Here is a 72,089-nt window from a genome sequence, read left to right as displayed (position 1 = left end):
ACTTACTTGCCTTAGATGGCAGAAAAATGGAAAATGGGTCACCTTGGAACTACCCTGAGGGAATTCTGGGGGAGCGCCATGTGGGCGGTGCCGCCCAAAGCGTGGGGCCACAGCATCAGCATCACCTCACGTCTCACAGCGCGAGCCCCGAACCAGATCCTTCACCAATGGGGCCCAGGTATCCATCTCTACTTTAACAAGTGCACAGGTAAATCTCGGTACCATAAATTTCGAGAACCCTAACCTGAAGTGTAGCAAGCTGTTTTAGTCTTTCTCAGAAATGTATTTTTTGAAAATAGTTTATACTCTACATTCATTTAGATGAGAAGATGTTTCTTATATCAGAAGCGAGACTGATTACAAAGTCTTAGAAATTTGGAAGCTGTGTCCAAATTGAGTTCATAGACTGTCTACACAATGTGCTTATGTTGACATCTTGAAGGTTGAGATGACATGGGAACTTTCTTGTATGCATAATGTATAAACTTTCCTATGTTAGTTTTATAAGTAGTTACATGTAAATACAGTAGTTGTTTGGGTGTTTTGTTTTTAGTGACTATACGTGTAGCCCTAAAGGGTCTGACTCGCCAGCCATAGTTTTTGAGGGTCTGTTACCAGCCCATTTCTTTTGTGTAGATCACTTCCCACCCTGGATCCCAAAGGAAGCGGGAGGGCAGGAGAAACAGTGGACAAATACAATCGTCTGAGCCGTGATGGTTGTTTGGCTAAAATAACAAGTGACACTTTGGGGAAACACTTTAGCTATTGAGTAAAGACTGAGATGCCCATAAAAGAATAGGCAGTATAACTTAGATTGGGGCAATAGATGTATGTTGGGTAGTTTAGTAAAAATCTGCCTAGTGAGCTCTTAATCACTTCCTTTGTCTATAAATTTCCTCGATATAGATGATGAGGACTTTATTTCTCCAGTCCCCNCCTGCCAATGGAGCTCAGCAAGCTGCCGCCCGAGTGGTACCACCACCTGCCTGAAGAGATGATGGATTTGTCATTCAGGAATTAAACCACGAGTGTGTACTGAGGGGCTACTCAATCCCAGCACACTGCAAAGTATCGGCGAGAAGCACAGAAGACTCAAAGCAGTCTGTGTGTCCTCACAAAGCTCTCCCTCTTTGCAGTCAGAGAAAGACAAACATCATATGATTTCACTCGTGTGTGGAATCTAAGAAACAAAACAGATGGACGTAGGGAAGGGAAGGAAAAATAAGGTAAAAACAGAGAGGGAGGCAAATCATAGGAGACACTTAAATACAGGGAACAAACTGAAAGTTGATGGAGGGGAGGTGGGTGTGTGATGGGCTACGTGGGTGATGGGCATTCAGGAGTGCACGTGTTGGGATGAGCACTGGGTGTTATATGTAAGTGATGAATCACTGGGTTCTACTCCTGAAAGCAATATTATAATGTATGTTAACTAACTTGAATTTAAATAACTAAATTAAAAATATATGTGTATCTTATAAACTGAAAAAATGCTTTTGACTTTTAAAAAAAAGTTTATTTTTGAGAGAGAGAGAGAGTGAGAGGGAGAAAGTGANATGTATGTTAACTAACTTGAATTTAAATAACTAAATTAAAAATATATGTGTATCTTATAAACTGAAAAAGTGCTTTTGACTTTTAAAAAAAAAGTTTATTTATTTTTGAGAGAGAGAGAGAGAGAGTGAGAGGGAGAGAGTGAAAGCAGGGGAGGGGCAGAGAGTGAGGAAGACACAGAATCGAAAGCAGGCTCCAGGCTCCAGGCTGTCAGCACAGAGCCCAATATGGGGCTCGAACTCACAAACCATGAGGTCATGACCTGAGCCAAAATCAGACACTTAACTGAATGAGCCCCCCAGGTGCCCCAAAAAGCTTTTGACTCGTTGAAGAGCGGATGGTTGCTTATTCAAAACCTAGGAGAGCCAAAGCACACAGCACTGTATTTACCATAAAAGCAAACTGAGTTCAAAGAAGATGGTGTTTAGTTGCAAGTAACAGAATCCTTGAGAAACTGGCTGAAACCCAAAGAGAAGTTCTCTGCTGAGTAATCGTAGGACTGGCATCAATGAGGCCTGAGTATCTCAGAGACGCATCAAACATCTTTTCCTCACCTTCAGCGATGTCCGCTTCATCCTAAGCCTAGCTCGCTCACAGTCCCAAGATGTATCCCAGAAGCCCCTATACCTACATGTCTGTTTGTGCCCAGGGAGCGTACATCTTTGTCCCAGCAGTTTCTCAAAGCCTTAATACATTTTGTATGCCTGACCCTGGACCAGATTCGCCATCAAGGCAGTTCAGTGCCCTGGCTGGCTTAGTCCAATCTCAGGTCGCAATCTAGAGCTGAGGGTGGAGTTAGCAAGCCTTGCCAAACAGAGCATGGACTTGAGAAGGAGGGAATGAAGGATGAGGAAGCAGACAACAAACCTCTAATATAAGGGGTGAATGAAGGCCAGAGGGATCGAGGAATAACTGGTCAGAGGTGGCACCAGGCTGGCAGTAACACTAGTAAATGGAGAGAAAGGGGAGACTCCTCCAAGCAGCGGGCAGGGAAAGCAAGTGGTGGATAATGGGGCGCAAAGCGTTCCTGACTAATCCCAAGCGCTCATGTTGGAGAGAGCAGGAATTAAGTTTGGTGTTTGGCGTTACCTTGGGAGGGAGAGACCAGCTTGAAATCAGTGGGGTAAGCAATAAGGAATTATAGATTGGCTGAGTGACTGGGTGAAAGTATTCCCCTGTCCTGTTTTGTTCTTTCTGAAATGACTTTCACGTGTCCAGTTTTTTGAGCGATTATGTGTGAGATGGTGGATATACAAAGATGAAAACCACAGACCCCAGTGTAATAGTCTAGGCCCACGTGACACCCTTCCAAACGACCTCAACATAATTTTCCACTTACTAAAACGCAGAAATAAATGTATTAAAATTTATTATGTATTGAAATGCCCGCCAATGCGTTTATTAAAAATGGAAGAAAAGTAACTACAAAATATGCCTTCATCTTTTTCTATAAAAGAATCCTATTTTCTGAATCTTTAGGTGTTTAGGGAATCTACACTCCGATTTAAAGGCCTTGCTTGGTCTTCTGTTTGGCCACGGGAAAGTAAACCCTAATGAGCTGTGGGTGCGAAGAAACAAATGCGAAGCTAAGGTGTGGGGGGGGAGAAGAGGGAGGATCTCAAGTTATTTGGGGGGAAAAAAGGAAAGCCCAGAGTGGAAAGAAATGCCCTACAAAGGAAGGTCCGGAGCCAAGAGAGCGCTCCGTGTGCTCTTTGGTGGAGCCCTGTATCCCCCGGTGGGCGGGGCAGCCTGGCCGCCCCATTCAGCAGGGACAGGTGTCAGGCGGTCGGTGGCAGTGACGGCCGGTGAGTGATTGCACCATCAGCTTCCTGCCGCGATCCATCACGCGGCCCCAGCCGGTGAAGAATCACAGCCTCAGCAAGGTGCTGAGCCCAGCAACATATCATTAAACAAGGTTACCACCGGCAGATTTGTTCCCATGATCAATCTGGTCAATAACCGTTCCACCTCACTGTACAATTTCTCCCCCACCCCCCACCTTAAAACATAAACAAGTATTATGAAAGCACTTGCAGAACAATGTATAGCTTTCTGAAGTCTTCATTTCTCCTGTGGCATTCCGCAAGCTTCTTGAAAAACCCTTATAAATCATGAAAAATAACCTTTACTACAGGATATATCCTCAGGCAAGTGCTCTACCCTAATTCCATATTTTATTACCTGATACTGACTGATTTTTTTTTTCTCCAATTGATTACTGAATAGCATTGGGACAATTTCTTTTTTTATTTCCCCTCAAGTCTGCATAGCTCACTAGTTTCTTCCCTTAGGAGGTCCCAAATGAGATAGAAGTAAAACACTTACTGCTTTTAGTGTTCAGTTTTAATTCTCCTGTTTTGTGCTTAACTCTTCGCATACCTAGGCAGACAAATTACTCAGTGGTACTGGCGACTCGCCTATCAGAAAAGATCTTGACTTTGCTACAGGGTAATGGAGACTGGTGAATGTTACAACCATTTGAACTTAGAAAATTAAACAGGAATCTCATGGGGAAAACTATGGGAACAGTTTTCTCAGCTGGTGAGTTTGAAACAGAAGATTCTAGTACCTACGGGAACTTGTAAAAAATCCCACAAATATGAGTGCTTATTCCAAAAAAGGAACAGTATTTTCCACATATAATCCATCCTTCCTGACTTCCTAAGTCCCTGGGATTCTTCCAGTAACTACGGTTGTAAATTTATATCCATTGAGTAAAAAAATATATACGTGTTAATATGATTAAAAATAGACACATTGGTGATTTCTGCCTTATTAAAAAGAGTTTAATTATATAACCCAACTGATTAACTGATTGTGAAGAAAGTTAGAAATCGGAGCTCAAACTCCACCAAACTTCCAAAATTTTCATTTCTCTAAAAATGAAGTTTGTTTTCACCTCACCTTCAGGGAAGACCCCCTCATGACTGTGCAGGAAGAGGACAGATTTCCTTTTTAAATCCTTCCAGAAAAATCATTCTTAAAGGTCCCTCTTGAGTAATTACAATAAATAGAATACTCCATATAGAACTCCAGTGAGTTGCTTATTTTTCTTTATTCTTTTGTTCAAACCCATTTCCTTTCTTTTTTCTTTCTTTATCTTCTTAGTGGAGATGAATTGCGCTGGACATGTAGAACACTAAGTTAAAAGGTCAGGTTTATCTTAAGTTAAGCATTCATGGATAGAAGTTAATTCCCCTCGATGCTCGTGATACACAACTTACCACTGGCTTGATAAATCTGAGTATTCTTGCCACATAAAAATTTAGACATTTAGAAAAAGTTGAACTCATTGTTTAGATTTCAAAAATATATTGTTTTTTGGGGCGCCTGAGTGGCTTAATCGGTTAAGCGTCCGACTTTCGCTTAGGTCATGATCTCGCGGTTCGTGGGTTCGAGCCCCACGCCGGGCTCTGTGCTGACTGCTAGCTCAGCGCCTGGAGCCTGTTTCAGAGTCTGTGACTCCCTCTCTCTCTGACCCTCCCCTGCTCACGCTGTCTCTCTCTCTCTCTCTCTCCTAGAAATAAATAAAACATTTATATATATATATATATTGTTTTTTCTCCTTTTAAATGTATCTGGTTGTACTTCCTGAACACTAATGGAATTTAGTCTTGACATTATTGTTTAAAAATATTTATTCTTGGGGCACCTGGATGGCTCAGTCGATGGAGCAACTGGCTTTGGATCAGGTCATGATCTCACGGTTCCTGAGTTGGAGCCCCGCATCGGGGTCCCAGCTGTCAGTGAGGAGCCCACTTTGGATCCTCTATCGCCTCTCTCTGGCCCTCCTCCCCTGATGCATATGCGCATGTGTACTCTCTCTCAAAAATAGATACACATTTAACAATATTTGGGCTATTTGTGCATATTCTTGGAGTGATCCTTGCCAGTGAAGTCAGTTTTAAGAAGAAATTTTAATGTATATTGATTACCACAAAGAAACTGATTGCCTTCTGGGGTAGATTAAAAGCATGTATTGTTCATTCAGAAGGTGTATGTTAGTCTATTCTACTCTGTTTAATATGAGTTCCAAATTCTCCTCAGGAACATCATTTCATATATCAAGGCTGATGATATGATAAAAGTGTTATAGATTGGTAGTTCTTAATTCATTTATAGGAGAAAAATAGGAGAGATTTGCAGTAGGTCTTGGTCATATCTGCAATTCAACAAATATTTATTGAATGCCCACTGTGTATAAGGCACTGCGTTTTAGTTGTTTCTTACAATAATTCCATGGTTACAGATTACATGGCTGTGTTCAGAAGATACTAAATCTGAGTCATGCAGTAGAGACTTAATTTCATTAAAACCTAGGTGACTTATAGTCTAGACACAATATTCATGGCAGCTTGGTAATGGGCTGAGGTGGCTCTTACAGCACAATAATGCAAAAAATTGAAGGAAGCTATTGCTTCCATAATACACTATAATTTGACTTAGGCTCTGTATAGATACAGTCATCAATAACTCAGTAAAACAATTTCACATCTAAGCATCAGCTCTAATGACAGAAATGCCTACACTCTTGAAAGGAAGGTGATGGAAATACAAAGCATTCTTTCCATTATCCATTACCTTACTTTTGCTATTGATTGAGCTAATGACTTAAACTCAAATTGAGAAGGGCGTAAATGAAAAAATATATATATATACAAATGAAAACATATTATAGGTGGCTTTAAAGATTATCTTCATGGCAGTTTTTATATTGTTCATAAAATTATTTTCAAGCACTAGTAGACATTCAAATACTGTTAAATAACAGCATTTCATTTTTAATTTAATAACATTATTCTTTTAAACACACTGGTGAGAGACATTCGTTCCCTATTTAAGGATGTTGTAGACTTCCCTGTGTGTGCACGTGTGTGCATGTGCATGTGTGTCTTTTTAGTTTTTTGGGTTTTTATTGTAAGCTTCAGTTGCGTGCCTCTCAGAAATTAGATAGTCTTCAAAAACCCTTCAACCCATCCTACATAAATTTAATTCTCAGTGGAAATATTGTAGGAGAGTCAGTCAAACACTGTAGAGATTCTATCATGACATTTACCTCTCATTCCACATTTAATTCTTTTAAAAAATGTTTAACGTTTTTATTTATTTTTGAGAGACAGAAAGACCGAGCACAAGTGGCAGAGGGTCAGAGAGAGAGGGAGACACAGAATCCGAAGCAGGCTCCAGGCTCTGAGCTAGCGGTCAGCACAGAGCCTGACACAGGGTTCGGACTCACAAACCATGAGATCGTGACCTGCGCAGGGGTTGACCGCTTAACCGACTGAACCATCCAGGGGCCACCACATTTAATTCTTAATTCAGAAGTCTTTCCTAGGAATTCCGCTCATCTCAAATCACATGTGTTGGTGGGAATGCATCGCAAACCCTGAGAGTCACTTAAGGACAGTAACCACTTTTGTCTGCTTCCACATTTGTTTTTGTCTGCATCATTCCAGACATGGTAAGGTCAGTACAACATAGCAAGTGAGACTTGAACCTTTGCCTTAACAAAGCTCCACCCCCTTTCTCATGGTTGAGTACATAACCCTGATGGTGCAATCACCATGAGATTCAATGCCAACTTTATGTATTTTAGATCATTCTGTTCTGGCTATTTTGAATTCCAAGTTCTCAGTAATAAAATTTTACATATGTCCTTGGATACAATAAAACAAGCACTCTTCCTTATGAGCGAAAGAGATGGATTTAGCTAAGCAAGAAGGAAGTTCTGGGGCGGGGACTAGGAAGGGTGGGGAAGGCAAGATTTTTGTTTGGGTTTGTTTGATTCTGAATTTCCTTCAGTGCTGGATATGAGCTTACTGAGAGGCATTGCAGGTGGATAACTCACCATTATAAAGAACAGGATTTTCTAAGATTTTTGGTTGATGCTAATAAAGAGGTGAACCCAGTTATTGCTGAAGGACTTTGTCTTGGGTTTTCCACTTTGGCTCTTTAACTTCTGGCCACCACAGCTTGGCTGTTCCCCCTAGCTTCTACCTAGGGAAGCACAATTGCACATAGTCCACCTACAGAAAGCCTACGCTACTCTGACGGTACGTATTGGAGGCTTCCTGACACATATTTCAGGGGTAGATTCCTTTCAATGTTAACAACTTAACATATTTAAGATTTTAGGGTCAGATATGGTACCTCTCCCTCTACAATATCAGGCAGCCATGTGTTGTTTTTGTTACCATTTCTGGGTAGAGCTGTTTGCACCATGACAAAACAAGACTAATTGAGAGTTTCTCTGTGTCCAATCAGCCATGATGCATTAAGAAGGCTAAACATGAACAGCAGGAACCTGTAAGTTCAGGCTCTTGCAATTCATCTCACTAGAGTAGACAAGTCGCAGGAAATCACATCTACTAAAACACCAAATAAATACACTTGGTTTTGCCATGTTCTTGACATTTTGCTTTTTTGCTTGCTTCATTCAACAAACACGATGGGGCCATCTGCAGGCATCACAGAGCCAGAAGGTCAAAACACAGCTCCAGAAGGTCAGAGTCTAAAGCAGTAATGTGAGGAGTAACGAGACCATCCAGGATGATGTGATAGGGGCAGCCTCATGGCTACACACAGGGTGCTCTGAGAGGGGGAGTCAGGGAACTGTACTTTTACCGCCATTATCCAGAAGGGCTTTGTGAAGGAGTTAATACTTTAAAGGAGACTGCTATCCAGAGAAGGAGGCAAAAAGAGCAGCACAAAAAGAGGCATGGATGAGGAAAAAGCCAGCCGCTCTGTCTACAACCCCACAGGAGTGCAGTAAAGCAGGTATAGATTGCCTGCAATGTACAGATGAGAGACAAGTCCTTATCAATGGGCAGGACCCATCTCCTGAAGAAATGTGCTGAGAAATCTAGACATAATGCTGAAAGAGAGAAAAGTAACCCATTAGCAGCCTTGGGAAGGAAGCCTCTTCTTCCGCGGAAGACTTCAACTTGGAGTACCAACAAATTATTTTAAAAAATGTGTTTCTCATAAAATCATAATTGTAAAAGCAATTAACTCTACTGTCAGTAGAAGGCCTCCAGAGCTCTGCTTTAATAGAGGTTTATAATCATTGTGCCCATTAAAGAAGGCATCAACCCATTATGTCTGAAAGTCATCAACAGAAATAAAAGCAAAATCATTATAGAAACAGGCAATTATCTAAAGAAGCAAGAAGGTGAGTATCATGTGAAATGAAAATGGGACCACACATCTAGTGAAATTACACTAAAAGGGGAAATTGCATAAGCCTGCACATATGCCTTCCTCCTTCGAGAATATGGTGCCAAAAGGCTTTGAAAGGACATGCCCCAAAAACTGGGGTTTTTTTTAAAGGGGGTAATGTAAAGGACTATTCTAGATGGACTGCTTGTGATAGAGAACTAGTATGACTCTCTCAGTTTCTCATATTTTCTTTTAATAACTGCTAGGAGGGATAAGACTCCTCAAATTGTGGCATTTCTGCTATGAGATCAAAAATAATTCTACTTAGAAACAGTGAGCAGGCTGGGTTGGGCAGAGGTGCTACATTCAGTGGTTTCATATAGACATGCATTTGGTGGAAGGCAGTCTCCAAATCAACAATAGCAAAAGTTACTCACTTTTTATTACTACAATTAACTGGGGAGTTCTTCTAAAAAGAAGGTGTTGGAATCATAAGTGAAAAATCAAGAATTTCCAGTGACACCTGGGTGGCTCAGCTGGCTAAGCTTCTGACTTTGGCTCAGGCCATGAACTCACAGGTCATGGGTTTGAGACCCGAGTTGGGCTCTGTGCTGGCAGCTCGGAGCCTGGAGCCTGCTTCAGATACTGTGTCCCCCTCTCTCTCTGCCGCTCCCTCACTCTACCTCTCTCTCACAAAAATTAAAAAAATTAAAAAAGGTTTTTAAATAAAAAAAGGAATTTCTATAAGGAACATATTAGTATAACTAAACTTGTAAAACTCTTTGGCCTTAGATGCAAAACCCTAAGCGGAAACACAAACATCGTGCAAAATGTTAAAGGTAAGATATTCAAGAGCTGATTTTCTGTTTACATTTCAGTCTCATAGATTATGTATATTCCACATATATATAAATGCCATTGATTATATATACACATACATATGTAATTGTTTATACACATACATACGTATTAAATGATTGGGGTAAACAGTGGATTACTAGTAAGGAGATTGAATCAGCAATCAATACTTCACAACAAACAAAAGTCCAGGACTAGATGACTTCACTGGTGAATTCTACCAAACATTTAAAGGATGAATAGCAATTTCTCTCACTCTTTCAGGCAAGGACACCACAAGAAAAGAAAATTACATAGATGCAAAAATCCTCAAAAATATTAGTGAACTGAATTCAACAATGCACTAAAAAGATCATACACCAGGATTAAGTGGGATTTATTCCAGGGATGCAAGGATGGTTCAACATCCACAAATCAGTAAATGTGATACACCACATTAACCAAGTGAAGGATAAAAACCATATGATCACTCAATAGATGAGGAGAAAGCATTTGACAAAATTCAACATCTGTTTATGATAAAAAGTCTCAACGAACCAAGTACAAAGGAAATGTACCTCACAAACAACATTATTTTAAGGCCAATTTCTGTGCCTTTCCCTAAACAAATGCATGCACATTGCAAGAAATCAGAATAGAATCCATTCAAGGTATATAAGCTTATGTAACTAACATAGGAAAATGCAAGTACATTATCATTTATTCACAGACACTAATGATGCTAAGAAAGGTTGTTAAGCTCTAAAATCAAATAATTAGAATTAATGACAGAAAGTGAGAAGAACCTTAACATTTTCTCTGCTGAACATGTAAGTTCACTGTCAGAGGTAAGCCACCTTCAAAGCACAATACACACATATATACAAACATACATATTTATTTCATTCACTAATTCAATCCAAGACTCATGAGGTCCTACAATATCTCAAATGTGCCATGTGTATAGGAGTTGGATATAGTAATTCCTATCCTCATAGAGTTTCTACTGGGGAAGATGGATCCAAATAACAGGGAAAACAGTAATTCCAAGTTGTAATGAGTGCTAGGAAGGAAGTGTTAAATAATCTATGTAGATTGCCTATTTTGGGTTGGAGGACTGGGGAACAATAGTGTTTTACCTCTTTTATGTTTGCTGAAGATTATTTTTTAAAATAGAAAGTGCTAGAGGATTAAAGTATGCCTAATAAATGCGTTCAAAAATATTCATGTAAAATATGTTTCATTTGATCTATGAGATATAAATCTTAATTTGTATTGAAGAAAGATGTTCAAAGAATAAGAACATTTTACAGTGAAGCTTCTTAAGAACTAGGTATGTTTTCTGTGTTTCAGTTCCCTATTTTAATGAAAAAAGTTAAAAAAAATTTTTAATGTTTATTCATTTTTTGAGAGAGAAAGGGAGAGAGACAGAGACAGAGAGTGAGGGGGGGGAAGGGGCAGAGAAAGAGGGAGACACAGAATCTGAAGCAGGCTGCAGGCTCTGAGCTGTCAGCACAGAGCCCAATGCAGGGCTCAAACCCACAAACCGTGATATCATGACCTGAGCCAAAGTTGGACACTTAGCCAACGGAGCCATCCAGGTGCCCTTTAATGAAAAAAAATTTTAACAGAAACTCATATGTCAGCAACTATTAAAAAGTAAAGGTAAAGTCTGTAGTGTTAAAAAGCCTCTACTTAATTATGATAGGTATTTTATTTCATTTAAGTATTTCTGGTGACAAATAGAAAATAGTTATATCTTATAACTAATAAGATTTTAAATATAGGTGTAGAATAATAGTTTGTTTTCTGACTGTCAGAAAATTGGGGCACCTGGGTGGCTCAGTCGGTTGAGCATCCAGCTTCGGCTCAGGTCATGAACTTACAGTTCACTGGTTCGAGCCCCGTGTTGGACTTGGGGCCCAGTTTTGCACTGACAGCATGGAGGTTGCTTCAGATTCTCTGCCTCCCTTTCTCTCTGCCCAACTCTTTCTCTCTCTCAAAAATAAATAAACATTAAAAAAAGAAAAATAATTTTTATTTTAAAATTAACATTTTTAGTTTTTGTATTTAGGTGGAGAGTCCCATGCTCGTGCATGTGCACACACACATACACACTCAAACACACTCATAATACACACCCGTGAAAAATGAAATGCACAGCTGAGTTCTTATAGTGAGTATAGGATTGACTACGTGTAATGGTTTTTCAGTGCAGCACACAGTAGGTCTATAGCTGTGTGTGTGTGTGTGTGTGTGTGTGTGTGTGTGTGTGTGTTTAAGACCACATTACTGGATAATTCTCATTAATTATTTCATTTATGTGGAGGCACACTTGAGAAAAAGAGGAGATCAAGTAATAGAAGCAATGACATTGAATTGGGTGAAATGTTTTCAAAGCTTTTTAAATGCAGTCTAAGTGGGGCGCCTGGGTGACTCAGTCAGTTAAGTGTCCGACTTCGGCTCAGGTCATGATCTCACGGTTAGTGGGTTCGAGAGCCACGTCAGGCTCTGTGCTGACAGCTCAGAGTCTGGAGCCTGTCTTCGGATTCTGTATCTACCTCTCTTTCTGACCCTCCCCTGATCACACTGTCTCTATCTCTCTCTCAAAAATAAAAACAAAAACAAAAACAAAAACAAATAAATAAATGCAGTCTAAGTGACCATAGCCACTGTGGTAAACAGGAATAAGGACCCCCGGAGACTTCCATGGCCTTGCCAATCCCTGCAATGTGTGAGTATGTAATCTTAATATGGCAAAAGGGACATTGCAGGTGCAATTAAAGATCAGGAGATGAGAGATTGTTCTGGATTATCAGGGTAAGTCCAGTGTAGCAACAAGTATACTTATTAGGGGATGAGGAAGATAGGAGAGTCAGGGCACAAAACATGTAGACAGAAGGAGAGGACAGGACAGAGTGATGACATTATGGGCCTTGAAGATGAACAGGGGCCACAAGCCAAGGGCTGTGGGCTTCTAGAAGCTGGGAAAGGCAAGGAAACATAGTCTTCCTTGCACTCTGTCATCGTCCTGTATTACCTCTCTAAAAGAAGGGCAGACTATCAATACTTTGATATTAACCCAGTGAGACTTCATATTTATATATTTTTAATAAGATAAAGATTTTGAGTTGCTTTAGGAAACTACTACAGAGATAGAACGTAACAGGTCATATAAAATAAAGATACTGAATAGTCTCACTAAAATACTTTGCGAATTTCAGGGAGCAGCTGATTCATTAAGCTGGCAGACAGCACAAATGTAACTAGATTCCTTCTTTGGTTATTATAATGGTTTATCACATCTCTCTCTCTCTCTTTTTAATGTTTGTTTTTGAGAGAGAGAGAGATGGAGCATGAGCAGGGCAGGGGCAGAGAGAGAGGGAGATACAGAATCTGAAGCAGCTCCAGACTCTGAGTTGTCAGCACAGAGCCTGACACAGGGCTCGAACTCACGAACAGAGAGTTCATGACCTGAGCCAAAGTTGGACGCTCAACCAACTGATCCCCTCAGGCGCCCATACCACATCTCCTTTTTAAGTCAAAAGATAAAGAAGAAATAGCTACAATGCTTTAGATTTCAAATCCATGAATGTACCTTGGACACTTTTCAAAGTACCATGGACACTTTGGATTGCTTCTTGGCAGTGCTTAGCTTTTTCAACAGAAAATGATGTGAGAATTAACATTGAGCTAAAAGTTGAAAAATTTCTCTTAGATATTTTCCCTTTCTTATGTCCCTCTCCTCTTGTTCTAATGTATTTGTGATGAGCTGCTAAGTAATGTTATAATAAAGCTAAGATAAGTTAATCGTAGAATAGTACAGAAAAGCAAACTTTTCTTAGGTGATGGCTTCATGAATGTTTTGCAAAGTAAAATTACGTGTCTAACCACCAGCTAAATAAAAAAAAATGAAATAAGGAGCACTACAGAAGCCTTCCTTGAAACTCTCCCAATCATATCCTCTCCAAAGAAACCATAATTATTACCCTTTTCATCATATTTGGCCTTTTACACATTTCATATAAATGGAATCACACACTATGTATTTTTTCATGTTTCTTTTGCTTAACATTATGGTTTTGCCATTCACCCATGTTTTACGTGTATAGTCTTTCATTTTCATTGGTATATAATCTTCCACTATGTGAGCATAATGTAATTAATTTATTGATGCTTTTCTTGAGAGACATTTGGGTAGTTTCCTGTTTGGAGCTATTATGAATAGTGCTGCTATGACCAAGTCTTCTGGTGAACATATGTACATATTTCTCTTTTTTAAATGTTTATTTATTTTGAGAGAGTAGAGCACAAGCAGGGGAGAAGCAGAGAGAGAGGGAGAAAGAATCCCAAACAAGCTCTGCACTGTCAGCACAGAGCCCAACACGGGGCTCAATCCCACAGACTGTGACATCACGACCTGAGCCAAAATCAAGAGTCAGACACTTAACCGGCTGAGCCACCCAGGCGCCTCCACATGTACATATTTCTAATGGGTATACAGCTAAAACTGGAATCCACCATTGGGTATGCATGTGTTTAGCTATAGGGGATATTGCCAAATAGTTTTGTGAAGCCATTGCACTAATTTAAATTCTCACCAGTATATCTGAGAGCTTTTTGCTCACATTCTTCTTCATACTTGGTACAGTTTTTTTGTTTGTCAGTTTGTTTTTAAAATTAGTCACTCAAAAGTATAGAAAGCAGTATCTCATTGAGGTTTAATTTGCGTTTGTCTGATGACTAATAATGTTGAATATCTTTTTACATACTTACTGACCATTAAATATACTATGAAATGCCTTGTTTAAATCCTTTGTTGTTGGTGTGTCTACATTTTCCTTGATCTGTAAAGATTCATTTAGATCTGCGCTTAAGTTACCTGTTAGATATATGTTTCCCACATATCTTCTCCCGTGGTGTGGCTTTCCCGTCTGTTTGCTTCGTAGCATCTTGATGAACAGAAGTTCTTAAAATCAATAAGGCCTAATTTTTCAATGCTTCTCTTTGCAGGTGTTGCTTTTTGTATCCTGTTTGAGAAGTTTTTGCCTATCCTCAGGTTCTGCCAATGTTTGCTATGTTAAATTCTAGAAGCTTTGTTATTTTGCCTTTTACATTTCAATTGCCTTTTACAATTCATCTGGAGTTGATTTTCATGTTTTCTATGAGGAAAAGGGTCAAGATTTTTGTCCGTACCGGCATCCATCTGACTGCCCATTGTCTGTTGCACTGAATGTCACCTGTCCTTGTATATGTGAATGTGTTCTTGGACTTCGCTTTGCTCCCTTGGTCAGTTTGCCAGTTCTTATACTGATAATACACTGTCCCAATTACTGTAGATTTATAAATCCTCTGGTTGTTTAAGTTCTTTGGTTTTGGTCTCATTTTTCCAGATTGTTATGGCTGATCGTGATCCTTCACATTTTCTTAGAAGATTTAGAATTTATTGTTCATTTCCACACACACACACACACACACACACACACACACAAAACCTGCAATTTCCAAATTTCAGTTGCATTTTCCAAAGACTAATTTGGGGGAGATCCAACATTTTTACAATATTGAATCTTTCAAGCCATGAGTATGGTATATTCCTCCATTTATTTAGATTTTACTTAATTTCTCCCAGAAATATTTGTAGTTTTCTCAGAGATGCCACATATTTTTATTAGATTTATTATGCATTTAATCTTTGTGATATCATTGTAAATTACTTATTTTTAAAATTTCATTTTTCTAATTACTTGCTACAACATACATACAATGAATGTTTGATTACTGACATTTGATCTAACTACTTTGCTAAGTTTATTTAATATTTCTGATAATTTACGTGCTTTTCTAGTTGCACAATCAGTTCATCTACAAATTATGGCAGCTTCATTTTTTGTCACTCTTTATCATTTATTTCTCTTTTTTTAAATGTTTTATTTATTTCTGAGAGAGAGAGAGAGAGACAGTGTGAGCATGGGAGGGTCAGAGAGAGAGGGAGACACAGAATCTGAAACAGGCTCCAGGCTCTGAGCTGTCAGCACAGGGCCCAACATGGGGCTCGAACCCACGAACTGTGAGATCATGACCTAAGCTGAAGTCGGACCCTTAACCTACCGAGCCACCCAAATGCCCCAATCATTTATTTCTTTATCTTGACTTATTACCATCCAGTATCATTTTCTTTCAGGATGCAGAATTTCCTTTAGTTTTCTTTTGTTTTTTTAATTTTTAAGTTTATTAATTTTTGAGAGAGTGAGCACAGGAGGGGCAGAGAAAGAGAGAGAGACAAAGAATCCGAAGCAGGCTCTAGGCTCTGAGCTATCAGAACAGAGCCTGACGCGGGCTTCGAACTCACAGACTGAGATCACGGCTTGAGCTTAAGTCAAACGCCTAACTGACTGAGCCACGCAGGCGCCCCTCTAGTATTCTTTTTAAGACAGGTCTGCTTACAGTGAATTCTCTCAGTCTTTGTTAATGCATCAGAAGGATGGCTTTGAGGGATGTAGAGTTCTTGATTGGTACTGATTTTTCTTACAGCACCTTGAATACATCATGTCATTTCCTTCTGAGCCCTGCTGTTTCTGAAGAGCAGTCAACTGTTACTTAAAGTATTGTATCCCTTTACAGGGAGAGTTAGTGTTTCCTCGCGGCTCTAATTTTCTCTTTGTTTTTGAACAGCTTTTGGTTATGATGCTTTTAAGTGTGAATCTTTTGTTTTTATTCTATGTAACATTTCATTGACTTTCTGGAATGGGTAGATTAATATTTTCATCAAATTTGGGAAGATTTTACTCCTCATTTTTTAATATATGTACCCTCCCTCTTTTCTGTCTCTCCCTCCACTATTTCTTAGACTTCTACTGTATGTATTTTGGTATGCTTGATATTGCCCCAATTTGTCTCTCTTGCCCTGTTCAGTTTTCTGCAATGTTTTTTTCCCTCTCTGTTCTTTAGATTATATTGTTTCTCTTGGTTTGCTTTCACATTTACTGATTGTGTGTAGTCTGTTTTCTCAAATTTGCCTATTGGGTGAGATTTTCTTTTCAGTCATTATAATTTTCGATTTTTCCCCTTTATAAAAAATTTATTCATTTATTTTGAGAGACAGAGAGAGAGAGAAAGGGAGAGAGAGTGCATGAGTGAGTAGGGGAGCGGCAGGGAGAGAGGGAGAGAGAGTGAGAATCTGCGCTTACAGTATGGATCCCGATGCAGAGCTCAATCTCATGGACCAAATCAAATCTTGAGATTATGACCTGAGTCAAGATCAAGAATCGAGCGCTTGACCTGCTGAGCCTCTCAGGCTCCTTGTCATTGTAATTTTCAACGGTAGAATTTCCATTTGGTTCTTTTTTAGCTTCTATTTCTTTGCCGGGAGTTCTTTCAGGAGATTTGTCACTGCCATAATATTCTGTCATAGTTTTTTGTTAAAGCCTGGGCGTTTTAGAAAATATACTGTAGCACTTTTGGATTCTATTATTTTTCCCATGAGAAGTTCTGTTGTTGATGTTTTCTGTTTAGTTTTGGCTAGTGTTTTATAACTTGCCCGTATTTGTCTCTACAGAGTCTCTCTCTCTCGAGTGTGTGGCCGCTGATTACTAATTTCTTTTTTTAAAAAGTATTTAATCTTAAGCCTGACTCCTAAGGGTTGGCCCGTGTTTCCATAACATCATAACCAGCATACAAGTCACCAGAAGTTGTATTCAAGTACATCAGTCCAGAAAGACTTCCCCTTCTGCGGATAGATTTATGTGTGCGGTGCAAAGTGGATGCAAAGCTGAAAAAGGTTTTGAGTCTTCCCCCAGCTTTCACTTTCTGTCAGGCCCTTGGGGGTCTGCCTGCCCACAGTCACCGGCTCACAGTCAGCCAGGCAGATGTGGTGAGGGAGGTTAGGACCCCTCGGGTCTTCTCTGCACCTGCGTACAGCCCCTTATTTAGCCAGAGCTGTATGGACGGCGTATGGGGCCACCCTGTGGTCCTCTCACTGCAAGATTTGTTCTCAAAGTTATGACTGGCCCACCAGTCTTTTCTTACCCCGTGTCAGATTTCAACCTCAGTCTAACAAAGCCTCAGTCCTTTAATTCCCGTTCAATTTTGCACTTTTACTGACAACACCATGGGATGAGGACGCCCCCCGCCTTCCTCTGCCCCCAAGCAGCAGAGCAGCTAGTTGACCTTCACAGCCGGCNGATGCATGATTTTAAATTCATTGTTTGCCTTTGGCCAATTTCCAGAACCCCAAAACGGTAGTGTGGGGCAAATTTTGTTCAGTTTCATAATTGGTTTTGGGGGGAGAGAATTTGTTGATTTCATCACTTTGCCACCACTAATATACTGTCCTGTTATTCCCATGGAGGGAATTGTTAATAAAAGTTTCTTGATGCAGTAATGTGAATGCATTTTAAAAACATAATACAGTGAAGAAAAAAATGATTTCTTGGAAGATTCATACAGTTTGATGATATTTTCAGGAGACGTGAAGACAAGTAAACGTTTAGCAGTAAATTGTCTAGAGGCATACATAAGTGATGGAAATAGAAACTTAGAGAAGCAAAGAAATAATTACCAAGTATTGAAAAACAAAATTAGGAGAGTTATCCATGAGAAATTTACTTTGGGTAATGGTAGCCACGGGAGATGAGGGTGCATGCAAATGTAAGAGTATAATTTTTTAATTGGGTAGTGGATTTACGGGTGTTCCTGGCATTTTGTTTAATCTCTTAGCTATATCCTGACTTGTATTCTTTCATATATATCAAATATAAATTGAAAATTTTCGCATGTGGCACTTGGGTGGCTCAGTCAGTTAAGTGTCCCACTATTGATTTTGGCTCAGGTCATGATCTCAGGGTCATGAGATGGAGCCCCAAGGTGGGCTCTGTGTTGAGCATGGAGCCTGTTTAAGATTCTCTCTCTCTCCCTTTTTCTCTGCCCTTTCCCCCACTCACTCATGCACTCTCATTCTCTCTCTCTCTGTCTCAAGAAGAAATTTTGGCACAAAACCAAATGTAAATATCATTACCTGCACAACAAAAGTTTATTGAAGAATTCTAATACATTTCTCTCTAAAATTGTACTGTAGTAAATACTCCACCTTTAGAACTTTGTACATTTCCATTCTGTAACAATATCTTACCCTAGGGTTATATTTCTTTCCTAGGACTATCCCTCTTCCTTTTGAATTTTACACCACACCTGAAAATTTCACCTTTTTATCAATCCCCGTTTGTGTCTGTACCTTAAATACAATAATCTATACCTAGACAACCATGAACTAGACGTTTCTTATAACTAAAAACATCTTGTTTACTTTGCATTCAAATCCACAGGTTATCTGTGGTTCATCCCCAAAAATATGATTTTACATTATTTACTTTCCATTAAAATTAATGCCTCTACAATATGTGCCAAGTGTTTCTAGTAACAACTGTTGACTGCTGGGGAAAGTGTACCACTGAGGTTAGTGGAGACCATCAGCTCCAGCAACAGCATTTTATCAATATTCTAGATTTTAAGATGTATTTACAATCAAGAAGACATCATTCCCTATTAGGAATGTTAAGCTGTGAGAAATTGAGGCTTTTGGTGAGATAGCAGAGACTTGTATTAGTGCAATGACAGAAGAGGAACATTCAAGTGAGCGCTTTAATGACTTACTCCTAAAATGCAAATCATTTTTTAAAATCAACTTTATTGAAGTATCATGTGTGGTTTGATTCATTGTGGCAGGAGTATCCATGCATGTAACCACTACTGCAGTCAAGGTACCGAACAAGCCCAAGATCATCCTGGTTTCCTTTCATAGTCAACCTCCCCTTCCATCCCTGACCCTCAGCAACCCCAGTTCTGTCTTTTGCCATTACATATCGCATTTGCATTTTCTAGAACTTTATATAAGGAGAATCACATAGTGAGTAGTCTTGTGCCAGGCTTCCTCTCTTCAGCATAACATTTTTTTACATTCATCCATGAGGTTTCATGTATTGATCATTCATGGCCATTACTGCTGACTAATATTTCTTTGAATGGATGTTCCATAATTTGCTTATATATTCACCTGTGAATGGACATTTGGGTCATTTCCAAGGTAGAGCTTAAACTGCTCTGAATATGTCTGATGACTCACGATAGCCAATAATACTGAGCATCTTTTCATGGGATTCTGGACATTTCACATATCTTCTTTTGTGAAGACTCTGTTTGAATCTTCTGTTAATTTTTACAGTATTTGTTATCATTTTTAATAGACTTTATTTTTTAGAGTAGTTTGGGTTCACAGCAAAATTGAGAGAAAGGTATAGGGGTTTTCCATATACCCCGCCTCCACACAGGCACAGCCTCCCCCATTATCAAGTCGATTTTTTCCAGAGGTAGGCTTTTTTGTCTTCTTAGTATTGAGTTGTGAGTTCTTCATTTTAGATGATTGGATCAATTTTCACAAAATCCTATGGAGATTTTTGTCTTAGATTTTTAGACATTTTAGAAAATGTCTTAGACATTTTCTTAGATTTATCGATTAATTTAGAGAGAATTAATATCTTCAAACTGTTGAATCTTCCAATCATAGGAAACCTTTGAAAAATGAAAAATGAATATAGTCTTTGTCAATGAACATAAGAAGCCTTTCCACTTACTCAGATCTTCTTTAACTAATCTCAGCAATATTTTGAGAGAATTTTAATGTGTAAGTCTTGCACATAATTTTTTAAATTAATCCCTATTCCTTTCATGGTTTGATGCTACTCTACAATTGATTTTTGTTCATTGATTCTACATTCTGCAACCTTGCTAAATTAGTTCTACAATCTCCTTGGTGTATTCCTCATGATTTTCTATTTACATGATAATGTCATCTATGAGTAAAGACTATTTTTTACTGCCTCTTTCAGATTACATGCTTTTTTTTTTTTAACATTCTCTTGCTTGATTGAACTGGCTAGGACTTCCAATGCAAAGTTGAATAAAAGTGGTAAAAATACATATCATTGCTTTCTTCCTAATAGAGAAAAAGCATTTAGCTTTTCACCATTTAAATATGATGTTAGCTATACATTTTTCATAAATGTTCTTTATCAGTTTGAGAAAGCTTCCTTTTAAATAGCTAGTTTCTTTTGATTTTTTTTGGTCATAAAGGACTGTTAAATTTGATCAAATCTCTTTCTTGGTTTATTGAGATAATCACACTTCTCTATTAATATGGTGAATGACATTGCAGATTTAAAAATCTTAAACAAACCTGGCCTTCCTGGGATCCATTCAAATTAGACAGGATGCATTATTGTATCATTCAGGATTTGATCAGAGGAAAAGAACCACTGTAAATCATACAGATGATGAAATTTATTATAAGAATGTAACTTCATGTCGTTTGGAGGGACTAGACATTTTAGGTATGCTGATTTCTTCTATCTTTGGCGCTGGGGCTGGCCCAAGTGTTGGAGAACATGAAGGAGGAGAGTCAATGCGAGTTGGAAGACTCCTGGGTTTGGCGGCTGCCCCAGAAGTAGTGCCTGTTGGCCAAAAATTCACAGAGCCTGAAGGAGGAGATCTGGAGGGACCTGGAAAAGCCTTGGGCTCAGCTGCTACTTCTGGAGCTGCACACTGTGACTCTGGATTGGAAAAAGTTGTAAGAAGTGATCCAACGGGGGTTAAGCTGAGGGAACAGCAGCTGCCCCGTGCCAACAAAGTGAGCTTGCAGGTCAATAGCAGTGTGTGTTCCCTGAGACAGTGGCCGGTGAGCCCTCCATGCAGAACAGCAATATGCTTGCAGATAGATCTACTTCCCTTCCAAATCTCATGCAATCTGTCTCTTCAAGCCAATACTAACTTAAATTATGGAAGGACAAGAATTCTGGAAAACGCTGTGCCAATTTAGCTAAATTGGTGCCATGCAAACCAACCCCAGTTACCTTTTACATATTGCTTGGTTTGCTTGTTAAGAACTTTTGCCTCTGTACTCATGAGGGATTTGGGCAGTAACTTCCTTTCCTTGCGATAGCTCTGCTTTTGGTTTCAGAATGATACTGCCAGACAAAATAATTTAGAAAGAGTTCCTTCTCTATATTTTGAATTGCTTATATATTGATGGATTTGATATAACACTAGTTTATGTTGTTGCCCAAATTGTTCTTCTCTGCCCTTTGACCTCGCCACATCATTGTGAGGACTGGTTCATTTGCTTCAAACACCTCCTTGCTTTCTGGCACTCCAAGCTGCCCCCAGCTCATTTTGTAGATTTCTGTCCTAGGCCTAGCATCGGCCATTTCTCTAAAGAAACCATGAGTGGTTTTACTCTGAAGTAAAGAAACCAAGATCTGGGTGCCAGATATTCTTGTTGCTAGGGGTATATCAGTGCTTTTAAGCCTTTTCAGCTGACAGAACAAAGAAATGTGTATGTCTATATATTAACCCCTTATAAATATAACTGTGTTTTTATATGTGAATATTTGTATCTATATTAAGCTAAAGTGAGTTCATGCTGATACCCCCAACCCAAATCCATTCCCACATGGATTATTGTGGCCCCCTCTTCCTTCTGTTTTATAAACTCACTCCAACAGTGAGAAACTTGACTCCTGCCTTCTATGCTCCATTTATTGGCATTCAATGTCTTTATACACAGATAGAAGTATCAGAATTATTAACCTATATTCCTGTGAGGCACAGTTTTATCACTAGACTACAGTGCTTTACATACAATTTCTTTTTAGTTTTGAAGACTTTATGTCTAAAGTTTCTAAGATCAGCCTTTTTCTTCCCACCCCTTCATGGAGGTTATTTTATACGTTTGTCATACAACTAGATTGTTCTGTAACATTCTGCATTCTAGCCTGTATTTTCTAAACCTCCTAAGTGATTTATTTCAAATGCATATGTTATTTTAATGTTCACTCTGTGGGCTGAAAAGTTCAATGAGTTTTGACAAATGCACAATATTACGTATCTACAGGTATTATAATTTGTCTTGGTGAGTTTTCTTTGTGTTTATCTTGCTTGAGGCTTATTGAGGTCCTTGAATCAGCAAGTTTATAGGCTTCACCAAATTTAGAACATTTTAACCATATTTTCTTACCCAGTATTTCTCTCCATCCTTCTTTTCTGGGATTCTAATCATACATAATGTTAGTCCATTTTATATTGTTTTATAAGTCACTAAAGCTCTGTTCACTTTTCAAACTTCTTCTGTGCTTCAGTTTGGATAACTTCTCTTGGTACGTATACACCTTCACTAATCCCTTTTCCTGCAAAATCTAATCTACTATTACACCCACACAGTAAACATCTATATAGGATGCTTTATTTTCCATGTTTGGAAATTCTGTTTGGTTCATTTAGGCATCCCTTCTATCTCTCCTCATTACCACAATATTTTCTTTTAAATCGTTGAGCATATTTACAACAGCTCCTTAAAGTTCTTGTCTGTTTGTTCCCTCATTTTTGTCATTTCTGAGTCTGTTTCCTTTGAGCAATTTTCCTCTGCTTACGGACAGAATTTTCCGGCTTTTTTGTATGTCTAATAACTTCCTCATTGGATGCTAAAGACTTGTGAATTGTATGCTGTTAAATGCTAGATTTTATTGTATCTATTTAGAGTATGTGGGACTCTGTTCTGGTTGGAAGTTAAATGAACTAAGGATCAGCCAACTATTTCTTGAGGTGCCTGGCTGGTTGGTAGAGCATACAACTATTGACCTCAGGGTCATAGGTTTAAGTGCAGGTCCACATTAAGTGCAGAGATTAGTTAAAAATAAAAATCTTAAAAAATAAAATAAATGAACTGAGGATCAGTTTGATGATTTCAAAGGCTATGTTTTAGATTTTTTACATAGATCTACAGTAGGTCCAGAGAGGGATCAGTAAACTTTTCCTATGAAGAGCTAGGTAGTAAATATGTTAAGCTTTTCAAATCACACTCAATATCTGCTATATATTCTATAGTCTCCTTCTCCTCCTCTCTAGTTTTCTTCTTTTTCCCACTTTTTAAAAAGGTAAAAACTATCCTTAGCTTGGAACCCATATAAGAAAAGCTCATGGACTGGATTTGGCCCTTAAACCATTCTTGTCAATTCTGGTCTAGAGTATCCTTTATTCTCAGACTGGTTTAGCATAACTGATAAAGTGAACTCTCATTGTGTTCTCCAGTGAAGGCATCTCTCAAGCCTGCATGAGCTGTGGGAACAGCTCAGGGTACAGCTCCTGGCCTCATGGACTTTCACCTTATGCATATGTAGTCAGTAGTCAACAGATCGTGGGACTTCTAAGAACACTTACGGGCCTTATTCTCCACCCAGTTCTCTTCCTGCTCTGGCCACCTCAGTCTTCTGAAACTGATCTGTATCTTCTCAGCTGAGTGAAATTGCCACGCTCTCTTTGGGGGCCTCCTCACTGCTCCGCAAGTGCCTATAGACAGAAACTCAGGGCAGTGAGGAGGCTTACTTCATTTATTTCCCTTCTCTGACGGAGTTCTGCACTCTCCGAAAACGATCGCTTTACATATGCCCCCCCACGCCACTTTTCTAGTTGTGTTCAGTGGGAGGGTACATTTGGTCCCAGCTAGTCCAACCTGCTAAGAAATGGAGCTTCTCCTCAGCAAGTATTTTAATACATGTCTATTGTTCTTGAAAACTAAATTTAGAAATAAATAGAAGTCATGATTATTGCTATGTAAACGTCTTTCACATTTTTCCTTTCTCCCCTATTCCTTTTGTTATTCTATAAGAACAGGCTGGTACAATCTCGTTCTTAGGTTACTACAACAGCTAGATTATAAAATCCTTGAAAACAACGATTGTGATCTTGAGTGTGCCCTTCTCATCTCTTCTCCTAGGTACATCTAGATTTTTATTTTTAATATATACTTTTTTTGGTATATCGGGATACCAAACACCAAACACTTGAACGTTGAAAAGAAGAAAACAGGTAAGATACAAAAAAGAAAAAAAGAAAGAAAAAAGAAAGAGGGCATGAAAACAGTATTTATAATAAAAATGAGAATAGCATTTGTTGAAAAAGACACTGTGCTAAGCATGTTATATACCTTATCTTATTTAATCCTTACAACATTCTTATGGGATAAAATATTTTAATCTTGACTTTATACATGAAGGAAGAGACAATGAAACTATTGCATTCAGTCTTCTCTACACACCCCGAGTCCGGTAGATCTCAACTTCACAACTTCTGATTTCATTAACCAAGGCACGGGGGGTTCAGCATAGGTCACCCTCTGTGATTCTGTGGGCAGCATGGCTGGGTGGGCGACAGTATTAGCTAAATCCTAACTCCATCAGGTACTATGCGTATGACCCCAATAGCTTATCCTTTGTGTTTCATCCTTATCTTGCAACTTCCAAAACACATGATAAATAATAACGGAAGAGCCCCTCTCAGTGTTTATATGTGTATGTTGGCAAATTCATTTTCTCACCTGGAAGGACCAGTTTCAATGACCGGAGTGGAGCCCTGAGCGGATGTAAAATTATGAGAAACTCTGGCAAAATATCACAAAAACATGCTGGGAAACCATTAGTTTGCCTAATGACTGGTCCTCTTAGGCATCTGACCTCCTGGTCTCAAGGCTTTTCCAGTTGAAAATACAACAAATATAGCAAACTCCACCTCACTCCCTGTGGATTATTTATCATGAAATAACTTCCAATGTGCCTTGATTGCCATTCTTGGAAGGGGAGCTGTGTTCTGAAATTGGGAGGCCATGTCAGGACTGAGGTCCCGCACTGTGGACCAAGGCAAGGAAAAGCCATTTCTGTGATGTCTATCTACCCTTCAGCTCACTTAAAGTCACTGCCTTAAATGCACAGCATCTGGGAATATAATTCTGTCTACTCTAGCTTTAAAGGTGAATTTTGCAATTTTTGAAAAGGTCCTTAGAATCACATTGCAGAATTAAAGGGTGTATTATAATTATCAATATCAATAGTAATAAAAGTTTATTAAAGGTCATTAAAATGAAAGGGGATGGCTCTAGATCCCATCAATCTGAATTGACTCCCTCCTCTTGTGTTAATTAGAAAACTCAGATAATGGTTCTATGGGGGAGTACAGGGAAAATTTAATTACGAAAGTTTAATGGGCCACTATCTACTTCCTGCCAGATTAAAAACTGATGATTTACACAATTTTAGATACTACCACAGGCTTTTCTAACAAAACAGTTGCAGAGTGATGTAAAAGTTTACTGAGACCTTTCTATTTATTTTAAAAACAATGCCAGCAAAAGCCCCATTTGCATGCTTCTCAAAGGCATATAAGCTTAGCTGTGCAGAAGGTATATGAATTCTGTGTTTATTAAGGCTTAAAACCCTAAAATAAGGAACACTCAGAAACTGTAGGGTTTTCCACCAATACCAGTTAAAAATAAAATTATATGTTATGCTTCTGGAATTGGAAAAAGGGGTACATAATGGGAGGAAATAGATTTTAAGCCACCAAGGCCAGAAAATATATTGTTTCTGTTCCATTTTTTTTTTTTTTTTATGGAGGGGATCTCAGGGACTTTCACTGCCCTGACCCCCTCTGTCCAATACAAAGCAATAGGATTACAGAAATACAGAATTTAGGGGCGCCTGGGTGGCTCAGTTGGTTAAGCGTCGGACTTTTGCTTTAGGTCATGATCTCACGGTTTCTTGGGTTCAAGCCCTGTATCAGGCTCTGTGCTGACAGCTTGGAGACTGGAGCCTGCTTCAGATTCTGTGTCTCCCTCTTTATCTGCCTCTCTTCCACTCACACTCGGTCTTTCTCTGTCTCAAAAATAAATAAACATTTAAAAAATTATTTAAAAACATAGACTTTAAAGATTGTGGATGCAGAGAAAAGAAATGACTGCACAGAAGAGATGAGAAGAAAAAATAAGCAGCATCTCATTCCTACTTCAATTTACTTTTTAAATTTCTTTAAATTTTATTTTAGAGAGATAGAACAGGCAAATGGGGGAGGGTAGAAGGAAAGAGAGAGGGGGAGAGAGAGAGAAAGAAAAAGAGAAGGAATACCAAGTAGGCTCCACTCTCAGTGTGGAGTTTGACACAGGTCTGGATCCCGCTACCCTGGGATCATGATCTGGGCTGAAATCAAGAGCTGGGCACTCAACCAACTGAGCCACCCAGGCGCCCCTGATTTACGTTTTAAAGATGTGGCATGAGATCATTAGGGAGTTATTTTTTAGAGCACTTGCGCAAAAATATAGCTGCTTGCGAGTTTCATGATGAATTTAGGGTTGTTAGTAAGCCCTCTAAATCTGCACCATTTCATATGGTAGCCATTAGCCATATGCAGCTTTTGAACACTTGAAACGTTGATGGTCCCAACTGAGGTATGCTGCAAGTTGTCAAATACACAACCAGTTTTGAAGACTCGGTATTTTTAAAAGGACGTAAAATACCACAATAATTTTTTATGTTGATTGCACATTGACATGATCAATTTATTGGATTATATAAGGTCTATTATTAAAATTAATCTCTCCTCTTTCTTTTCACTCTTAAAAGCTGCCTAGTAGGAAATTTAAAATTGAATATATGGCTTATATGATATTTCCATTGGCCAGTGCTTCTCCAGATACTTGAAAATGACACTCAGGAAGCAATGGATTCTACGACAAATCTATGGCTTGGAAGGTTATTATAGGGACAGCCAGGTTTACCTTTGTCACAAGGGAGGATGAATAGCAAAAGAGGGGAGAGAAATGTGATACCAAGAAGGGTTAGGATGCCTCACATCATATATATGTTTAACTTACATTAAAGGAGGGGAGAAGCAGAGAGAGACATAGACTGAACTGGAGAATTTAAATAGAATAGGTAATCTCCACATGCCTTCCCTTCCACTCTTTGACCATGTGCTCCAGAGTGAGTGAGTGTAAAGAGACCTAGGAACTTTTTATTTCTTCAATCTCACTTCCTTTGAGCTTCTCACAGCACGAGGATTTCTCATATTGTGTGCTATTCTAGAATTTAAAAAACACCAACTCAAACTAGCTTAATTGGCTTATGCCATATATTAAAAAATATCAATTATTCTAACACTTAAGAAGACAGTAGCTGTGTTGAATTCATAGGAAGACTATATATCTGCATATAGCTGTATATATCTATATGCATATAGAATTCATAGGAAGACTATATATCTCATATCTATATGAGTCTCACCATATATAATGATTTCCTTCTATGAAAGAAAAGTTCTCAAAGTAAAGAAAAATGTAGAAATATGATTATTTTAAAAAGAGTTACCATATTCCCAAGCAAGTTCTATATAAATTAAATAGCTCAATGTCAAATATAGAAATACTAAAAAGCAAAAGAATTGAAGGGCAGAGTTGAATATTTAACTGAGCTTGGATTGAAAAAAAACATGTATATTTCAATGCATAAAAGCAATAGACAAAACCTCAAAGGGAAGCATGAATAATTTGACCAAATAAAAATGTAAAGCTTTTTCATGTTAAATAAATAGAAATAAAAGTCAAACAACTGAAATGGGGAAATTATTTGTTATAAATAGAACCAAGAAGGGGTTAATATCTTTAAAATCTAAAATGTCACAAATAAGTAAGAAAAACACGAATTCCCAGTAGAAAATGAACAAAGGGATATAAACTAATGATCCACAGAAGCAAAAGTACATCAGTCAGTAAGCATTTTGAAATTTTTGCAATTTAAAATTTTGAAATTTTGAAATTTAACTTAAATTGTAATCAAATAAATGCTAAATAAGAAAATATCATTATTTGTATTAAAAATGATAACCAGAGGCTCAACAAAAGAGTGAACTAAGTGAAAATAAGTGAACTATTATAATTCAAAGAAGAGAAACTTATGCAGCTATCTAAAGTAATATTTTTAAATCATTCTTAAAAAATAGGAGAAATGTTGTAAATGAAAAACAAGTTCCTAAATTAGATACATAGTATGATCCAATTATGTAAATACATATAAATTCTCATTGGGATAAGATTTTAATGCAAAGCAAAATGCTAAGTATGATTTCTCTCAGTTGTACAATTATGGTGATTTTTATTCATTTATTTTTTTTGCAAATTTCCTATGGTCAGTTTGTGCTACTTTTATTATAAAAAATTATTCAGGAAAAATACACAAAAGCGTTTAAATCTAACTAGTGATTAAAGAAATACAAATTATAGCAGCATCGACTTCTCATTTTTCCCTATTAAATTAGCAGTGAAAGTGCAGTGATTAGATGCAGAATTCTAAGTGGAAACACAGAGAGTGACCATGGCTCAAGAGATATCCAAAGGCATGGCTGTTTTCAGGAGTTCATCTTAAGGGCAGAATCTGAAATTTGAACTTAGGTTCGTTAACAAAGATTCATTCTACCAAGATGTTCAATAGATAAATTAGAGTACAACCTTGAAAACAGCCCAAACACCCAGCAGTGGTGGGACCGTTAAATGGGATTCAGTCATAAAGTGATCTATTAAGTAGTTATTTAAAAGTTATTTTGACAGGGGCGCCTGGGTGGCTTAGTCGGTTAAGCGTCCGACTTTCGCTTAGGTCATGATCTCGCGGTTTGTGGGTTCGAGCCCCGCGTTGGGCTCTGTGCTGACTGCCAGCTCAGAGCCTGGAGCCTGCTTCAGTCTGTGACTCCCTCTCTCTCTGACCCTCCCCTGCTCATGCTGTCTCTCTCTCTCTATCTCCCAGAAATAAATAAAACATTTAAAAAAAAAAAAAGTTATTTTGACAGTACTTTTCATGGCATGGGAAATTTTCATGCCATTCCACTAAGAGCAAAAATTTCTTCAAGACTATGTATGCTGTACAATCCCGTTATACAAAATACTATGTTTTAAGCTGAGAAAAGACTGGAAAGACTCATGGTAAAAGGTTAATAGCAAGTTATCTCTGAATTGTAATATCATACTTAAGTACTCATTTTTATAATAGTTCATTTTATTTGACCTTCTTAAAAAAATCATTTTCTGTGTTTTCTATGTAAAAAAAAAAAATCAGGAAAAACACTTTACAACAGCTGTGACCCCAGAGAGTCGCTTTCAGCGGTCAGTTCTCCGAGACGTTCCTCAGAGGGAGGTTGTGCTGAGGCATCCAGGTACTGAGGAGTCCAGGAGCCGTTCAAGGAGAAGAAAGACTAGTTTCTGGTAGGAGCTGTGGTCAGGAACCGTTGCCAAGAGGGGTAATTGCTGCTGGGGAAGGAAGCCCAGGCCAGAGCCAGACCCCAGGAGCAGCTGTTGGAAGACATCTTCTCATTTCCCAGAAGCCCCTGCGTTTGGAGCAATGCACTCAGCCTTTCTGCAGAAAGATCACAATCCCCCGGCCCCAGCCTCCCGGTGAGTGGTATCATGCACTGGAAGAAGCTCAGCCTCCTTTTCTCTACTCGTCCTTTTAGGGAAGAGCGAAGACCGTAGACTTTTCATTATAGTCCTCTCGGGAAGAGAAAAAATATTTTTCTTCTGGAGACCTGGTGATACGTGAAGCTCACTCTGGGTGGAGGCTTACAGATCATTAGTAACGGACCGATGCCCAGACTCCCCGACACAATGTTGTTGCCCATGGAAAGAGGTTGAACAGAGGAAAAAGTTACTTGTTTTAAACACTTGTGAACACATCCTTTATTTTTATGAGCACCAGGTAATTTAGATGATGTAGACCAGCGGTCTTTAAAATGTTTTTGTCCTAGACTCCATCAGCAAAAATGTATACATAAAAAGTTTTACTCAAAAATTATATAATACTCTAATATGCTAATTGTATGTTTATCATAAAGCATATATATAGTGTGTGTATATACATAAAACCTACATAAAATCGAATTTTAAAAGGGTGAAGCTAAAGCTGAAATCAACAATATTTAAATATAATTTTATTATTTATCCATGATATAAAAAACACAGTATAGTATAAACTAGGATTGAATAGGCTTCATTAGTTTAAAATTTGGGGGGTAAATACTTTGTAATGTAGTATTTGAAGGTGTGGTTTCAAGGTCTTTATTGGAGCACGGAGTTTTAAGGAATGATATTGCTGGAAAGGGGGCGCCTTAGAAAGAAAGATAGATCCAAATGGAAGAAGTTCAGTCTTGGCTCATCTTACTAAATCATGATACTCATTTTTCAATCCCAAACTCCAATTATGCAAAGATATTTATTGTTGGCAGGACGATGGGGAACAGACACGCTCATATATTGCTGGTGGGAGTGTAAATTGGTACAACATTTATGGAGTTAATTTGGCAGTATCTTTCAAAATTGCAAATGCACACACTTTTTGATCCAGATATTCAACCCCTTAAGAATGTATCTAACAGCTATGCTAGCATGGTGTTTAAAATGCCACATAAAAAGCGTTATGCAATGCAGTGTTATCTGTAATAGCAAGATACTGAAACAGCATAAATATCTATTCTTTGGGGACTGAGAAATAGATCATGGTATAGCTACAAAAAGAATACTGTGCACCCATAAAAAAGAGCGCGAAAACCCTACGTGCTGATAGGGACTTGTCTTTACGGAATAGTCAGTGGAAAAACTTAAGGTTCAAAATATATGCGGGCTGCCAGTACGTCTACTGTAGAACAGGGTGATGGTGATGGAGTTAAGTTATGCCATCTTAACACATGTACATAGTATGTCTCTGGAAGGATCCATAACAAGGGGGAACATCTGATCAGCTCTGAGACAGCTACTGAAGGTTAGAATCACGAGAGGCGGGAGGACTTTTCATACTTTTATGATCTTAAGTGTGTTGGATTTTGTACGATATAAAACGTATAAACAAAGTGCTTGATTTTATCTGTGTTATTAGAAGGACTGAGTTTTAGAAAATTCAGCACACTGATAACAACATCCCATAGTGTGTGAACTGCCGCATACTGCAACTGGCAAGTGGAAATTAGGGCCTCCGCTGTCAACTCTTCCGATTCATAGCTCTTCTATCCCTCTCAGGCTACCCTGGGTCTTAGATGGCACATAAGGACCAAACGTGGAAGCAGCATCAATCCTTATATTCAATATCAGTAGAGCTTCATTGCCTTTCTACAATTTGTACGTCAACTAAATATAAATAAAACTCGCATATTATTGTTTGCCACGTCCAAAGGATTCTCACAAACCCTCTGGATGCAGACGCCCTACTTTGGAGACTGTAGATCTGTCATTAGTCATAATACCATTGCCAAAATGGCCAACCACTAGCATCAAATAAGAGATAGGAATTTAACAAACCTGGCCTATATATTAATAATAGCCAACTTTTCCCACAACATGAATTCCCTATGGCAAAAGCTACAGCTGCCTCAGTGGGAGGGTAACATACTTCAGAGTCTTTGAGCCCTCCCAGCTCTTCAGCACAAACACTAACCATGGGTTACATTCAGGTCACTTTGGACAGTACAATGGAATAACTCCTTTTGATTATTCATGTGAACATCAGAAATATTTTCCTTTAAAATAAAGAGACATTTTTGCAAAGGACGTGCCCCAAAGCAAAACAGGGAAACAGAAGAACTCAGTTTGCGCTCTCTCCCTTTCCAGCTAGTTTCTGACATTCCAAACTGAAGATTCTTACGATATAAATCCAGGGCTGGCTGTCAGTTCTAATTTAGGTAGATGTGGACAGTTTTCCACAGCAGCTCTCTGGCCTGGAACTATCTGGCTTCTAGACACCACTGTGTCAACGGCATGTCCTTGAACACTTCAGGTGCAAATCGAGTTAGTGGTTCATACCAGAGACAAGATTCTGGAGACTGAGATACAGGCAAGAGGGGCCATGTGATGACAGTAGATATTAGAACATCTTGGCAATCTTGTTTTATAAGAAGGTCAATACGTCCAAGGACCCAGATGGAGCACAGAAAAATAGTGATACTTTGAACACTTGGTAGATGCCGTGCAAGGAGCTTTTCCAAAGCACTTTAACGTTTTCTAGGGAAGTAGAAGGAATACAACAAATAGCAAGAGGGTAAAAACTAAGTGTGTATCGTAAGACAGATGCTCTACTTTTCATGTTTTTATTTGCAGACTTTAAACTGAAAACCGTACTTGTTCTTTTGTCCAAGTACTTTTGTACCATCTTGTCCATTTGACCCATGCTTACTCATCTTCTAAGAGGCATCTAGAATAGAGTCCCCTGACTGTGCCCTTTCTCAAATTTATTGATTCCCCACTTCAGTTCCTGGGAATGCAGGATTAATTGTTCCCTCTCTGTTTCAATACCATTTTGGGAGTGATGTCTACTCTTGCTCTTTCCTCTTGTGTTCTGGGAACATACATCCCAGAACATTTGTCCTCTGTCCACATGTCTGGCTCCCCTCATGGGATGAGCTTCTCAGGCAATGACTGATATTTAATTACATTTGATCGCCCACTTACTACCTAGTCTTGTTCCTGATGTTTTTGAGGGTTTTATAAAAGTTGATTTTAGATTGAATGAATGAATACAATTCGATTTGCTGAGGTACACATAGAATTTTTGCCACTCAGATGTGTTTTTACATTACTTTGACTTCTCTGGTTACCATTTAAGCAATATTTTCGTGTTAGTCTACACTGTTTTCTAATGATTGTAGTTGTAATCACTTCTTCATGTTCCATAAAACTATGGATATATTTTTAGACTATAGTTAAGGAAAAGGTTGACACAGGGCTACCTGGGTGGCGCATCTGGTTAAGCATCCAACCCTTGGTTTCAGCTCAGGTCATGATCTCATGGTTTTGTGAGTTCGAGCCCCTCGCTGGGCTCTGTACTGACAGCGTGGAGCCTGCTTGGGATTCTCTCTCTGCTCCTCCCTTGCTCATGCTGTCTCTGTCTCTCTCAAAAATAAAAATAAATAACCTTTAAAAGAAAATGGCTGGCACATAATAATCAATAACAAGAAAAGAAGGGATTCGAATTTCAGAGCAAATTGCTCTAGGATATTGAATCATTTTCCCCAAGAGGTACATATTGAAATATTTACAGATGAAATGATGTAATATCTCAGATTTGCTTCTAACGAACACAGGGCTAAGGCAGGGCTGTAAGTGAAACTCAGTGGGCCGTGGGGTGATAATCATTGAAGTGGAGTAATGAGACTTAAGAGTTTATTATATTATTACTTCCATTTTTGTATGTTTCAAATTTTCCACAATAAAAACTAAGAAGAAAAGGGAAAAAAAGGAAAAGAAAAATTTCCCACCTTTAGGATTTGGAGTAAACAAAGGTTACAATAAGCAGGGATGCCCAGGACCAAAATTAAGTTGGCAGATAACGTTCCTTGTCGATTCCCAATTTCCCTCTTCCTGCTGTCACCACCCACCTCCAGATTGTATCCTCCAAATTCATTTTGTTCTTATACGTGCCTGTTTTGTGTTCCGTATCCACTAAATTTTTAGATTTGTTTTCCTTCTTTTTGGTTTGGAAATCATTTGAAAAAAAGTATCTCCAGATATGACCTCATCAAGGGTTTAAAGTTAAGAGTATTTTTATTTAAACAGAAAAATCTTTACTTACAGGAATGATTAAGGGGATGGTTTTTGAAATATCTTTATTGAATGACTGAGACAATGTTGTATTGTAAAGAGAGAAAATAAAAAAGCATCAGACTGGGAATCAGGAGACCTAGGTTTCTATCACTGATCTATACTTTATTCCATAGATTATAAAAGAGATATTTGGTTAAATTTCAGAATCTATGAAATCAAGATGCATATATAGTTTAATTGATCATGTGTCTTCTTTATCAGAGATACATAAAATAATGGTGTATCTTACAGTGCATGGCATTTAAAAACATTTTTTTAAGTTTATTTATTTATTTTAAGAGTGATAGAATAAGAGAAAGGAAAACAGAGAATCCCAAGCAGGCTCTGTGCTGACAGTACAGAGCCCAATGCAGGGCTTGACCGACTGAGCCACCCAGGTGTCCCATGCATGGCATTTTACAGTCCTTTAAACACTAGAAATGTTATCCATAGCAACTCATATACATCCACACACTCATTCATTCTGCTATTTAATAAATGCTTATCCCAAACGTACTACGATCCACTGTACCAAAGAGTGAATTTGTGTATCTGTTTTCTCACCAGTGAAAGGAGAAAGTTGAAATAGATGACCTTGGGGTTAGCATTCATGGTCTTTAACAATTAAATTGTATGAAAGCTCTTTAGAGCTTCTTTTGATGAGGAGTTAGACGTTGCTGTTTTTGCTGTTGCTTACCATACAGATGGTGAAGAAGGACACTAACACCATGTATCAGATAACTTTAATGGCTGCTTCACCTGTATTTGTTAACTTAAGTTATAGAGTCCTATTGGATAACTATTATCTCCGTTTTGAAAATTAGGATACAGACACTATGAGATGTGAACCTATTCAAGTTCACACAGTTAGTGAATTTTAGAGCTATGATTTCAATCTAGGTCTATATCACTCCAAAGTTCATTCACCCTGACCAAATTCATCCAATCAAGAGGGTGCCATGACCTATTCCTTATTTATAAGTTTTAGGTAAGCCCTTTTAGGGCCTATGTTCAATATGAAATATTTTTTAGGTCATTTAAATGATGTTATAAGACTTTATCCTGGTTTCAATATATGAAATTATAAAATGTCTTTCCATTTTTATGTTAAGATGAATTTTAAGAGAACTATAGAAGTCTTAGGTTCATAAAATGATGAAGTAGCTTTGACCATATTAATCCTTTCATTGATTAATGCACAATAGTTCTTTTTTTTAATGTTTATTTTTGAAAGAGAGAGAGAGTGAGTGAGCAAGTGTGCATGGGGGAGGGGCAGTATGAGAGGGGGACCAAAGAATCAGAAGTGGGCTTTGTATTGACAGCAGAGAGCCTGATGTGGGGCTCGAACTTATGAGCCATGAGATCATGATCTGAGCTCAAGTTGGAAGCTTGACTGACGAAGCCACCCATGTGCCCTTAACACACAGCAGTTCCAAATAATGAATAGATCAAAGAAGAAATCACAAGAGAAGTTAAAAAATATCTTACTGAATGAAAATAAAACCACAATATATCAATAGTTATGGGAACAGCTTAAGAAGTGCTTAGAGGAAGTGCATTACTTTATATTAGGGGCACCTGGGTGGCTCAGTCACTATAGCATCTGACTGTGGCTCAGGTCATGATCTCACGGTTTGTGAATTCAAGCCGCATGTCAGGCTCTGTGCTGACAGCTCAGAGCTTGGATCCTGCTTCAGATTCTGTGTCTCGCTTTCTCTCTGCCCCTCTTCTGCTCTCTCTCTCTCAAAAATAAATAACATTAAAAATTAAAAAATAACTGCCTAGATTAGATCTGAGAAAAATTAGAAAATCAGTTATCTGATTTTAGCTGCCACCTGAAGAACCCAGGAAAAGAAGTTCAGTTTAAACCCAAAGTAGAAGAAAGAAAATAATAAAGATAAGAATGCAAATCAATACAAATGAAGACGAGGAAAAAATCAACAGTAAAAAGTTGGCTATTTATTAAGATTAATAAATTTCTCACAAGATTCTTCAAGGAAACGGAAAAGAGAAAGAATAAGAATGAATGGAAGAGGGGATACCACTTTCCTTTGTGTCTGTGTGTGTGTATTATTTTTAAACTTTCATATGTACGTGAAATATAAAAATTATTATTAACATATGTAATATATAATACAATTGCTTATGTATGTTATATATTTTTATATATAACATACATATGTTACAAACCCAACAATATATTGTTATCATTATTGTTTTATATAACCTATCTTTTAAACATGCTTGGAGAATGAAGGGAATCACAAATATATAGGTATAATAAGGTAAGTGAATAAAAAAGGTAAAAATGCAATTATACTGTTCTCTATCATTACCTACATAATTACCCTTATGGGCATTTTTTGTTGTTGTTTCTTTTTCACATGGATTTGAATTACTGTCTGGCCTCACTTCTTCTCAGTCTGAAGAATTCCCTGCAGTATTTCTTTGATGGCAAGTGTCATATCAATGAATTCTTTCAGTTTTTATTTTCTGGGAATGTCTTTATTTCACCTTTTGAAAGATAGTTTTGCTGGACATAGTTTCTAGGTTGATGGGTTTTTCTTTCCTTTCAACATTTAAAAAAAATGTTTATTTATTTTTCAGAGAGAAAGAAAGTGTGAGTAGGAGATAGGCAGAGAGAGAAGCAGACAGAATCTGAAGCAGTCCGATGCGGGGCTTGAACTCATGAACTGTGAGATCATGACCTGAGGTGAAGTTGGAAGCTTAACTGACTGAGCCACCCAAGTGCCCCTCCTTTTAACATTTTGAATCTGTTACCCCATTCCCTTTTGGCTTCTATTATTTCTAATGAGAAGTCAACTGTTCATCTCAATGCAGTTTATTTGTACATGATCAGTCACTTTTCCCTTTTTGCTTTTAAGATTGTCTTTTTCTGCCAACATGTTGGCTATGAAGTATCCACATGTAGATTTTTGTGTTTGTTTGTTTATCTGAGTTGGAGCATGATAAGGTTCTTGAAGATGTAGATTGGTGTTTTTCATCAAATTGGGGAAGTTTTCCACTGTATTTTTAGATTTTTTTTATGTCTCTTGTTTTCCTTCTCATTTTCTGGCACTTCTGTTATGTATGTGTTTGTGCACTTAATGGTGTACCACAATTTCTACTGCGGTTGTATTCATTTCTCTCTACTCTTTTGTGTCTATTCTTCAGACTATATAATCATTATTGAGCTGTAAGCCTGTCAATCCTCTTTTCTACCAACTCAAATCTACCGTTGAGCCCCTCCATTAAATTTTTTTTTATTTAGGTTATGGTACTTTTCAACTCTATATTTCTATTTATTTTTGTTTTTTAGAAAAATTTACTTTAGAAAAGTATAAAATTTGTAGAAAAATTGCAAAGACAGTACAGTGAGTTTCTTCTATTACTAACATAAGGTTTGTAAGGTATATTTGTTACAACCATTACACCGATGTTGATATCAATCATACATCCCTGTTTCTTTGCATGTCTCACATTTTTGTTGTTGAAACTGAACATTTTATACAACACGTTATAGCAATTCTGGATACTGATTCTATCCTTCTGGGGCTGACTACTGTTTGTTTGCCTCTTTGTTCATTTGATTAGTGATGGTTGGAATTCTGTGAAGTCTATTTTCCCTACAATATCCAGTCCCTATGATGTCCCATCTCAGATTGTTTTTCCCTTTGTTTTATTTTTTAGCTTTCTAGAGGTCACCTCAGGTCAGCATAAGTATTTCTTAGTCAAAGTTTATGCTTATGTCCCCTTAGCCAATTATGTTTTTGCCTTCGACCATTGGATGTGTATGTCTAGGAGGCTGCTTTCACAATCCAGGGAGTTCATGACCATGCTCTGCTTTCAGCCAGCAGCTAATAGCTCAGAGGTGCTCTTTCTGGTCACTCCTGAGAGAGGATAGCTTTGGGCATGCATACAATCTTCCAGGCCACGAGACGAGTGTGATTTAAGCCAGAATTTCGAATGTCCCAGGTTAGAGTAGCTTATTGTTCAGCCAGTGGTTGGTCAAAGGTTATACCGAAGTCTCTTGAGCTGGTAAGGCTTCTTGCCTTTGCTAATGAATTTCTATGTGGTTTGGGGTATGCTTTTCAAGCCTTTCCTATTATTATTATATCTTCTCTTATTAGTCCTGGATGTATGCAGCCTAGCACATGCATATAGGCTTCTAGAACACGGAGTTGACTATGATCATAGGAGGGCTCTTTTGGCTATTTCTCTTCTAAATTTCTGTCTGCACCATGGTTTTGCTTATTTCACTAAGCTAGCAGACTCTTCTTAATTGTTCTCCACTGAGATCTCCATTATCTCTGACCATGCCCGTAGGCCTGGAGTTCTCTCCGTTCTATTTCAGATAAAGTCAGTCCTCTTAGATGGCGCTCTGGTGCTGCTGTCTTTACAGCCTACCTCTCTTTCCACGGCAGAACCTCAGGCTCACTGCTGGGGGTGGAAGAAGTGGCCTGCTTCTCCTGGAGTGATCCTCTTTTTAGACACTAGAGAGAGGAATACTAGCTCCTGGTCTTCTAGGCGTTCTCTTCTCAGCGGGGAATCTCTGGCCTGAAAGCATGCTGGAATAAGGAGTATGCAGAAGGGGGCCATTAGGTGCCAGGAACTGATCGGCACGCTGAAGCTAGCACGGAGATTCTGTACTAAGAGTTAGGTGAGGAAAGGGAGCCCAGAGCTCTGGACCATGCCTGGTCAGAATAGAACTTTTGCGACAGAGCTGTAGGGTGAGTGCAAGGGATGAGAAGGGTGCCCTGCTCCTCTTAGGGTGAAACCAAAGCCATAGGTAAAAGCTAAGGAAAACTGTAACAGAGCTGGGTGAAAGGAGAAAAAAAGCAGCTCATGACTCAGATGCATTTGACTCTTGTTTTTACCGACCTACAGCAGATTTTCTTGAAAATGTTTTTCTATCTGTTGTATGTTTTTAGGTCAATTTCAAGACACTTTGAATATTAAAAATAATAATGATTTTCACCAATTAAATCATTGTCTCACTGAAGAAAAAGGTTGGCCAAGCTCCTCACAGAGTCATTCTAGAAGTAGCCTCTACACATGTCAGATTTTTATACTGGACTACTATGAATAACTTTATGCCAATAAATTAATCAACTTAGATAGAAGGGCTAAATTCCTTGAAAATCACAACTTAAGGAAAAATACAAGAAACTGAAATAATCCTTTAGGAATATTTATAACTATAAATATGTACCTATACACATAATTTCCCTTAGATATTATGGGTATTATAAAATCTAAATTGGGGCGCCTGGGTGGCTTAGTCGGTTAAGCGTCCGACTTTCGCTTAGGTCATGATCTCGCGGTTCGTGGGTTCGAGCCCCGCGTCGGGCTCTGTGCTGACTGCCAGCTCAGAGCCTGGAGCCTGTTTCAGTCTGTGACTCCCTCTCTCTCTGACCCTCCCCTGCTCACGCTGTCTCTCTGTCTCTCCTAGAAATAAATAAAAACATTAAAAATAAAATAAAATCTAAATTAAATATTATGTCAATATTATAATTCATGTAAGATGTTATAGCTTATAACAGATATTTGAATCCCTACTGATAAATATTGGGGTAGAGGTGGAAGGACAAATATTGTTCATTTAGTTCAAAGTTTCATTTGATTCTTACTGGAGCCATTTTGCTATAACCTAAACAGTTGGAAAGATTTTTAAAAATTCCGAGTATTATTTCTTAACTCATTGGGGTGCCTGGGTGACTCAGTCAGCTAAGGGTCTGATTTCAGCTCAGGTCGTGATCTTGCACTCCATGAGTTCCATGAGTTTAAGTCCTGCGTTGCGCTCTGTGCTGGCAGCTCAGAGCCTGGAGCCTGCTTTCGATTCTGTGTCTCCCTCTCTCTCTCTCTGCCCCTCCCCTGCTCATGCTCTGTTCCTCTCATCCCCAAAAATGAATAAATGTTAAAAAACATTTTTCAAAAATTTAAAGACCAGTCTTTTATTTATAATATAAATAATATATTTATTATTTTGTTTTTTTATCACATTTCTTCAAATAGATTTGAAGAGTGGTTCTAAGAGAGCTGTTTTATGTTTTTCCTGTTCCACTGCTTACCCTTGAGACCTCTGCCTCAAGACCACTACTTTCAGACCTGCCTGATCTGTAAATTAGTTGTGGGCTATAAGTTCACTTCTTGCTTCATTGTTAGAAGGTTTTTGGAGGCCTCAGTAGATGGTGTAGAGGGGTCTGTGTAAAGGATCATATTTAAAAGAAAACTGTACATGGGCAGATTATTCTAAATAGCTTATTTTATAGACTATTTCTACTCATGAGAAATGAAGTCGAGAATTGCTACCATTTTCCATACAAAATGTGCCTAAAAGTTCCAAATACTCCTGTCTAAATGATCTAAATGATGATACAGAAGTGGTATTGAACTTGGATATCTGTAAATTGCCTCAGTTCCCCAGCGCACTTTGAGTGAGGAGACACCACCTGAGAGGAATTAGCTGAGGAGGGGATCCTATAGGTACCTAGCAGCTGCTCTTTCCAAGACTGGGAAACTGCATCATTAAGGATGATAAATGACAAAGTTGAAGGACAAGAGGTGAAATTGGCAGGTTATCCTGGAATATGTTAAGGAAATGTTGTAATAATACTTGGACTGGCTTCAGTAATTCTGTGTGCAGAAATTTCTGATGCATCTGGTGTCAAATTATTGGGTTCCATCTCCAAGAAGGAGTGATATTGAAAATTTACCTGGCTCTTATTGGCAGTGACAGGGACTTAAGAAGAGTCAGTAAATAAACTTATGAATTTTTCCCTATTGTTGAACAGTACGATTCTGTGAGATTTTTTTGCAAGCCTTTAGTAAAAGCTCTTTTTTTTTTACAAACAAACTTCTGTCAAACACTCCTTATACCATAGTAATCGCATTTTTCATCCATTATTCCAGTCTACTGAGCTCTGTTGAAAGCCTGCTTTTATGATCCAGTAGATAACTCCTTATTTCATCTTTATGTAATCTCAAGATAGAATTAGTGTCATTAGGCATGTTGCAACCCAGTTCCCCATCTATAAAATGGGGATAATATTAATGTCTAATCCAAAGGTTTCTTCTGAGTATTGAATGAGTTAATGCATGAAAAGTTACAGTAAACTCTCAATACTTAAAATATTATGACTCCTGGGGCGCCTGGGTGGCTTAGTCGGTTAAGCGTCCGACTTTCGCTTGGGTCATGATCTCGCGGTTCGTGGGTTCGAGCCCCGCATCGGGCTCTGTGCTGACTGCCAGCTCAGAGCCTGGAGCCTATATCAGAGTCTGTGTCTCCCTCTCTCTCTGACCCTCCCCTGCTCACGCTGTCTCTCTCTCTCTCCTAGAAATAAATAAAAATATTTAAAAAATATATATATTATGACTGCTATTATTATTCAATAAACTGATTTAAGCTAATGATGAACTCAAAATGAAGACCAGACTCCACATAACAATCCTCAAGCTACTATAAATATCTTTCCAGGGATAAATGATTTAATAATCAAAATTATCTGGGTTTGCTTGTTTCTCCAGTGACAAATCCATTTGGTTGAAGCAGCATTCAGTCCATCTCCTTCTCACGAAAATAAAATGAGAGATCTTGTTACATATCCTGCTCAAATCAAGGTGCTCCATACATTCTCCTGATATGAGTAAATAATCCCAGTTGAAACCTGAAACACATTTTCATTATATATGACTTTTCCTCTGTGAATATCTATCATACGAGAGATCATCACTATCTTTCATAAATATTTTAATATTCATCATGAGTTTCCCTCCTTCATTCCTTCGTTCCTTTGTTCCTTCCTTCCTTCCTTCTTTTTTTTTAAAGGAGTACTTTTATGAGTCAATAACCTATATATTGGAGATAAAGAAATAAAGGTAAATTATTGTTTTAGATTTCTTAGAGTCTAAGGAAATATAAGAATCATCATAATTTTTTGAGGAAGTTATAACAATGGTCATGAAAGTCCAGAGGTAGGGTTCATATGAGATTTCCTTAATGATGTAACACTTGAGCTAGTCTTCAAGATATGTGAACCACAGTGAAGGGGAGGACATCTTAACAAGATGGAGGTGTGTGTGTAAAGGGACAGAGGTGTGTGAGAAAGGCAACCATTGAGATAGGGAAAATAGCCAGTGTGACCCACAGAGATGTCAGGAAAAAATAGGAAATGATGGTGGAGAGGTGGGCAAGATGAGCTGATATGAATTAATTAGAAAACAATACCATATTACACATGATTTAGTACTAGGTTACTTGTTAAAGACTGATGTTAAAAAGTTAAAGGCAAAATGGACGGAGAAAGCGCATGTAAGGGGCTGACTCAGATATGACTGCACTTTAAGACCTGTGATTCTTAACTCTCTAAATATTCCTTCTCTCTGGAAGAAGGTCACGAGGAGGTCACCATGCTCCAACATCAGTGCAGGCCGTGAGGTCCATGGCAGCCCCAAAGACTGGGAAGCTCTCACCTAACGCCCTTGTGGGCAATGTGACAAGGTCTTCTCCTGTCCCTCGGGGTAGCCTTAGAGAAGGCAGCCTTGTCTGAAGGTAGTTCAAGCTTTTCTTTGCAAAGGCAAAAACTGGATGTGGGTTCCATTTTAACTAATGTCTTTCTTGCATGCATGAGTTCTTTTGTTCTTCACACAATGGAAAAGAGGAAAAATTTATCAGAAGAATAACTGACATGAGAATGATTATCCAATTTCAGCCCATTCTTAGTTCATTCCTCACTTCTGTCTCATACAATTTTTTGTTTAAACCTCATAGTTGTGGGGTTTTTTTTTTCTTTTCTTTTTTTTAAGCTCTCAGAATAAATAAAATACTATTTCAATGATATATACAGACATTTTAATTCAATAAATTTCTTAGAGCCTAGCCATTACAAGATGTGAGATTTTTATTTATTTTTTTAAATTGGAGCCTAAGACTTCAATGAGTGATAATATATTAAGGGTCAAATAGTGTCACCAGCCACTCTGACCAATTTTTGCTGACCTAATCCCAAACTGATTAGTTTAAAGTACCCCAGGAAGTGTCTTACTTCTTAAGATTGTTGTTGTCACAAAATCTTAATGGTCCTTTCAGATGAAAATGTACCTTGCAGGCCTAGTAACTGACCTATTTGATTCCAACATAGATCATAATAATTTGACAGTGTCACTTATTTTAGAGTCTGATTGCCTTCTTTGCCTCCGGGTGTTAGAGAGAAAGGGATTTGTGACTGAAAGGGTTAAGTGGATTTTATTATAATGTGCTCCTATTTCATTTCCCTCCCTTCAGCTCCTTCACAAAATGTTAATCTAATTGTGATACTATCACTTTGATGACAATATGACAAGACAGACAAATTTGATTTTATTCTCCACAGAGCAAAGCATATGCTGCTTGGGAGGCTTTGACAGAGAGAAGGACATAAAACAAATGGAGTTCATGAATATACAATTTTTATTGTACACAGTAGTGACATCCAAACTTCAGAGACTAGGTGGGTGAGACTGAGGCTTTACTATTGAGATTAATGGGTACGTTAAAAAGGTGCCAACAGAGAGTACTACAGTTTATGTTAAAAATGTCGATGTGGATAAGAATAATTTTCTTCTCAAGATGAATGATACACTTAATGGCTGTGAGACATTTGTGCCCAGTAGCAGTTCCTCCAAAGTAATTTTTTGTTGTTATTGTAAATTATATAATCTTAACTGCAATTATAGTCCTGTTTAGGTAAAGGTCAAGTTGGTGCTGTGGATGGTTATAAAGCAAGAAGGAAATTGGCATATGGATTCCCTTGTTGATAGCTTATGAATGATTTCAAGTAAGATGATTTTTTGGTAACTCTATTTCTCGTTTAATGTAATAGAGCAAGTAGAGACAGCACACATTAACAAAACACAAATTAGATTTCTCTAAGTCAACATGTATCTTCTAAAGGAGTAGGGCTGTTGGAGAAAGGACGGTTTGAAGGTTAAAGACACCCTGCAGACAAGGGAGACTTGTTTTCAAGAAAACCAGAAGAATGAGAAGTACTGAAAAATTCTCACTGTGGGGTTTAAATCTCTATTTTTTCAATTTGGCTTCCTGAAACACAAAATCCAACATGGTGCCTGGCCTTTTCTTGTAAAAGCTTACTCTGATACTAAGAGAGATTCAGTCCACCTTGTCTTAAACCCAGATGAAAATGGTTGTCTGAATATCCTGGTTGTTAAGCAATAGCTTGTATGTCTTCATATCCATGAGTCAGAGTGATTCGGTACAGGTCAAATTTGAATCTCAAATTTTATTCCCTATTTTACAAAGAACAATAAATATCTTGCTCATAATATGAAATGCAAAAGCGGTTCTCAAACTTTAAGGACTTAAAAAAATAGAATACATTCTCTAAAATTAAAGACCTGAAAAAATAAATTTGGAATTAGCTGAAATAATAGGACTCAGGAAGTACAAAACTTTAGGGCACCTGGGTGGCTCAGTCAGTTACGCATCCGAATTCAGCTCGGCTCAGATGAGGTTGATGGGCTGGAGCCCTACGTCGGGCTCTGAGGTGTCAGCACAGCTGTCAACACATGCTTCGGATTCTGTGTCCCTCTCTCTCTACTCCTGCCCCACTCTCACTCTGTCTCTCTCAAAAATAAATAAATAATAAAAAACTATTTTAAATGAGTATAAAACTTTATGGTTGAATTATAATTTTCTCCCGTTTGAGCTTCTGTATGATTCTGGTCAAACAGGAACATTTTTACAGCATATAGTGTTGATGGAAAGGGTTAGATTCACCTTGATATTTCAGATCTTTTAAAATCACCTAGTATAACCATAGTTTCTTCCTTTTAATAGACCTCTTCTTTTGGCCAGCCTTATGTCTTTTGGGAGAATGCCTTTCCTTAAATCAAGCGGGGCTGACTCTGCTTCCCTGGTTCTGAAGATAGGTTTGTGACTCAGGCATGCCCTATCCACGTTCTGGAATCTTTCAGGGGAGCACTCAAGGAAAAATTGCTCTTTCTTCCCTAGCAATTGGCTTGAGTGTGGTAGGTGAAGCTCTTGCCCAACATATAGGAAACCTGCCTGAGAGTGATCCTAAAATAAGAAGATAGCAAATTTGAGAAGGCAAGAGCGTGTGGTGGTATGTATATCCCAGACCCAGCCATAGCTACATGACCCTGAACTTCACAGCGACACGAGCCATCACATTTCTTTCTTGCTTAAGCAAGATGGAGCTCTGTTTTCTGTCCTTTATAATGAAAATATCCTAAGAAATTCCTTAAAGACCATTTTTGCTAACTCTCCTATAATATCACTTAACATGTAAATGGGAAAAAATATAAATAACTAGCTAGAAATAAGAAGAACAAAGTTTGTGAATAGCTTTATCACTATCATACTCTCTTCTTGGTAAAAAATTTATTTTTCATTGTCATCTATCCCTTTCAAAGGTTCTCTTTTATTATTTCTTCTGTGCAACCAGTGTTGTAAGATTGTGTCTCTTGAGGTTGTTGCAAGGCGGCAGGAAGAATGGGCTAAATAGGTTTGGGACACTTGTTGGGATGAGTACTGGGTGTATATATATATGTGTGTGTGTGNTATATTATATTATATATACATTATATATATAATACAATAAAGTACATTATATATACTTATATATATATATATATATACGTAAGTGATGAATCACTGGATTCTACTCATGAAACTGATACTGCATTGTATGTTAACTAACTTGAATTTAAATTAATTAATTAAAAAAAAGATTGTGTCTTCTGAACCAGCCAATAATAACTAAGTCATTTTACCACTTTCAAATCATTGAATGTGCTTACGTTTGGTAGTCAGAGTTTAGATTAGCAGAGATACCAGTTTTAGTATTTTAAATTCTAAATTCTGGCCCAAAGCAAGTTTGATGTCATAAGTGGCCCGTACTGGCTCAAAATGAGCCAGGTACATATACAAATTCCACTAGAATTTAAAAAGTACTGAAAATATCTCATGGACCCCTTTTACTGTCTTCAAGGGTACCTTTGGAAAGGACAGTCTTGGATTATAATAAAGGTTGCTTCTGGATTTGATAACATTTTCAGACTCCTTTTCAGGTTCAACATGGAGGTGTACTGTGTTGTTGGGTTATCTAGGGTACAAAAACATATACAGTTAGGTAATTATATATGTAGTTTTGTTCCCATTTTAATTTAGTACAAGTCAATTTCAATAAAATAATGTTTTAGTGTTATATAAAAACACCCTTGAAGGTATTCTGGGACACTTAGTTTCGACTACTGTTGAGGAAGGCAGATTTCTGGAGCCAGGTTGGGTTTGAATCTTGACTCTTGCCACTTACTTAGATGTGTGATTTCCAGCAAGCTACTTGATATATTTGTTCTGAATCCTGTCCAAATTAGAGAACAGAAAAGCATTATTGTGGGGGAATAAATGAGTAAGGTGCTTAGAAAAGCACCTCATACTCACTGCATGCTTACCACTCAACTATTTTTATTATAGTGATTTTTCTCCATCTGTATTCTGTATTTCCCTCCATCCCCCCTTCTTCCAAATCATTGAATTCTTTTTATTCATATTCTCCCAGCTCCCAAAATAGGTTTTAGCTACAACAGTTTTACTCAAACCAGTTGTTCTCACTTTGGCTGCATTGTAGAATCACCTAGGGAAAATTAAAACATCTCAGTGCCCAGTCAGGATCCCAGAACTTTTAATAAAATCAGATCTCCAGTGGGTAGGGCTCAGATATTTGGATTTTATAAATTCCTCAAAGATTTAAACAAGTTAGTGTCACCTGGAGTAGTTTTAAAGCAGCTTCTGGACGTGCTGACTTAAGCTGGTTGGGAACAGAAATTGATATTAAAACAAATCAAAACAAAACTGAAATGAATAAAATCTATCATCAAGATTGAGAACAACTGGGGCACCTGGGTGACTCAGTCGGTTAAGCGTCCGACTTCAGCTCAGGTCATGATCACACAGTTCGTGGGTTCAAGCCCCGCATCGGGTTCTGTGCTGACAGCTAGCTCAGAGCTTGGAGCCTACTGCAGATTCTGTGTCTCCCTCTTTCTCTGACCCTCCCCTGCTCATGCTGCCTCTCTCTCTCTCAGAAATAAATAAAACATTTTAAAAAGTTAAAAAAAAAGATTGATGTTAATTTCCAGAGGGATAAAACCCAAGAAGAATGAACTGCGGTTTTGAACTGATTTTCAAAGTACAATTCAGACATGGGGAAGTGTCTGTCTAAGTAGAACTAAGATCAGTGTCCTGATCCTTTAAAGCAGGATCTGAAATAGAAAAACAATGCTAGTGGAAGACTGAACAATTGTCTAGGAAACATCTGAGCAAGAGAAGAATAGATGTATTTGAGGCACAGTAGGTTGGATAGTATGACTGGATCAGAAGTGGAGAATGATTTGAGATGAGGCTGAAAAAATTAGGCAGCAGTCAAGACAGGGGAAGGCCTGCTAACCATGTCATGGATTTGACGTGCATCATCAGAATACAGAGAGCCCTTAACAACAGAGAACTACGAACATCTTTTCTCTCAGGTCCCCCAAGCCCGTTACCCAACGTATGTGTTCTCTATAGCACTTAATACCATCTTATCTACTATTCATTTAATAGGTCAAGACTTGGGGTGTCTGGGTGACTCAGTCCGCGAAGTGTCTGACTCTTGATTTTGGCTCCCAGGTCATGATCTCATGGTTTCTTGAGATGGAGCCCGGTGTCGGGCTCTGCGCTGACAGCACAGAGACTGCTTGGGGTTCTTGGTCTCCCTCTCTCTCAGCCTCTCCCCTGCTTGTTCTCTTTCTTTCTCTTTCAAAATTAATTTTAAAAAAAATAATAGGTCAAACCATATGCAATAGCTGGCATTAATCCATTTTTTTGACCCACAAAACTGTTAATTTCATGTAGTACAATCTAATACTTGTTTATTGGCTTCATTTCTCTCCCACTAGAATGTAAGTTCCATGAAAGCAAGGATTTTTGTATTATCTCTTCCTTCTTGTGTCTTTAGAGTTTAGAGTACTGACTAGACATTAAAGTTCTCAATAAATATTTGTTGAATAAATGAATAAATTTTCTTGAAAGTTCTAAGGGTTAGAGGAAAGCAGTAAAAAAGAGCTATATTTTTGTTAGCTGGTGAGAGGTTTGTATTTAAAGGATAAAGAAAAACACATCTGTGCATGTTCAGGAAAGAAAAGCAAATACAGAAATAATTAAAATAGATTTCATGCAAAAGAAAAAAGAAATCTCCCCTTGATACCAGTCTTCTCCTTGCACTAAATTAACAAGAATCCCTTGGAATACACTTCCCAGAATTTTGATGATGAAAGCCATTATTCAAGAATTCTATGTCCTACCCATTTTTCAGATCCTCAAACATGAAAGAACCAAATAAAAATATACCATTCTCAAATTTTTCTGGAAAAAAATTCTCTCAGAGGAGAAGTGTAGAAGATTGAGAAATGAGTCATAAATAAAAGGAACTTAAGGACTGGAAAGGCTTTGTTTTAAAAAGAAGAAAACAGGGGCGCCTGGGTGGCTTAGTTGGTTAAGCGTCCGACTTTCGCTTAGGTCATGATCTCGCGGTTCGTGGATTCGAGCCCCGCGTCGGGCTCTGTGCTGACTGCCAGCTCGGAGCCTGGAGCCTGTTTCAGTCTGTGACTCCCTCTCTCTCTGACCCTCCCCTGCTCACACTGTCTCTCTCTCTCTCCTAGAAATAAATAAAACATTAAAAAAAAATTTAAAAAGAAAAAAACAATGTCGGGGAGCACCTGGGTGGCTCGGTTAAGCATCTGACTTCAGCTCAGGTCATGATTTCATGGTTCATGAGATTGAGCCCTATGTCAGGCTCAGTACTGATGGCGTGGAGCCTGGAACATGCTTTGGACTCTGTGGCTCCCTCTTTTTCTGCTCTAACCCAGATCATATTCTTTCTCTGTCTCTCAAAAATGAATAAACATTAAAAAAATTAGAAAAAGAATGTGGAGAAGTGGAACCATAAAATGTGTAATTAATCCAGCACCAGTACACTGCATATCCGCATGGGGTTATGTCCACATTGGTTGTCAACAGTCATGAAACAATGCTAATGTCATAATAATTCCTGAGGGATGTATAGGTCATAAAATTCATTATTGAATTCCACATCTATAATCCAAATCAACAAAAACTTGGAGAGATAAAGAGAAATTGTAAAGATAATAATTTATAATTATTTATAAAATAATACAAATATTTATAAAATAATTATAAATTACTATTTATAACGGTAGAGAAATACATACCTATGTGTATATATGTATCTTATTTTCTGCTTTAGGGTATATTATTCTAAAACAATTTCTAAAACTTAAAGAGAATAATATTTTGGGACATCAAAATAAGTTCGACTTAATTTACATTCTTAAAAATTAATAATGCATTATATCTTAATTTTACATACATAAAAATGGCCAATAAAGGATATCATCCTCTCATATCTTTACCAATATTGATGGGACGCTAGATATGCCATCCCTGAACTACGTGCTTTTTCTTTTTTTTTGAAGAAAACTATAAGCTATCATGAATGCAAATGTGTTTAAGCTAATTCACCTTATCAATAGATTTTTATGAAATAAAATTGTTAATTTTCTTTAAATTAGAGTCTGAATGTTCCCTAAATAACTAATGTAGATCCCTCACCCACACAAAATAGGCCACTGGCAGAGTTTCTGATCATCCTAACATCCAAAGCCCAGTGGGATGATACAACTTCCCTTTGAATGAGTGCAAGGCCGACCTTTCCCTTTCCTTTCCCCCTGGGACTCAAGTCCTTCTCATTACCCAAAACTTTGTGAAAAATGATCTCTCCTGCTATTTGCATGTTTGAGAGTATTCATCAATATCCTATGCAGTGACGGCTTTATAATGCGGTTGTGACAGAGCTTGAAAAATGCCAGTTCTATCCATCAATATGTAGTAGAATTATAAAGCGATGCTTTCCCATGCTATTTTCATCCCTTTGTTCCGTTAGTGTCCCCTTCTTTGGCAATGATCATTTTTCCATGTACATGTCCTTATTTGCCAAAACAAACAAACAAATAAACAAAAAACCCCTTCCAGTATGTGCAGTTGAAAAGCAAGAGCAATCCACTGTGGATGGACTTCAGCAAACTTCCAGAAGAATATACTTGGCAGCACAGGATATCAACAATCGATTCATTTCCCTTAGAATTTTTTGTTATATTTCAATTACAGGATGAATGAATTACAGTTGTCTACATCAGAACTCTTTGTTTCTTGACTTCTTTAGAGTTTTAAGTTCCCTTAAGACTGTATCTTATTTGGTCCTGTCTTCCTTCTGTTGTCTACACAGTGCCAACTAGAGAAATTCAAGCAGTTTTAAAGCAAGAAAAACGCTTCTTCAAATATCATTATTCTTTCTGAACAACTGCATTTCTCTTCTCACACGCCATATGTAATTGGCCACTGAATTCTGATCATTTTGCCTCTATATACACATATCTTTAAATTGGGGTCAAATATACCATAAAGAGGAAGGCACAGATCTTAAATATATGATTTAATAAATGTTTATCCTCTATCTATCTATCTGTCATCTATCTATCTAATCATCTCTCATTATATATCTTTACACCTATGTATCTGTATAATCATTACCTCACTCAAGATATAGAACATATCCAGCATTCCAGAAAGTTCCCTCATACCTCTTCCTGCCCAATCTCCATTTCTTTTTCCCAATCCGTAAAAAACCACAGTTCTAATTTCTCCCATTTTAGATTGCCTTTTCCTGGATTTATTACAAAAGGAATTAAAGAATATTCATTTTTTCGTCTAGTCTCTTTCATTCAACATAATGTTTTTGAGCTTTACAGTTTTGCATATATCAGCAGCTTGTTCTTTTTTGGATTTATATTCATGAGGGATATTGAGCTGTAACTTGATTTTCTTAAAATATCTTTAGTAGAGTTTTGGTATTAGGGTTATACTAGCTTCATCATGAGCTGGGCCATGTTCACTTTTTTCCTTCTAATTTCTAAAAGAATTTGTGCAGAATTGTTATCAATTCCTTCTAATTAGATAGAATTATCTATCCATTTGATAGAATTCACTAATGAAACTGTCTGGGCCTTGAGTTTTCTTTGTGAAAAGTTTTGTTTGTTTTTTTTTTTAAATAAATTTGGCATGTAAATTTGTGTGTTTTTTTTAATGTTTCATTTATTTTTGAGACAGAGAGAGAGAGACAGAGCATGAGCAGGTGAGGGGCAGAGAGAGAGGGAGACACAGAATCTAAAGCAGGCTCCAGACTCCGAGCTATCAGCACAGAGCCTGACATGGGGCTCCAACTCATGAACTGTGAGATCATGACCTGAGGGAAGTTGGGCGCTTAACTGACTGAGCCACCTAGGTGCCCCAACTTTGTGGAAGTTTAAGGTATACAATATGTTACTTTTTAAAAATATCTTTATTTATTTTTGAGAGAGAGAGAGAGAAAGAGTCCAAGTGGGGGAGGGGCAGAGAGAGGGAAACAGAATCCAAAGCAGGCTCCAGGCTCTGAGCTGTCAGCACAGAGCTCAACGTGAGGCCTAAACTCACCAATCATGAGATCATAATCTGTGCTGAAGTTGGACGCTTAACCAACTGAGCCTCCCAGGTGCCCTATAGTGTGTTACTCTGATACAGTTATATATTGTAGTATGATTGCCAGAGTAGTGATAGTAGTCACATTACATAAGTATAGTACAATACTATTGTCTAAATGCATTATATCATGTATTAGATCTCTATAGCTTATTTACTACTTGTTATAAGTTTAAACACCTTAAACACCATCACTGTTATCCAACCCTCTCCATTCCCTGGCAACTCATTTTAGTCTGTCTTTTTATAGTTTCAACTTTTTATGATTCCACATATAAGTGATTTCATACAACACTTACCTTCTTCTGATCTTGCCTATCCATGTTGTCCCAAATAGGAGAATATTCTCCTTTCTTATTTTTGTCCTTCTCCTAACTTTGGGCTTAATTTGTTCTTCTTCCAGTTCCTTGAGGTGTAAAGTTAAGTCCTTATTTGAGATATTTCTAAACTCTTAATAAATATGTTTATTGCTATAAACTTTCGTCTCAGAACTGTTTTTGCTGCCTCCCACCATGTTTGATATGTTGTATTTCAGTTGTTATTTGTTTTAAGAAAATTTTTATTTCCCTTCTGATTTCTCCTTGACCCATTGGTTGTTTAGAAATGTGCTGTTTAGGGGTGTCTGGGTGCCTCAGTCAATTAAGTGTCCAACTCTTGATTTTGGCTCAGGTCATGATCTCATGGTTTGTGAGATCGAGCCCCCCATCAGGCTTCATCAGCCCTCTGATAGTTCATCGCTTGGGATTCTCTCTCTCTCCCTTTCTCTCTGCCCCACCCCTGTTCCTGCTCTCTTTCTCTCTCTCACACACACACTAAATAAATAAACTTAAAAAAAGATCTACAAATATGTGCAAAATAGCACATTTCTTTTTAATTAATTTATTTTGAGAGAGAGAGAGAAACAGATTGCTTCTTGTTGATTTCTAGTCTCATACCACTTCGGTCAAAGAGGAGAATTGATTGTTTTAACTTGCTAAGATTGTTTTTGTGGTCTGTCTTACAATCTATCCTACAGAATGTTCCATGTGCAGTTGAAAAGAATGCATATTTTGATGCTGTTGGATGGAATGTTCTATACATATCTCTTAGGTCTATTTGTTATGAAATGCCTTTCAATCCCAACATTTTCTTGTTGACAGAAATGTCTGGACAATCTATCCATTGCTGATAGTGGGGATTTGATGTCCCTACAATTATTTTATTGCTTAGTTCTCCCTTAAGTTCTGTTAGCATTTGCTTAATAGTTTTTCTGTGCTTGAGTGTAGGGACCATATGTCTTTAGGATTGTTATGTCTTTTTGATATGCTGATCCCCTTGTCATTATATAATGATCTTCCTTGTCTCTTCTTGAAGTATATTTTGTCTGATATAAATATGACTATGCTCACCTTCTTTTGGATTATGTTTTTTTGGAATATTGTCTTCCAACCTTTCACTTTGAGTCTATGTGTGTCTTTAGAGCTAAGATGAAGTTCCTGTGGGCATCTCATAGGATCTTGTTTTCTTTATCCATGGGGCTGGTCTCTACTTTTTGAATGATGAGTTCAGTCCATTTACACTTAGGGCAATTATTGATATGTAAGGATGTAGTACTGCCATTTTATCTTTTACCTCCTATTTTGTTTCTGTCCATTATTTCTCCATTTTTTCTTTTGTTTATGTCCACCTTTGTAATTTGATGTTTTTCCATGGTGATTTGCTTAGTCTCCACCTTTTTATGTATTGTGTTTCTTCTCTAGAAAAAAGGAATGATCACACTGCCATGATGGGATGTCACATTTTGAGGATGAATTAAACAGTTGAATAGATACAGGGCAATTAGAATTTTCTATTTCTTCTTGTGTCACTTTTGGCCAGTTACACTTTCAAAGGAATTTGTGTACTGTAAGTTGTTAATTAATTATTCATAATTTTTTTTATTATTCCTTAAATGTCTGTGGGATATCCTTCATTCCTGATATCAGTAATGTGTCAACTTGTTATTCTTCATAAAAAACAAGTTTTTTCTTTGTAAATTTTCTCTTTGTTTAAATTAATTCATTGATATCTGATATCTTTATTTCCTTCTACATATTTTGAGTTTAATTTACTCTTCTTTTTCTACCTTCTTAAAGTGTAAATTCATGTCAGTTTTGTTATATCTTAGGGTTTTAGTAGTTTGGCTAAATGTGCTTATGTGGTTCTCTTTGTATTATCCTAAACATTTTGGACAGTTTTAGCCACTTTTCTTTAGTTTTTTTCCTTGCTGCATTTCTCCTCTCCTTCTGGGGCTCAAAATGAATTTCTACATACTGTCCCACAGTTAACAGAAGCTCTATTCTTCTGTAGTTTTTTAGACTTTTTTCCTGTGTTCTTGAGATCAGATAATATTTATTGATCTTTTTTTTTCAAACATACTGATTCCTTCAATTTATGTTAAATTCTTTAGGTATTTTGCTTTGGTTTTTTATTTTCAACTTTAGATGCTATAGTTTCCATTTCTAGATTTTTCCATTTTACTCTCCTTTCACAGTTTCCATGTCTACACTGAAGATTGCTAGTTCTTCATTCACTGTAGCTATCTTTCCCTTTAAGCCTTGGAACATATTTTTAATAACCCTTTTAAAGTATTGACTGCTAATTCCAATTCTTGAATACATCTCAGATGCTGCTCTGTTCATTGCTTTTATTCCTGATTGTGGGCTATATTTTCCTGCATATCTAGAATTTTTAAAATTATATGCTACACATTTTGGATGATATGTTGTAGGGATTATATATTATGTCAGCTCATTTAATTGGTGTTCAGTTTTGTTCTGAAAGACGAGTTACTGGCAATGCCATTTGAACCTGTCAATATTGGTTTTATATTTTCGTTGGAGTGAATTTCTTCTGTTTTTCACTTTAGTCCTTGGGTGTAGCAATATTGCTATTTTAAAGTTGTGACTCTTGGGAGTTCTCAGCTAAATGCTGAGAAGCTTGTTAGGTCTCTCTTCTCTGGTTGAACTGAACCTCAACTGTCTCCCAGCACTGACTCCGAGATCACCATTCGGCTCATTCCACAGGACTCTCTGTTAGGTCACTTCATGCTAAGTCTTGCAAGTCTTTCCTTATTCAAGTACAGCTTAGCTTGAGTTAAGGACTCATGGTGAACTCCCAATGCACTTTTAGTGACTTTTCCCCAACCCTTGCACAACTCTCCTCCTTTTGTTAAAAAAAAGAAATAGTGTTTTTTTTTTTTTATTGTGGTAAAACACACATAACAGTTCACTGGCATCACACTGATATTGGCAAAACTCCCTTTATTTTTTTGTTTTGTTTTTAGAAATCTTGTCCTACAAACTCCAGCAACTCGAGCAGCCTCAAATTCTGATCTTTTTCTCCTCAGTTCAGTGTAATTGTTGCTCTGTTTAAGCTCTACCTCCTGCACTAACAGTAGGGAACGTGCCCCCAGTCAAAAAGCTATGCCATTTATGAGGCTTGCTTCATGAGTTCCCCTTCTCACAAGTTCTGTTTCTTGTTTAATACCTAAAAAGAGTTGCATCATATATTTTGTCCAGTTTTATATTTGCTAACTGCAAAAGGACCACCTGATAGCAGTTACTTACCTTAGCCAAAATAGAACCACCTGGGTATATTTTTAATATAACCATTTTTCAGTATCTGCAATCCCCATTATTTTAATTTTTTTATCATGTGGGGCACCTGGGTGGTTCAGTTGGTTGAGTGTCCAACTCTTGATTTTGGCTCAGGTCATGATCCCAGAGTTGTGGGATTGAGCCTCACATCAGGCTCTCTCTTTCCCTCTGCTCCTCACCCCTGGTGGTGTACATGCTCTATCTATAAAATTTTAAAAAATTATTAAAAATTATAAACTTTTATCATATAGACTACTAATTAGCCTACCAATGCTTACTCTGGTCCCTATCCAAGTTATTTCCCATGCAGAAGTCAAAGTGAGGCTTATCAAATGTGAAACTGAGTATGTCATTCAATTGCTTAAAACTGTCAATGCTTCGAAGTTCTTTTAGGTTAAAGGTAAGATTTTTCAAATGGACTTCATGTTCTCGTCTGCATGCACCTCTTCAACATCCTCTTAAATTAAAATCAACTCTGATCTCTCTCTGCCCCAGCCGCATAGAATCTGTATGTCCAGTGCTTTTGTACATTCTATTTCTTCTCCCCAGAATTCTCTATTTTATGAATTAACTCTTCAGAACTCAGTTTAACCATTACTTTCTAGGAAAGACCTCCTTGATCTCCTTGACAAGGTGAGATTCTGCTAATTTAAGTTTCTTTAACACCACAAACCTCTTCTCCAAAGTACTTCTCATTGCTGCAATTTTACATGTATTTCTAAAATTCTTTGATTAATGGTCCCTCCTCCATTAGACTATCTATTAAGAAATAAATCATGCCTGTTTTTACTCATTGTTATCTCCTAGTGTTGGGCCTTAGCATGCACAGAATAAATATTTGTTGAATGACAGAATTCCTAAGGTTAGCTTCCTGGACTCTTTGGAAATATATACATATGTAGTTAATATAATTTCTGCATATTTATAAGGATAGAAAAAACCAAAATTGATTCAATTTATGGAATTTAGCAAACATTATATATAAGCTTATGCATGAAGAAAAATTTGTATGCTATATCTCTGCAAAGTCACACTATACAATGAAAATATAAAAATTCAATTAAACGTTCATATATTTGAAATACCCACATGGTATCCTGCTTTATTTTTCATTCCCTAAATATCTATATATTTAGATTAGAAATTTCCAATATAATTTCTGGATCTAGAAATCCAAACACCTGAAATTCACCAGTTAAATTTATATGATAAAATGTTTTTGTGTTTTCTTTTTTTTTCAATGTTTTATTTATTTCTGAGAGAGAGACAGCATGAGCAGGGGAGGGTCAGAGAGAGAGACACACACAGAATCCGAAGACAGGCTCCAGGCTCTGAGCTAACTGTCAGCACAGAGCCCAAAGCAAGTCTCGAACCCACGAACTGTGAGATCATGACCTGAGCTGAAGTCGGACACTTAACCAACTGAGCCGCCCAGGAGCCCCAATGTGTTTTTGTAAAAAAATAGGTAAATTGCTCATTTTTAAAGACTCAAATTCCTAAATGAATACATCTAGCTCACTTATACACATATGTTTTATTTACTTGGAATAAATAAGCAAATTGATTTTTTGTCTCTCTCTATATAAATAATATATATAAACTAATATTACATTTACAATATAAACTGATGTTATATCAGGATTTAAACTAGATTTAATATGACAAATATATTAAGGTGACACTGACCTAAATACCACTTAGCTATATTACAAATAATATTGCATCACAAGAAATTACCACCTTCATGAGACTGTACAGATTCTTTTTCTGATTATCATTACATTTATTTTGCTAGAAATGCAGTCCATCCTCACATAAACATTTATGCTGATGTTTTAATTGTAATATTATTTACATCACAAGATTTTCCCATCAGTCTTCACATTTAGACTATTCCAGCAAGATTGTAAATTACTTGATTAAAGGGAGCTTTTATTTATACATTCACATATATAAATGTATCCGTGTGTGTGTGTGTGTGTGTGTGTGTGTGTGTGTGTGTGTCCTTTATTAACTAGCATGGTCATCCAGTGGGATATCAAGTAAGATTTACTGATAGAATATTGAGGAAAAGCACAGATTCTATTAAGTGCGAACTGTACATAAAGTAATCAAGACTCTCCTGCAACTAAAATAAGATTGTCAGCTATGTCAAGGTCTCCTGTGGTTTTTGACATGAATGTCCATTTTACATTTCTCTTTAGCTGTACTAGTTAAAAGACAAAGAATTGGGTTTTGATATAGCTAAGAAAGCAATGAATAAATTGAGCAGCATTTGGGCATTTTGACTACCAACTCTTCAATTTTGTTTGGAATCATGCTCTGATAATAAGAGATCATCTGTTAAATAGGACGTAAAAAATTAGAATTTGCACACTGTAAAATATGTTTTGGAGCAAGGGAGATTCTGAGCATCTTGGGTCATATATGTAGTTTCACCCTTCCTCCTACGTGAACTCAAAGAGAGAGGCAGGAGTGAGGTTAGAAAAAGAAATGATAAGGATTGATGTTGTAAGCACAACAGAAAAAAATTTTTTTTCATTTTGTTCTGTTCTATTTTAGCAGGAGTTGGACCCTGGGAACTTAGTATACATTACCTAACTTAATTTCAGACACAACTCTATGAAGTAACTATCGTTAGCTTTTTGTTTCAAAAGAGAAAATTAGAGAGGTAGAGAGAGATTAAGATACCAGGTCAGTTATGAAGAGCTGATAAAGCTGACTTGGAAGTCGAGACAAACTTTAATGAAATCCTGACACCTTTCTAGCATCATTTTTAGAGAGATCACTCTGAGTTTTTATTCTAAAATGTCCACAGTTTAATATATTACCTGAGCTATTAGCTATCAAAAAGACATATGAAATCTCCTAGGTGAGTAGGATAACAGTGTCCTAAATCTAATAAGATGTGATAGAAGATACAGAAAAAAATGACTCTCTGCCAACTAGGCTCATAAGAAACTTTTTGTGTCACACTCAGAAGAGGATGTTCTTGCTCTGTCTCTTAACGCTGTCTGAAGGGATGCCCTACCACTTGGAGGACACGCTGGAGCTGAGGGGCAGTGGGGCACGGGTGATGAGCTGTCTCCTCTGCTCTCGTGGATGTGTCTAGAAGGCTCCCAGCTGCCATGGGGTGTTATCCCAGCCCTCCTCTTCTCTTGTAATGTGCATTTAATTCAAAGTGAGTTTTCTCACATTTATAAAAGTGCTGTTATAGCTACCAATCAAATAGATTGCTGTTTCTAAGCAAAGTAAACTGAAAGGCATATGTATTTTAAAATTTCAATCCACATAATAATTATGATTTCCATCAGTTTACCTTTAAAGATGAGGAGAAGTTTCTTCTTTATAAAATGTTTACTTACTTATTTTGAAAGAGAGAGGGCAAGCAAGCGTGAGTACTTATGAGTGAGTGCAAGCACACACGCACAAGTGTGGGAGGGGCAGAGATAGAGGGAGAGAGAGAATACCAAGCAGTCTCTGGACTGTCAGTGCAGACCCCAATGTGGGGCTCGATCCCACGAACCATGAGATCATGACCTGAGCCAAAATCAAGAGTTGGACGCTCAGCCAACTGAGCCACCCAGGCGCCCCAAAGAGTGCTCCTCCCAGGTATATCCTAGTTATGCATAATGATATTATGGGGTTTTTTTTTAAGGAAATTTTAGGAGCAGGCAGTGTTTGTGCGGATGGTATGATTAGTGGAGGTAAAACAGTTCTTGCTCTTCTGATAACCAGGTAAAAGCTTATCTTGCACATGTCACTCTAGCTCTTAGTAGCTCAGTATCTTCATCTGGAAAATCCGTGAGTGGGCATATGGGCAGATAACCACTAAGACTTTCTCATTTATTTAGCCATTTCTATTCTGTTTCAATGTACACATAATCACATATAAATCTTTTTTATTATAAGCCTAGATAAATCACAATTAGGAAGATAAGTGTTACAGTAAAGTCATACACCACAATCTCAGTCAAAATATGTACATGTTGATACACATGTGTATATGTATGTGTACATGCAGGCGTAGACACACATCTTTTTCTATTCCTGTTCTATTTTAGCATATGTATATATGCATGCATGAATAAATGGTTTTTTGTTGCTTTAGCTGATAAACATCACTGTTCCTCCCCCTTTTTATTGTGCTCAGAAGATTTCTTCATCTGTCTAGTGCTTACATTTTGTGTTGTCTACCCCACACTTGGCCCCCACATAATCCAGGAATTGCCCGTTCAGTCTACAGGAATGATTCTTTTCAGCTGTAGTTTTACAATGTGAGACAGTCCCCATGACTTCAGAGGTCTGGTTCACAACTGGGCCCTTGACATGGTTGGGTTAATGAAGGAATTTGGTTTGGAGAACGGGCCAAGGATAGGTATCCCGGTGAGGTTGCTGATGGAGATGTGCTCCAGCAATGAACTAGGATGGCTCAAACAAAGAAGAAAGGGACAGATGTGTAGAGAGAAACAAAGATATAGCTGAAGAAGGTATCAATGGTGCCAGCCTATTCCCAAAGCCACTACATCTGTGCCCTCATATTCTGCGAGACATTCTTATATTCTTATAATCAACTTCTTTTGGCTTATGATGGTCCCAGATGGGTTCTGTTATTTGTGACCAAAGGAGTCCTGACCAATGAGACCTCCAGTCAGCCAAGTTTCCCTCCAGTCAGCCATCATGTGTTTGATGCTCTCTGTACAGTAAGAACTGTAATCTGTACAGTTCGGATGTAATATGCATTCACTTTGATCAATGCACACAGCTACCATACCGGTTCTCCAAGTACTTCAGATAGAAAGATGACTGGCATGAGAAAAAGACTATGTATGCCATTTTCCCACCAGCTACTGAGCCCTTCCCTCCCAACAAAACTCCTAGAAAGACTTGTCTGTATCTGCTGTCTCCATTTAGTGCTCTCCCATTCTCTGTTATACCTACTTGAATCTACTTCTCTTCTACCTTTCTATCTGATGTGCTTTTGTCTAGGTCACTAATAAAGTGGAAAGCCATAGTGGTTGTTCTTTATTTTACTTGGAGCATCAGCATTTAACGTCGTGGATCAATCCCTCTTCTTTGATGTGCTTTCTTGACTTAGTTTCCAGGGCACCACATCTCTTAGCTTTCTTCCTATGTCACTGATCATTTCTTACTCTTTGCTAGTTTTTCCTCTTCTTTTAAGCTTTAATGCACTTTAAGTGTATGGTTAAAGTGAATTGTACATATAAGGTGTACTTAAAAACATAGCTTATAATACATAAATTATACCTTAGTGAAGTGGATAATAAGTTGCCATGAGTTAAAAAACAAAACAAAACAAAACAAAACAAAACAAAACCCAAACTGTTGACAATTCAACAAAAACAAATAAAGCAATTTACTTAGGTGTCCCTTACTTTCTGAAGGTAAGAACTTGTAACCACTTTGTTTGTTTATCAATTCTGTTTCAAGTAAAAGATCACAGGCATGTCGGCTGGCATCAAGCACATTGCCAGCACCTTTAGCTACCATAAGGTCATAATGCATTGTCGACCTTCCCTGATCATTGCCAAGCCCGTAGATGGATATGCAAGGATTTGAGCGCTCAGAGGAGGCTAGCTAGCATCATGGCAGTTAACTTTGCTATACTGTCAGACCAAGAACCCCCTCAGAGGAGGTAGAAATGAAGTGTTTCAATATTTTCCATTATGACTGCAAAAATAGAGATTCATTTAAAAACTTTAAAGCATTTTTCATAAACACTATTGGCACCCGGCCAGAAGGAATTCCAGTGCTCTCCAGAAGATTGTTAACGAAGCCTTGGCATAAAAGAGCAATCAACAGCCTTGCTGTTTTCCTCAGTTTCCTGCATGTCACATCTGCCTGTTTCTAAAACCAGACTGTAATTCCAAGAAACATGTGTGAACTACATTTTACAGTAAGATACATTGTCCAGGAGGTCCCTGGCCAGCATCATACAGGCGGCAGAGGTCCATCAGATTGTAGCAGCGGCAGATGGTAGCTTTTGTGAAATCCAGTGACATATGGTCTATATTCTCAGTGGTGAGGTGTGCGAGTCACCCTGTGGCCCGATTCCTGCACCAGCCACAGTTCTCCCTGCCTCAAGTTCATCTTGCACAGATCACTCTTCCTGAAGCTTTGTGTTCATTATGTCTCACCCCTATTCAGAAATAACACCACAACATACTGTATTTATTATACATTACCTGCCACATATTATCGTGCTGGTAACTTCCCCATATGTCATCCCGTTGAGTTTTACAATACACTCATGAGGTGGGGAGAGATCTATGCTGACGTCTTGGTACTCTTTAGAGTGCATTCAACTTTTCAGATGCCCATTTAAGGTATTCATGCAACATGCACTGTAGACAGCCAGCGTATCTTTCATCATTCCTTATGATACTGTGTCAGTTAGGGTAATTCTTCCATATATTTTTTTTCCATGCTTTTTCCTTGCGAGAACGCCTTCCTTATTCTTCTCTACTGATCCAGGTTTTTTAACTTCTTCAAGGCCCTCTCCCAGATTACCTCCTCCAGAAAACCATGTTTAACCAAGTGTCTCTCTTCCTTTCAAACTTGTCTTTTCCTCTCTTATTTACCCATCTGTAGAGTCTGTGCCTCATTGGTATGGATATGTCTAGGTATTACTTTGAAACAGTTGACTTGATTTTTTTAATGATTGTCCCTTTAAGTAGATTTTAAGCACCTTGAAGACCTTATTTTCGACATATATATTTCTAATTTCCTTGGGTGAGTTTTATAGTCTTAGCTGCTGAAATTAAGCACTGAATTGTGTTGTATGGTCATGAAAGAAAACTTTGGTAAATTTGCCTTCAAGACTAAGTTCCTATGATTCTAAATATGATACTGACCACCTGACCTTGGATTGGAAGGACAGTTGTCAGGTCCTTGTGTTTTTCCAATGGGCCCGCTGCGTGGTGTTGTCTGATGCATTAGGGGCCTCGGGAGGGTTGCTCCTATTGTGCTAGAACTTCTCCTTCACCCACAATGAGAGTAGAGTCATTCTTCATGAATGACACCATGGTGGCACAAAAGTGCCTCAGACACTCAAGTGATCCAGGACATGACAATATGAGTGTCAAGCCAATAATTTGACTATTTATAGTACTTTCTATAAAAGGAATCAGAGCCTTGTGTCCTTCTGGTCACACTATCAGGAAAGATTTTCCCGGTCAATGGGACATTTACTCTCGTGAAATAAAACATCCTATATCCATGACAGAGAGCGTCTTGGTACTGAAGTATGGTACTCAGCCAGAAAGATTATCTTAGACTTAGAACCTCAGACTCCCTATTGCTTTGAACCAATGTCCATCAGTTATTTTCACCTTCCTTTTTATGGCCATTTAAATTATAGTTTCCCTATTTCAGTTCTACTAAATATGAATGAAGCAGGTGAAGTGTGGCCCCGTTGGAGCATTACAGTGTTTGGGGCTGGTTACTATCTTTAGCAGGGATGCTGGAATTCATTCTCATCTCATTTGCTGAGCGCTCTATCATTAAAGTGTCATTGAGAACTGACACCACTTAATTTTAGCAGCTTTCAATTCTCGTTTGCAGCAAGAATAGCTTTAAATGGAGAGGAGTGCAAATTACAGAGAGAGGGATATTTTTACACCACACTCAGCATTTTATCAAACAAAGCAGCCTCCCGGGGAATAGAGGACAATACATTATAAAACCAAACTCTCTTCTGATCCTGGTAAATGGGTATTTAATCTTCCGATTGCAGGCATCCACTCTGATGAGCCTGTAATGAATATACTGGCAGGGACATTATCTGAGCTGTTGTGCTTTCCTACTCCTTAAAATATCCTTGGTTTTTATTTCGGGTGTGGTCAAAATTAAAAAGAGAAGGAAGGAAGGAAGGAAAGAAGGAAGGAAGGAAGGAAAGGAAGGGAGGAAGGAAGGAAAGAAGGGATGAAGAAAGGAAGGGAGGAAGAAAGGAAGAAAGGAAGGAAGGAAGGAGGGAAGAGAGGAAGGGAGGGGCTTCAGAGCTCAGCGGTCCCCTGCAGGCCACAGCAGAACCTTTACCTCTTTGCAAATTACAGAGCTCTGGAGATTTTCCCCTATTAATTGCATAATTGCTTTTCCTGCCAAAGTAATTTGAACCCTTGGGGGTTAAGAAAATCACTTACTGTGAAATAGTGGCAATTTTTAACCCATTCAGCTGGAGTTTCTTTGCCTAATTAAATGTAAAACGGCTGTTTGCTGCCCATGGTGTATGTGTTTCAGATGCTGCTCAGGCAGCTTTACATTGGAAGCTTCTGAGTATTTAAACCATGAGAGAATGGTGACACTTAGTTTGTGTGTGTTCTGACTACTTGCGTTATTATTTGATGCAAAAGAAAACTTTATTTAATCATTGGCTGTTCTCTAATATCTGTGCCTATCTTTCTGTATGTGAAAAAAACAAAGCCATCCTCCGTTGTGGAGAATATTGTGGCTGCAGAGAACACCTTGTCGCATGCTGGCTTTGAGAGCTGCTCATTGCGTTTTCATAGAAATCCGAGTTATTATTCCATGTTATCAAAACTTGGGCCCGGAGGCTTAATGACTTTTCCAAGGTCACACGGGAAGTAAACTCTTATATTCCCAAATTATCCCTACATTTTTGCTTCTTTGTTTCTTGCTTTAGCATAAGCCACATTCTTATCTCGTGATCCGTTCATAAGAAGCAATTTAAATGAAAGTTTTATGGTTCTAACCACTAGATGTAACTTGATATTTTGAAGATATAAATTTTACCTGTAGCAAAGAGACTTTAAGCACTCATCCCTTCCCCGGGAGAACACGCTTTGTTGCCTTGCAACGTCTGGGCTCAAACAGTGCAGGAAAAGGCTGGGCTGGCTGGGCTGCAAACAACAAACTTGTATACGAGAAATCCAAAGTATCAGCCTGGTACATGACTTAAGATCGTCATGGATTTCATTTCCATAAATCACTCTTTCCTTCCAGCCTTTCTCCTTTGCATTTTGTCTTCTTCTTCTTCTTCTTTTTTTTTTTTTTTTTCATTTCTACCCTATTATTCCATATGTTTGACCACTGGGATATTTAGATGGCATTCAATTGGGAAAGTTAAAAAGTCCTTAGTAAAGTAAAACTAAACCTTTTGAAAGAAAGTTAGCTTAGATAGCAACTGAACTATAAAGACATTGTATAATCATAATGCATATTTATTCCCTCAAAAAAAACATGTTATGTGACACCTGGGCAGTTCAGTCAGCTGAACGTTCAACTCTGGATTTAGGCTCAGGTCATGATCTCATGTTGTTAGATGGAGCCCTGCCTCATGCTCCAAGTGGGCATGAAGCCTGCTTAAGATTTTCTCTCTCTCTCCCTCTGCCCCTCCCTGCTCTCTCTTAAAAAAAAAAAGAAAGAAAGAAAAAGAAAAGAAAAGAAGCATACTATAGGAAATAACTTTTCAGTGGTGGAAGGTAAGTTACACAGACGGAGAGATAGGGAGGGTTGTGTTTGGGGTAGAGATTCTTCTTCAACAGTCTGGCTATCCCTGTGTAGAAAAAATGAGCCTCAAAAGCGGAGACATGGTGTGCCAGCATACTCGGTGAAAACAAGACAAAGCTGGAATGAGATACAACTCAGGTGATCTATCCCTATAATGGTGTTCATCCCAATAACACAATAGCATCCATTTCAAGTCCAAATAGTCTTCTATGTCTTTTATGTTATTTTAAATGATTAAATCACATCATTAATAACGATAATGTTTTGTGTTAGTGTGCATATATATGTACATATATTATTCGTATATTATATATATACATAGATACTGTTCACATATTATTATTATACTATTCACACATATATACAACTATTCACATATTAATATCATTGCTTTATGCTAGCTAGAATGTTTCTGTTACAGGTAAATTCTCATCACCTAAGTTATTATTTATCCTTGCAATTTCTTGACCTTTTTAAGGGCACAGATCAAATCATTACTCCAGGCTGAGTAGCCCTCTGGACCTCTGTTCTCTTGTCATCACGGAAATTAAAAGTAAACAGCTCTAACTTTTCACCTACAGTTGTCAAACAACTGTCTCCATTTATGGAGGACAAGCCTCTAGCCTTGTTTATAAATTCCATTCAAGGCACCCACACTGAAAAACAGGTAGGATTTGAGCATAGTTGGGTAAATTGAGTTTTGGTAGTGGTCAGAGGGATGAAAGCACAGAGGTAGGATACTTCAGTCCATGGACAGGGAATATTGAGTAATTGGGCTTGACTCCAGCTTGGGTACTAAAGAGGAAGCTGAGCTTAGATCATAGAAGACTTCATATACTGGCCTAAGGAATTAATATGTTACTTTTTAGGCAAACTTTTGGAAGTTCTTGGAATGTGATGTTCTCAGAACTCTGTGGTAGCACTGTCTGAGATGAATTAGCGATGGGAGGACGAGAGGCAGAGTCAAGAACACTGAAGTAGCTTTGCTGAGAGGCGATGAAGCCCCTAAATTGCATTTGGGCAGCAGGAATGGAAATAAGAAAGCAGGTATCAAAGACATTGTAGAGGTAGAATTGAGGGACTTCATTCTGGGTTGCAGGGGGAGAAAACTGGGAAAGGAGAAGTCATACTAGCTAGCATTGAAGTGTCAAGTCTGTTTTATTAGCAGGGAAGTGATGCATTGACAATCAGGAAACACAAGGGGCTAAGAAAGGGAAAATAGTTATCGGACACTTACCCATAATTAATCTGAGATCGATTTGTTTTTTTTTCCTTTAATTTTTTAATGTTTTTATTTCTGAGAGAGAGAGAGAGAGAAAGAGAGAGAGAGAGAGAGAGACAGTGTGATCAGGGGAGGGTCAGAGAGAGAGAGACAGAATCTGAAACAGGCTCCAGGCTCTGAGCTAGCTGTCAGCACAGAGCCTGATACGGTGCTTGAACCCACGAACCATAAGATCATGACCTGAGCTGAAGTCGGACGATTAACCAACTAAGCCACCCAGGTGCCCTCTGAGATTGCTTTGTGATGGCAAGATAGTGATGCCTAGCTGGTGGTTGAAAAAAGAGACTGGAGTGCAGGGAGAGAGAATTTCCTTTCATCTATATAGAGAAATCAAGAAATTGAGTAAGGTTATCAAGGGAGAGATTGAGGGAGGAAATCAGAGCTCAAATCAGTTGGTTAGGGAACATTTACACTGGAGTTTGGGCCAAGGAGAATGTCTAGACAGCAAATCAGAGAAGGGTGAGAGGAGAATGAGAAGCAGGTGTGTGCAACAGCATGGAAGTCAATGATGGAGGGACTTTTAAATAAGAAGAGGTGGCCAATGTGTTAAATACTGCAAAGAAGCACAATAACTGAAGGGAATAAAACCACTAAGCAGCTTCTTGAGCAGAGCTGGTTAACCCATGGAGACAAGCTAATTTCTAAAAGGTTAATGAGTTTGGAAAAGTTGAACAGTATAGGGTTCACTAAGTATACTGGAGTAGGTACTCTAGAAAATCTGATTGATAATTAGTATTTTAACAAGATTTATATATTGCTTACTCTGTACCTGGCACTGTTATAAAGATGCTTTACCAGTAGTAGCGTATTTATTTAATCTTTTTTGCAATTGCAAATATATCATCACCTCCATTTTACAGATGGAGAAATTGAGGTATGTGGACTCTGAGAAACTTGTCCAAGGTCACACAGCCAGTAAGCAGCAGAGTGAACATCACATAGGCAGTCTGGTTCCAGAATTCATGTCCTTAGCCTCTGCAATTTGCAGAATTTCATCTGATTGCTACCCTTTGACTATAAGCAAAGGAGATGGCTGGCAGCCCCCACTTGCTTAGGAGTGAGATTAATTGGTCATTGTGGAATTCTTTAGCATCGTTCCACAGCCCAAAGAAAGAAGCAGAGGAAATGGACGGTAAATTTTCCAAGGGCTGGGCTTAGCCTGTCCATTGAAATCCCCAGAGGAGTTTTAAAAAACACTATATTCCAGGACCTATCTCCGAGCAATCATATACAAAGACTAAGTGTGAGGTCCAGGAATTGTTTTTAAAAAGGCGCCACAGTGATTTTAATAGGCAGTCAGGTTGGAAAACCACCAAAGTTGGAAAATCCAGGTAGAGGTTGAAGGAGAGGGTCAATCAGAGGCCTACGTGTGTGCACACCAGTGAGGACAGATGAGAATTGGGGGGCAGAGTGGGAAGACGGGGAAGGATAGAGGTTCTATAGAGCCAGATTTGTGGCCATATTGGGAAGGAAAGAATAGCAGGAGAGGAAGTTGTGATCAACTGAGGACATTCTCGATTATTTTAAGTCTGTTGAAGCTGTTCCTTGCAGAAGTAGCTGTGCAATGTAACCCCCTTGTCAGTGTTTCAGAAAAGAATTAAACATCTGTTCCAGAAATGACCACATCTCTGCAAAAGAGAGTAATATGTCTCAAAGCAAAAGTAGTTCATGGACAAAATGTCTACAACCTGTGTTGAAGGAAGAATGTTTTCATAAGTCTTCTTAAACTATTTATGAGGTGACAGCAGTTTTGTTTGTTCTAATTTCCAAACTCTTTGATCTGGTATATTTGTAAAATAGGATAAAAGTGAATTGCTAGAAAATGTGTTTAAAGATTCAAATGCATACAAATAAATGCTCAAATATCTGTACTGGTAGATTCAACAGACTTAGAATTATTGTCAAATTGCTATAGTCTTTCTTTTTTTATTGAAGTTTATTTATTAATTTTGAGAAAGAGAGGGAGAGAGCGCATGGGGGGAGGGGCAGAGAGAGAGAGAGGCAGAGAGTGAATCCCAAGCAGGCTCCATGCTCTCAGCTCAGAGCCTGATGCAGAGTTTGATGCCACAAACCATGAGATCATGACCTGAGCCAAAATCCAGTGATGGATGCTCAACTGACTGAGCCACTCAGGCACCCCTAATTGCTATAATCTTTCTAAATGCTTTCAACTACTGTATCTTAATATTTCATTTTGGAGCAAACACTTTAGAGACTAGATCCAGTCCCTATGTTCGGTATTCACAATTCCTCTTCTCTACTTGCAAATATTCACATATTTTTTTTGCCATTTTTATAAATCTCTTTGCATATCTAGATAGAGCCAAGGCCACCTACATAATTTGCAGGGCCCAGTGCAAAATGAAAATGCAGGGGGTGCCTGGCTCAGTTTGTTAAATGTCTGACTTCGCCTAGGTCATGACCTCACAGTTTGTGAGTTCAAGCCCCCATCAGGCTCTTTGCTGACAGCATGGAGCCTGAAGACTGCTTTGGATTCTGTGTCCCCTTGTCTTTCTGTCCCTCCCTGGCTCTCACTCTGTTTCTCTCTTTCTCAAAAATAAATAAACATTAAAAAAATAAATAAATAAAAACACAGGGCACTTTGTTCAAAAAAAAAAAAGGGAAAAACGTGACATTAAAGATACTAAATATAAAACTTGTCCCTTTCTTCTATGGTATATTAGCTTGCTACGATGTTATTTATTTACTATGTAGTGTTCTAAGTAAAGAAAAGCTACGATTTTAAATTATTAACATAAATTTTACTCTTCATCCTTACATTGTACAATGCCAGTTTTAAGTTCAAATATAAAAGCATTTAATCATATGCAGAATCAGCAAAATTATATATTTGTATTTTAGAATCTGAACATGTATGCCTTTTGTTCTTACCAAAACAGTGGAAATGTGGCCCAAGACAAATTCCACTGGTTTTATTTCACTTCTTGATATGAACATATTCTATGAACACTCAACTCCCTTTGGCTTACCTGTGGTAAGAAAAGGTTTGAATCAAAAAGAAAAGAAACCATGGGTTACCCTCTCTTTCTCTTTGCTTTTATGTCATCATTTTCAGCTTAGGTGGATACATGGAAGGAACTCATGAAAAAATATGGTAGAGTTCCCTAGTCATTCCTATTTCTTAGAACGAGATTGCTTCCTTTCTGTGTTTGAAGCATTTCTGATTCAAATAAAAAGTAGTTTCTTGTGGCTTTTAATGCCCCTGCTTGATTAATCGTAGACATAACTTACTAATCTTGTATTTGCTTTGAATCTTTCTGAACTCCTGCACGTTGTAAGCCCACTGAAATTCTGTGCTTCCGGAACACTGGAATCACTATATGCAAATGGGGTGTCAAGGAATAGCAGACTCACATATTGTGCTTATCTCCTCTATTTCCATTCATGCTACAGTGCCCCAACAGACTTTGCCTACAAAACATAGGATGTCAACAGCAGAGCACTAACCCAAGCTCAGGGACCTTCTGTATGTGGGACCCTGTCTGATTATATGTCTCACTTCCATTGCACTTTGTCAACAGCTTGCTGATAGCATGCATCATCCTCTGTTTTCTGTATGGCCAATTCTGCACATCTCTCCTTGATGATTATTTTATTATTTCCCATGGTCTAGTACCTTACCTTATTCTAGCAGGTTCTTCACACTACTGCCATGGTCAACTTTCTGCACAAAAACCTCATCATACTACTTTCCATCTTAAAATTCTTTCATAGCTTCATTAAGCTTCTACAGACTTCCATGACCTGGTCTATTTCCTCCTGTCCAGCCTCATCTTCAAGCATGCTCTTCCTACATGCAACCTATGACCTAAGCAGAGTCCCTTTAAGAGAGTTTCCCGCAGTCTTGAACATGTGGTTTCCTCAACCTGGAAAACTTGTCATTTCTCTCTTGTCTGCTATACACCATAACCATGTCCTCTGTATAATTTGTACCAGTTCTACAAGATTCAGCTTGTGCATTACATCTCCTTGAGAATCTTTCCTAATTTCTAAGTTGGCCTAGAAACTCCTCTTCTATTCTGCTCTGTAGCCCCTACAATGTGTCAGAATTGGCTTGTTCTGGTTAAGCCTTCTCCAAGAGCAAAGGCTACATATCCTGGGTGTCCCTTGTCAAGCCTAACACTTAGTAGATTTGATTGGATTAGTAGTATTTGCTGATTTGTGTTATATTTAAATCCCCTGTGGTTGGGGTGGCAGTGGTGGATTTCAGTGTTAGAGGGGAAATCCTATATTCTGATATGCTAACTTGAAATGGCCTGCACAGCTACGTATTCAATGGGTGTGTGTGTGTGTGTGTGTGTGTGTGTGTGCGTGTGTGTGTAATGTCTTGTGCTAAATTTTTACCCTTTTTGCTCAGGATATGTTTTCATTTTCAACTTTTCCATCCCTGCAAAAGCACCCCTGTGATTTTTTAAAAAGAAATGTGATATTTAAGAAACTGGAAGAGAAGGCGGTGTGGTAAAATGGAAGAAGGATAGATGGAATCTTAAAAACCTGGGTTTCAATCTCAGCCCAGCTTCTTAACAGCTAATGTGGCTTAGGGAAAATTCCTTAATCTTTTTCAGGATCAGTTTTCTCAACTAAAAGGGAGATTGAGGATTGTTAGAAAGAGAAGAAAATATGTCCATAGAACACCTTCCCCGGAGCTCTTTCATAATAATAATAATAATAATAATAATAAGCCCTCAATGAATAGTTGTTCTAATTATGCTGTGAAATTTCTCATTCCTAAGTGTGCAGCTCAGAGTTCAAGATAAGAGCTGAAACCAATTCAAAATAATGAAAAGAATCCAAGAATGTTAGAAATGGAAGGAATTTTGGATTACAAACTTGATGCTTTATAGATGAGGAGGCTTAGTCTCAATAAGATCAAAGTGACTTACTTATCCTGGGGTTTTATAGCCAGTAAGGACCAGTGTTGGGACTCAAGTCTTGGTCTTTTGATTCCAAGTGCATTGCTCATTTACTAATGGTTGTTGTTAAAACTCCCAGTAACAGCCAACTCTGTATGGAGGGCTAATTACTGAAAAGTCTGGTCAGTCTGTGAATCTGGCTTTCATCCATTACATTCAAGTGGCCAATGCTCTCTTCCCTTACTGCTCATGTTGGCACATTGTGTGTGCACATCTAGCCAAAGACATGTAGCAATAAGAATGGAAATATGAGAAAGAGAAAAAGAAGTGTCGGTAGCCCAGAAAGTAATGGCCAAAATGGACCCTTCCTCCATATTTTGAACCATTGGCATACGTGGTGTCATCTGAGTCAGAGATGCTATGACAAGGATTAGAGCTGTAAGCCTAGTGTGTTTTCAGTCCTTTTGTTCTTTATTCTTTTTTTAAAATATTTTATTTATTTTTGAGAGAGAGAGAGAGACAGCATGATCAGGGGAGGATCAGAGAGAGAGGGAGGCACAGAATCTGAAACAGGCTCCAGGCTCTGAGCTAGCTGTCAGCATGGAGCCCAATGCGGGGCTTGAAGCAAGGAACCGAGAGATCATGACCTGAGCTGAAGTCGGACACTCAACCGACTGAGCCACCCAGGCGCCTCTTTTTGTTCTTTATTCTTGCAGCACTGAGTTTCCAGGCCCTTCCATCTTGACTTGTTTGGGTTTCCTTGGATGCCTTCTGCCACCCCTCCACTGCCTAGTGTCACAATGGAGCTCTTGCACATGGCATCACAGCGTGAAATGGTTTAGAGTATTGATAGATACTTAATCAGGTCTGGGCTGCACTTACAGGCAAAAGTGACCACCTGACTCACTATTACCATATGATGTTAATGAGCTTAAAATTTAGGGCACTATAAAGTGTACCTTTGAAATATTAAAAACAAATACACAAATGTAATTATTTTCTAGGTGTTGAAGCTGAGCAGTTGTTAACAGTATTTTCCAAGAATTTGCATAGATCTTTTTCTTCATTCCAATAATTTAACTAGCATTTCACCTGGATGACATTTGATGATTCTTAAATTTAGTGTTTTATTTTGCATGGATAAGGGAGC

The sequence above is a fragment of the Crocuta crocuta genome, unplaced genomic scaffold (genome assembly GCF_008692635.1).
Source record: "Crocuta crocuta isolate KB4526 unplaced genomic scaffold, BGI_CrCroc_1.0 scaffold556, whole genome shotgun sequence".
NCBI classification, from domain to species: domain Eukaryota; kingdom Metazoa; phylum Chordata; class Mammalia; order Carnivora; family Hyaenidae; genus Crocuta; species Crocuta crocuta.
Note: the sequence above shows the minus strand (reverse complement) of the source record.